Source organism: Python bivittatus, unplaced genomic scaffold (assembly GCF_059951505.1).
Source record: "Python bivittatus isolate LINGU-HERP-01145 unplaced genomic scaffold, Pbiv_v1 ctg000400_np1212, whole genome shotgun sequence".
Taxonomy (NCBI): Eukaryota; Metazoa; Chordata; class Lepidosauria; order Squamata; family Pythonidae; genus Python; species Python bivittatus.
The window spans coordinates 4,439,682-4,511,770 of record NW_028277073.1 but is presented as its reverse complement, the minus strand read 5'-3'; the positions used below and the strand labels follow the sequence as shown (position 1 = coordinate 4,511,770).

General features: G+C 39.9%; 1 long non-coding RNA gene and 1 pseudogene across 1 annotated transcript; one reads left to right on the top strand and one right to left on the bottom strand.

Moving 5' to 3' along the window:
• Positions 1-16,018: 16,018 nt before the first annotated feature.
• On the bottom strand, positions 16,019-45,935 carry LOC148215176 (uncharacterized). The gene is made up of 3 exons (XR_015796706.1): positions 44,642-45,935; positions 18,264-18,333; positions 16,019-16,444 (listed from the first exon to the last, which is right to left on the bottom strand). It is a non-coding gene; the product is annotated as an uncharacterized LOC148215176 (long non-coding RNA).
• On the top strand, positions 30,765-31,620 carry LOC103052074 (large ribosomal subunit protein uL10 pseudogene; annotated as a pseudogene).
• Positions 45,936-72,089: the final 26,154 nt, after the last annotated feature.

Below are 72,089 nucleotides of genomic sequence, written 5' to 3'. Positions count from 1 at the left end.
CAATCTTGGAAGGAAGCTAACCAATCTGATTTTTTTGATGGATTTGCTTTTCCTGAAATGGCCTTGTGAATTGTTCCAGTCATGTCCAGAGTCACAATCTTTGTTTTAAAAAAGGATGGTTTTGGGTTTCAGCCAGGCACATGCTTCTTCCTTTACAAGGCACATCCAATGTGTGCAAATCTGCTGAAAATTTGTCTTGACTTCCAATCATAAAAGAAATGGATTGTGAATCAGCCCAAAGACAGCTATTAATAATAGCCACCTGTTCCAGACAAAATGAATATGCGGCTGCACCAGAATATGTGGAACACAGATCATTCTATTGTGCAGGAAGAGGATTAGTAAAGACTAATACATGGGACTAAATGGCATTCAGAGAATGTTGGTTGAGCTGCAAACTCAGCACGTTGTGAAAAACTGCATTGGTTTTCAGCATGGAGCAAAGGTTATACAGACCAACACCACCTAGTTTTCAAAAGAAACTAGAAAAAGTTCTACATCATGCAAAACATTAACCTAGCCTGAACAGCTTATTCATGCATCAGAGGTATATTCCCTTTTGTAACACTATGTGCTGTTTCCTAATGTTATACAACGTCTACTTTGTATAGTTTCAATGAATGGTGCTATTTGCATGAGGCAAAAATGATCAATTCATTCAGAATGGTTCTCCCTGTGAATTTCTCAATTTCTCACAACTCTGAGCCGGGAAAAATAACTTAGAATCACTCATCCCGCCCACATTCTGTGTGTATCCATGTGTAAATTAGGTTTATAACTAGAACTATGATGGAAACATGTGCAGATAGAAACCTGCTCACACACACAACTGTCCTCAAGATTGTGTTGAGCATTTGTTATGTTACTGGGCCATAGGTAAGTTAGACAGTTGTTCAGCTGTTTGGGGTTAGAAGGCAGGAATTTCTGGGCAATTGAACAGACAAAGGAACAAGAAGAAGCTAGAAAAAAACTAAGCAGGTGATGCTTTCATATTCATAACACTCAAACTTCTGTGGATGAATGAATGGCATTATTTTGAAAGCATCAAAGTATGGCATAATGATGTCTTCATTGTTCTACTGTTCTAAGTGGCTCATCCCAAAGCACAACTGAATACAGATCAAAATATTCCCAGTTCTAATCTGGTGTCTGCTAATAAGAATGCAGAACTCAGACAAAAAAGAACAACCCCAAAACACAATTTCCTTATAAATGGTGTCCATCCAGTGAGCAAATGGAAAAAATGTCTGGGAGAAGAAATGGAATAACATCTTGGAACCTCAGGTAAGAATGTCTATCGTTGGATCAAGATGAGGCTGGCACAGGGCTGCATTCTCCCCCAAACAGCTGGGAGGACCTTGCTTGTTACTAAACTATAACCCCCCTTTTCTGTCTATTTCTCTCTTCATTTGCCCACAGAGCTTTTATGCAAGATGAGCAGGCAGGGTTGTGGGGACTGCAGGGGACAGGTGTCATGTTTCCAACCCTGCTGAGCTCTTTGGATGGCTAAATGCCAACCATGGACAAATCGCACTTCCTCCCAACACAGTCTCTGCCCTGAATAGTCAGACCACTCCACTCTGGAATCTGCCTCCAAGAATCCAAACCATCCCTCTGCTTCCCTACGGAGCAATAGGCCAAGCCAAGAGATAAGCTGGCATCCAAGCCTTTAATCTTAACGGGCAGGTTGGGAGCCCCAGTGTCTGTCCTGTTATGTTTTATGCTAGAACAGGGTTCCTCAACCTTGGCAACTTTAAGACAGGTGGACTGCAAGACTGGCTGGGGAATTCTGGGAGTTGAAGTCCACCCATCTTAAAGTTGCCAAGGTTGAGGAACCCTGTGCTAGAGCCAACAGAGGCCCTTGAAGGGACGCGAAAAGAGCAAATAATGAAACATTGAAGAACATAATAGTCTACTCTGTTCCCCAATAGCTAAGTATTTTTGCCTTCACTGAATTCACTTTTCCACTGTTTGAATAGCAAATTATGACAGAGCACCTCTATCTAAGAACCCCACTATAGCAATGTTGTAGAATTATATATAATGCGGCATTTCCTTGCCAAATTAAGACTATAGTAATACAAACACTGTTTTTTAAAAAATTCTATTTTGTTTACACCTCCCATAGTTTTATAAATTATGGCCACACCTTCCCCAGTTTCCTATCCTTTAGATATGTTGTAGCAACAATCCCCAGAATCCCCATTGGCCACATCCCTCTTTGGGCATTTGCCTTGAATGGATGAGGGCTTGAAATTGGATAGGGAATGGGTGAGTGCCCACTTGACAAGACTTTGACTCTTCCCGACCTTGACATGGTCAGCTGGGAAACAGAGGGGGAACTGTACTTGCATTCACTTGAATGCAAGTCAGACTGTCTGTGTGATCTGGTTCCTCTTTATTGGATGTTCTGAATTCAAAGGAACCCAAACCCAGTTCTTCTTCATACTTCCAGCTGAATGCAGAAAGGTCAGGAAGTGTAGGTAGCAGGCTTGCATAGGCGTCCTTGTTTCTACCCAGTTTCCAGTCTTTGTGGGTGGGTGTGTATGTGTGCCTTTGAGTCAGTGTTGACTCCTGGCAACTGCCTGGACTAGTCCCTGCAGTTTTCTTGGCAAGATTTCAGAAGTGGTTTGTCCTTGCCTGCTTCTTCCTAGGGCTGAGAGAGAGTGACTGGCCCAAGGTCACCCAGCTGGCTTTGTGCCTAAGGCGGGACAAGAACTCACCATCTCCCAGTTTCTAACCCGATGCCTTAACCACTACACCAAACTGTCTCTCTTCCAGTCCTTATACTTTCAGCAAAATTCCTGAGGAACACTACAGCTGTCTGCAAATTCTGGGAGTTAAAATCTGGGAAGATACCAGATTGAAGAAGGCTACTCTTAATGTATTTCCCCTGTAATGAAAAAGGGCCAGACTTGTAAGTTTTTTATGATACAGAAGCACTGCAGTACATGCCTTTTCAATTGTTTTGATTTCTTTGATTCTATTCCACACACAGAGATTATGGAATTCACTCGGATTTAGCCGCCATGCAATTGATAGATTTTTGCCTTGTTTTAGGCTGCTGAGAAGCCACCCCGTTCCGGTGAAGCCTACATTCATGAGCTCACCTTTGGTAAGTTAAGAATGGCACGTGTGGTGTTTCATTTTCAGACCATACAGACCATGCTGTTACGAAGGTCAGCACGCAACGATCGCTTACCAAACAAGGTCCTGTATCTCTGGAATACACATAGCAAAAGATCTGCTATACTGTTTATTATCGTGTTCCTTCTCATGCACATATACCCTTGGCCAGGACTGACAACAGTGTTTCCACAAGTTCTTTAATTTTAAAATGGGATCCTAGTTGTAAAGTAAGGACAAAATGTGAATGTCATAACATTGTTTTTTATTTAATAGCTCTGTAATGAAAATGCAAAACTTGCCTTGGACGGAATATTTGGTTGATTTTACCAACTGTTTTCTTCTGCTTTCTTTTCCACATTAACTGTGGCCAAGCATCCACCTGAATAGACATGAGACTCATATCCACAAATTACTATTTTCTAAGAAAGAATTGACTCATGTCCTGTATCAGAAAATGTCTCTACATTATTCTGGGATGAAGTTTCAACTTCCTACTCTAGTTCACAGCCCTGTGATATCCTAGTGTTCTCCCATCCAAACACTGACCAGGTTTGACCTGTTTATGTTTTTTAGATCAAACAAGTTTGATTTGGTGTTGCTGCTGCTGCTAAGAAAATTACAAGAAAACAAACCGAAGGATCATTGAACAAATCAATCCAGAGTTCTCACTTGAGGCACAAATGACCAGGCTCAAATGATCCTACTTCAGACACATTATGCGAAGACCCAGCTGTCTGGAGAAGACTCTAATGCTGGGAAAGGTGGAAGCAAAAGAAGAAGAGGACAACTAGTAGCAAGGTGGATGGACTCAGCTACGGTGGCTATGAGTGCACCATTGGGAGACCTAAAAGAACAGGTTAGGGACTGATCATCATGGAGAAAAATCTATCTATGTGGTTGCTAGGGGTCAAAAACAGCTTGATGGCACATAATCAATCAATCGATCAATCAATATTGTTGCATGTGTATATTTAAATAGCACCAGAATTGCCTTTTATCAAACTGAATCCTAAGTCTAACTCTCAGTTACCATGAGATGCTGCTCTTGCTGAGGTAAAAGTGCACTGCTCCTGGAAAGAGGATTTTAATGCTTATATGGGAGAACATTGTTGAATTTGACTCCTTCCAATGCGAAAGAAATGCTATCCCTGGCTTCTGTGTGGGAATTTTGGAGCACTTAGCCCTTTCTCTTCTCCCAGCCAAGAAGAAACATTCTGGGAAACATAAAGGGCAATGCAAAGACAAGTGGTGACCTCTGAGGTATTTCACTTTAACTTAGATCAATGTGCTATAAACATTAGAGAAGACAAGGCCAAGATACATTTTAACTGCTTCTTAAAGTTTGTTTGGGGGCCTTTTTTCCACATTTCCAGATTCATAAAAGTTTGAATAAAGGAATGACTTATAAAATTCACTTAAGTCTGGCTTTCAGGATGCTATGCACTTCTGTGGCCTGAAACTGTACAGAAGAACAGCTTAAGATACATGAAACTCAGTCAAATGACAAGTGGAAAATAACACTTTCCCAAAACCAAAAAGGAAAAATAATATTCCTATATACTGTTAAGCAGACAAATGTATACCAAAAACTCCAAGTTCAGTTTCAATCATTCCTAACTTGTTGCAAAATATCACACAATGTTGGAAGAGAAATACATTCCATATAACCAATTAATTAGAATCCCACCAATTCTGAGTAAAAGTCTGAAATGTTTAAAAATGTATCGGTGTGGAAGTTTTGCTTCAACTACTTGATTTGTTCCATTATTTTCAGTGAAGAAGACATTCTAAACTCATAACTAAAGATATGTTCACTCATTCCAGAGCGTAAAGGCTTCAAACATTGTGACAGAGATAATCATACATGCAAACTGAACTGCAAAAGGCATTCAGTCTAAGTGAACAGGAAGGGCCAATGTTGCTTAGTCGGCAGTGCTGTTCCTTCTACAACCAGGTCTGACCTCATTAGTTGGTCATTAGTTGGTTGTCGCTTTTTTTAAGTACATAGAAGTAGAGAGATTTCCTAATTAAAGAATCTGTTGACATTTCCCTACCTCTAAACTACTGCACCTTTTTGTATCATTACTTAACAACATGCATGAAATGTAGAACACAGAGCTTCACCAAGGAGAAAGCTTATAAAGGGCCTGTAAGGGAGAAAGGGAGGAAAAATTAGATTCTTAACTATTCTCCCCTTACAGGGCAAGAATTTAAAAAGCAATAACTGATGAAAATACCATCATCCAAGAACAGCTCAGTTTAATTGATCCTGCAGGTTACATTTTCCCCTGCCATGCATATATCCATAGCTGCCATCTGAAAAAGATGGCTTAATGCTTATGATGAAAGTTTAAGTCACAAGACTCTCTCTTTTACTTTGGCTTTAACAGTTTAACACAGCTAATTCTTTGGAAGGGATTCTGAGGGCATTCATTAAATTCCCAAGATTTGTTAGAAATCCCAGCAATTCAAGTCATTAAAAAAAACCCTAATATTGCACCCTCACTTGGTCTTTGTGCTTGGAATTTTTGAATGTTTCTGACCTACTGTTTAATACTGGTACAGTTTCTCAGAGTCCCCTTCCTAATAACCTTGGATTATTTCTGGCATCTAGAAGAATTCATATATAGTTAAACTATATGTGGAAGGTTCTACTGTCCACCCAAACAGACATGATACTTTAATAAGAAATTGTCTTCTACTGTGTCATACCATGGGTTCTTTCTGCTGTACGCTGACTGCCAACACCTTTCCTGAGTTTCAAGCTGAGCGTGCATTCATTCCTCTGTAAAAATGCTCTGGGTTGAACCCAGATCCTAGAAAATTCAGCAAGTAAAGCATGTGCCCCATTGTTGATCAACTGACTCATCCTCTTACGGTACTGATATATCAGAAAGTGCTGCTCCTTCTTTAACCAGCAGAGATTCTCCAGAGGACAGTGAAATAATTAACATCACATAAGCCTACTTTCTTCAGTCTCCGTCTCCCAGTCATCTGAATTATTGCAGGTGGGGTTGGGAAAAGACCAGAGAATGAAGCAATAAGTGAATCACAAAGATAACATTTTACCTCACAGCAATTGTATTATCCTTGGCTGCACAAAGCTGCTTGAAACAGGTTATACTTACAGTATAAGGGGTAAAGATCACAGACATATTCAAAATGCACATAACCACCATGATTGTCCTTCAGTGGACTGAACAAAACGTGCCTCTTTTCATGTGTTGATATTCAGAGGTCACACTTTTCTTCACAAAGTAAGTCAGGGCACTGCAGCCATGCTATTTGCTTTCCATATCTACTAGCAATGAAAACAAACCTTAGGAAATAAGGAAGTGATTAACACATGAGATTTCCAAGAAGGCCTCTAAAATGGGCCTGAAGATGTTCCCCAGAAGAACATTTCTTTACTTGACAGATGGTGGAATCATTAGATAAATGGCAGTGCCAACACCCAGCTCTTGTTACAGTCAGCAGGGTGGGGTAACTTGCTGTACTTGAGATGTTGAGTATACAGTGCTTCTGGTGTCTTAGCATAAGAAGATGTGTGATTTACCTCTGCAATACACTCACAGACTTTTCAGAGCTATTCAGCCTCCATACCCCATTCCCCTTGTTTAATAGCTTCTGCCTATTGCAATAATGTTGCCAATCTTAGTTTTTATTTCTTACCTATCTCTTGTTTCAGATACCAACCAGCTGTCTGTCCTCACAAATTAAGATTAAGGTGCTTTCAGATGATGCTTTTACAGGATATAATATTTAACAATGGCAGCAAGGTAGAATGGAGGTTGGTTCCTTCCATTTGCAGTAGTACATGTACAGTAGTAGTACATTGTTTTCCTATCATTGTTTCCATTTTTTAACATTTTCATAGGAAATTCATTAAGGCAGAAAGATGGAATTGCTCCACCTTCATCAATGTTGGTGTTGGGGGACAAGGGGTGTGTGTGAGAGACTGATGAAAGCAGTGTTGTGGCATCATGATACAGACCGAACCCTTTTCTATGCATTTTGCAATAATGCACACCCACTCAAAAGAGGCGGATATTAGGGTGCGATGCTGTAATGCTACAGGACTTTGTGGATGCTGTTGCTCACATGATTTGTCCAGTAACAAATCCCTACGTGGACTCCCAGGGTCAAAACTTGATCTTGCATGCATTTTGGGAGCCACCCACTGAGCTATCTTGTCCATTATTACTATCTTTAGAGGCTACTGCAGTTCACAGAATAAATGATCACATCCTAGTTAAAAAGACGGAAAATTCATTTTGCTCTGAATTGACTTCAGGTTCCATTAAAAAAAAATAGCAAAGGTGAAAATTATGGCTTTTAGAAATGAAAATCCAGTAAGACAAGCAGATAGGCTAAGAGGCACAAGCTTTTTTAATCCTTCTCCAGGAAAATGTTATTGTTTTTTGGTTATAGAGTAATTTAGTGCATGCAACCTGCATTTGGCCTCAGGCTTTGTAGAAAGCAGGTTCCTGCTTGGCAGTAAAGAACTATGGCCAGACTTTCCCAGGATTAATTTAACTCTCAGAACTCTTCTGAAAAAGTTACTGTCTGTTTACAGTGCTGGTCATTGGAACTGCCCCTTACTAAGTCACGCTGTTGGGTGTTGTAGCTCATAATGATCTGTGCTGGTTGGGGAAGGCTTTCCTCAGAAAAAATGGATGCACGAACTAATGTCAAGTTTATTTCTATGGGCCTGTGAAAGTTGTGTGGCATGAAGAGAAAAAAAGAGCAAAGAACATTCTAAGAAAATGCTCTGGGAGAAATGTTTAGAGAAGATGGAAGGATAAGCAGAAAAGGCTGAAGAGAGTGAAGAAGAGTAGCTGGGCAGAAAGCTGGGCGGGGGAGAGAATCAAAGAGGAAAGCTGTGAGGAGCACTAAATGCAGTCACAGCCAGAAACAGAAGCTGACTACAGCATTGCAAAATAATTGTTACTGGCCTAACCATAGTAACATTACATTATAGTTTACTAGGATATAGGGTTGAATTAGCTGAAGTTAGTTTACACAGTTATGTCTGTAGTTCAGTGAAAAGGGTCAGTCTTTGAAAATTAGATCTGTGCATGATTTGAATGATCCCCTATCAATTCTGTCATTAGTAGATTTTAAGACATGATATTAAGTCCATTATACCACCCTGAGCAATTTATATGAAAATAAATAGGAACAAATGCAACATATTTTAAAAACGATTTCCTTGGATAGACCTGATTTTAAAACACTACACTTTCAGTTAAGTTAAAAGAAATAATTTTATTTCAATTTTTTTCAGTAACACCTGTGAAATTATTTACTTCTGGACAGGTGCATCTGGAGGGGGAATAAAAATATTCATGATGGTGGCCATGACTGCAGGATTAAAGCCCCACATGACACATGTAAAAAAAAAGGGGGCAGGGCTTTGATTCTGCATTTGTGGCCATCAACTTACTTTTTTTAACCATCTCCTGTGGACACCTCTGCTTCCAGAGCCCTTGCTTGCAATTTCATAGGGTTTCCTTGCCCTCTGCAACATTGTCACATGAACATATCTTATTGGCTATGTAGTATAGTGACATCACATAACCATGCCTTATTATCTAATGTAATATAATGACCGTAATTTGTTCCCTGAAAGATCCCAAAGTGGAAATCACTGAGGAGACTCAAGAAACCAAAGCCAAGAAAGACAAAGTTCTTACAAAGAAACTTAACAAAGAATTTCAGAAAGCTATTAGAAGAGACAACAAGCAGTATCGCAATGACATCTTAAAGATAGTGAAGATGGAAACGGACATAGAAAAACAAAGAAAGTCTTTCAAAAGATCTCTGAACTGAGAAGAAGGTTCCAACCTTGAACTGGTATGTTAAAGGATGCCAATGGACAGACAGTAATTGATTCAAGGAAGATCAAACAAAGATGGAAAAAATATACTGAAATTCTGTGCAGTAAGGATGTCAACATCCAAGATATCTTAGAAGATATTCCCTACTTACTGGAACCTCTAGTCCTAGTAGATGGAGTTAGATCAGCACTCTGGTCATTACCAAGTTGGAAGGCTAACTATGCCAACAGATCTGGAGAAAAGCTCAGTGGTCAACAAACTGGAAAAGATCAGTTTACATACCAATACCAAAGAAGGGGAACTTAACAGGGTATGCAAACTATTGTACAATGGCCTTAATTTCACATGCTTGTAAATAAAATAATGCTTAGGAAATTAGAACCTTACATGTACAGAGAGATGCCAGATGTTCAAGGTGGTTTTAGAAAAGACCAAAGAACAAGAGATATTATTGCTGATGGATGCCAGATAATTGAGAAAGCCAAAGAATATTAAAAAGAAGTCAATATGTGCTTCATTGATTATAGAAAGGCCTTTGACTGTGTCAACCACGTCAAGTTGTAGAATGTGCTTAAGAAAATGGGAATCTGAGAACATCTCCTTGTCCTCATGTGAAACCTATATACAGGTCAAGAAACTGTATACACAGGGAGCATAGTAAAACAGAGTGCCTGCAGGTCAGCAAAGAAGTGAGACAAGGCTGTATACTCTCCCTTTATTTATCCAACATACATGCTGAATATCTATTGAGAGAAGCTAGACGAGAAGAAGGTGAATGTGGTTTTAAAATGGAAGAAATGCCAGTAGTCAGCAGTATGCTAATACCTCTGCTCTGAAACCTGAAAATGCAAATGGTCTGGAAGCTCCAGTAATGAAAGTCAAAGAGCACAGTGAAAAAATGAGATAAGGTTAAATACAAAGAACACCAAATTAATGACAATAGGTACAGCAAGCAGTCTTAGATACTGAAGATATTGAAGTAGTGGATAGCTTCTGCTTTTTAAGATTGACTATCAACTTTAAAGGAACCAGCAGCCAAGAAATATGCTGCAGACTAGCACTTGGTAGGGTAGCAATGAAAGCATTGGAAATGCCATGATGTATCTAGCCCTACAAAGATCAGAATCATGCCAGAAATTATTTTCTCTATGACACTCTATGGAAGTGAAAGTTGGACTTTGAAGAAGCAGGATAGAAAGAATGTTAATGCTTTTGAACTTTGGTGTTGGAGAATACCATGGATAGCCAAGAAAGAAATGGATCGATCAAAAAAATCAATCCAGAGTTCTCATTCAGGTTAGAAATGACGAGGCTTAAATTATCATATTTTGGACACCTTACACAAAGACTTAGTTCTCTGGAGAAGTCCATAACGCTGGGAAAAAGAAAAGGAAAGAGAAAAAAAGGACAGACTCAATTATAGTGTTGATGGATGCACCATTGGAAGACCTGAAGGATCAGGCTGAGGACGGATCATCCCGGTGAAAATCTATCTACATGATTGCTAAGATTGCTAAAGTTGCTATAGCAATCTTAGCAATCGTACAGATAAATTTTATCCAAGATGATATACTGCACTGCACATAAACATCAATCATATACTGTAGTTGGGCTTACTCAGCATACACTGGATTCAGAAAGCATAAGCCTTGTCTGGTTGTCATTAAATCTGGTGTGATCTGATCACCATGGGAATGCTCCTGAGAAAACCTTTCTTGCCAAGGTATGCAGCTGTAAATGTGTGAAAGCTAAATGGGTGATGGTCTGCATCATTTGAGTGACCTCAGTCAGGCAATGAGACTTATCTGGAGCCCCTGCCTGATTCTTCAGCCATCAGACCAAAACAGAGCACTCATTTCAACAAATCAAATACACAAGCAAGTTGATGAAATTCTAAATTGATAGAATTTAGGCTGACATTTTCCTACTTCTCTTTGGTAAGGAAATACTAGAATTTTGTTAAATTAATACATAGATATTTGTATAGGCTGTTCAGAGTTTCCCTCACCTTTAGCTTTTCAGAGTTGCCATAATATTCTTATTTCTAAAAATTGGCTGGCGAAGCTACAGTTCCACATATATTGTGTCATAGTTTTCCTCTTTTGTTCCATTTGGAATCCACTTTGCCAGGAAAGTCCAGAGGAATTAAAAGTCCTTAAAAAGTTCTTTAAGTAAAATAATTAAAAGGGTGGGAAAAAAATAGGCTCTCGTCCTTCTTTTTCTTTCCATCTATCCACTCCACTTTTTGCTGAAAGTGATGTTTTAGAAAGGTTCAAATGTTGCTTTTCTTGCCTTTGATTTAGGGGAGATCTTCATTTCACTATAAGAATATCTGGCATCAGGTTTTATTCAAACCACAAGATGAAAGGACGTGATATATGAAGTGCATAGTCTGAAACTGCAGGAGTCCCTTCAACACAGGACATTTACCTGACAGATAGGCATAGGTTATGGACTGAACTGTGGGGAGGAGAGGTTGCCTTACATTTGCTAAGAAGAATAGGCCATGCTGAGAAATAGGCAAATGTATCAATGGTGGTTGAGAAGCAGAGATGCCTTTCCGGAGTTTGCTTGGAAGGGTCTGTTGTCTTCTGAGCTGTAGCTCTTCTTGTGTGGGCGCATGTTGAGACAGTGACCACTGACGGGCAGCACATGTAAAAAAAGGGTGGGGTCTTGATTACGTGTCCACAATTACCATCACGACTTTGCAGAAGTGCCTGGTAACATCTAAACAGGCTTTCTCTCCCTGTTTTTCCTTCCCCTATTCAGTTCATCCTTCTCCTTGCCTCATATCTGTTCAGTTTATCCCCTCTTTCTCTTTCAGTGCAACTATCCTTTCATCTTATCCTATCTCCATTCTGTATTTTTTGTTTGTTTGTTTGTTTTCCTTTTCCTGTGTCTACTAGTAAGAGGAGGGGGATGTGCCTGGGTGTATACGTGTCTGCGTGAAAAAGAATGGTTGGTCTTTGCAAGTGAAGTATTTTTAAATTTTAATTTTTAAAATGGGATATCATATTTTATAGGCAATTAATTTTAATCAGTATCCTGGCCTTGACCTTTTTTGGAATGTAGCATCCAGCAGACGTGTATGTGTGTGTGGGGGGGTGTGTGAATGTATGTACACACACACACACACACACACATGGACACACTCACTCATTAGGGTTGTGCTATGGATTCCACATTACTTGGGAAAGACGCATGTGGTTTAAGCAGTGGCTAATAGGAGCTACATGCATGTCCATGGATGCTCCAGAGCACCTTCCCCCTCTGAACCTGAAGCTCTGCACAGGATACACACACACTTACAAGCATGTCATGGGCACATATACATTGGGGAAGGGGAAATCTCCAGGGTTCAGCTGGACTTGGCAATGTGGGGAGATTTATTTGCATTTATATAGCACCAGATTCAACAAATATGAGTCCTGGCAGTTTACAACATTGGAAAAATCTTCTGTAGTAACTGTGGGATGGGGTTGAAAGGTGAACTACTAAAACTGCTGCATGGGAAATGGTTAACACTTTTACTCCCATGCTTTAGTCCTACAAAAATTAGCAACTTATCTCAGAAGATAACTATAATTGCATTAATGGAGACTTCCCTCCTAATGCAAATAGTGGGGACAATTACTTTTTGGCACTACATCACTAGAGGAAACAATTCTAACCTCCCCTCTTGTCTCATTCTGAGCCTGAGCAGAATTTCATCCAGCAAATCTTATGTTAAGTTTAAAAATATTCTGTACACCAACCAAATTTTTCATATAAAAAAATACATCCCTTCCACATGAAGACACAAATAGCAGAACATGTCTATAGTCAGTTTTATGCTGGCTGCGTCTTTATTTCTCCCACTACGTTCTCCAGAACATGTCAGATGGCTTTTCTCATAAATGAGTCATGAAGACTAAGGATTTGTTAATATTGCAGTGCTTACTTAATACAAAATTAGGGCATGTTTGTATTCCATTCCTGCTTTTCCTTTGGTATATTTAGCACTCAGTGTTTTTTTAAGAAAAACAAATATGATATAGTCATGAACTTTTAGTTGCATAAGCTCCATGGAGTCCAAAAATAGATACATCACATCTTCAGCAGATAAAGTGGGCTCCAGCCCATACGAGTTACTACCCAATAAATGTGTCAGTCTTTAAGAAGCCTCGGGACTTTGCATTAAATAGGGTGCTTTCATGCATGCATGCATGCAGGCATGATCTTCCACTTTTCCAAATGTGGGAGGAAACGTAACCTGATAAATATCATTTTGGAAATGAGGTCAGCATGTCACACAACATGTGGGAGCCCTGTATCTTCTGAAGCTGAGTGAACTACAGGATCTGACATGGTTCACACAATAACATCAACTGTGGCCAAAGATGCTTGGCAGCAGCAACAACCAAGACCACCATGGGTGATTATCATGGTCTCAGCACAGAGATTTCCTGTTCAGACTTACAATGACCTTTAAACATTCAGTGACCCTACAGAAAATTCTGCTCCCAGTGGGTGGCTGTACCTCTCCACCAGCAAGACAGATTAGTAGTGTCAACTTCCCTGGTTTAAGGAAACATAGATTTCCTGATCATGTCTATAAATAACACAGAAAACAATCTGTTTTTATTCCTGGCCTGTATATTCTTATCTATAGTGATGAGATAAGTGAGAGCCACCACCCACCATATTCACATACTTACGCATGCTCTTTCCTGCTCCACTTTTCTCAGATAAGTACAAACAGTATCTCTGGCCCTTTAGACCACATACAATTCCTAGGTAGAAATGATATTTTCCTGCTTCTCCCAAAACATTCATATCCTGCTTTCAAAAAGTCTACAAAGTTGAGCTGGTGTGCTTTCCGCCTTTCTGTACAATAGCCGGAGTCTGAAACTCTTGAAAAACTATGGAACATAGGGTGCAACATAATTTATGATAAGCATTTATTTTCAACTTGGAAGATAAGGTCAGCTTATTTGTCTCCAAAACAAAACGTTGGCTCTTCTAATAGTGAGAAACCTTCAGGGCAGCCTGTGAGGACCATGCTTTCTATGTTCAAGAGTTCATCTTGGGTAGCCTTCCCACAACTTGGTGTCTTCCATATGTGTTGGGAGTGCAACTCTTAGAATTCTAGCCTGCATGACCAAAGGCTGGACATTCTGGGAGTGATAGTCCAGACTTATAAAGATGGCACCAGATTATGGAAGCTTGAGGACATAGCATTGGCACTATAAATATCTCAGGCATCGGAGGGATAGGAGGGTGGGGGGAAATCAAGGGTGAAATGGTTTCCATGGTCTTTTCCTCATTTAATAATCACTCTGAAGAAGCAGATTTAAATTATTCAAAGTCAACTAAGCCTCTGCTAATTCCAATTCTAGAACATGGCTATACCCATTCCATTGAACTGTGTCAGCTCTTCAAGGTAGTCCACACAAGAAGCACAAACCATGAGTACTAACAGTACCTTTATTATAGTAATAGAATCTTGTAAGTCTGAAAGCCCCTCTCCTCTCTTTTACTTTTACTTTCTAGAAAACTAGGGCGGGTCCCTTCTGAGACCTTTCCGATGCCCCTTTTCCTTCTGTGGGCTGAGATACCTTTTGCATGACAGTTGTCTAGGCTGTGGCTTTTCCTCCTGTCTCCCAAGGTCATTCCCACATAACCATTACAAACTGAGATGGGAATCTTGCAAACAGGGACCTCTCTTTGAAAATAATACGGCAGTGTCAAAAAAAAAAGCATAATAAACCATTTATCTACAAATGCCACCACTTATTCCTTAGTTAAGGTATCATCAATTTATTCATTCAGATCAAGGGTCCATAAAAATGTCCATGATTTGGAAGCTTTAGTTATGTTGATGCAGCTTAAAATTACATTAACCTTTTTTGCAGTCAATCTACATTCTCATATTCAGTTTGCAATCAACTACTGTTTCTAAGTCTTTTTCATAAATAATGTTAGCCCATTCTTTACTTCTCATTTGTTTCTTGCATTTACTTCTGTTAAGTTTCATTCTGTTATTTTTAGTGCATTTCTCTAACCTTATCAAGATCATTTCTATTTTCTTCGATATTAGAGAGCCCAATAAACTTTGCTTCATCTTCATACTTAGCAAGTATTCCCTCCACCTCTTCATCAAAGTTATTAATTTTTAAAAAATGATGAATATAGGATCCAGGGCTGACTGACTGACTAACTGACTGACCTTGGAGTATCCCACTTGTTACCTCACTCCAGTTTGATAAGAATCTGCTGATGACACCCTTTTTCATGCCCTTCTAACTACAACATGAACATATCTTGCTAACCATTTTTCTGCCCTCTTCTAATGTTACTCTTAACTCATTCCCAGCCCAATTTTTTCTAGCTGTTCAAGTTTTATAGTACGGTAGGGGTACCTATAGGTACTTATCCTTAGTAATTTCCCATGTGTACAATTATTTGTTTTCTGATATTCACCAAGCATGCTGGATAAGCTTTTTTGACTATCCTCCATTTTTTAAATTAGAATTGTTTTTAATATGTGCTTTTATTGTCTTCCATTTCAGAAATTTCACCCATCTTAAGCCCTTTTTTTCCTTTAGCATCTCTTTCCATGGAATCCTGCATATCACTGCTTTGTTTTTATGACTATTTCTTACACGTTAATTTAGCTTAATTTGTAACAATTAATTCAAATCCATTTTTGAAGTCCAAGAGGCACATTACCCTCAGCTTTAATTTCCCTAGAAATCAAGTATTTCAGCACTTTCCCCCGATGTTCCTGCTACTTCTACTTTCTTGGCTCAGTGTGTAGTCAAGAGGTTGGAAGCAGTTAAGAGCTGAGAATTATTATGCGCCTCCCCCAACCTGGTTGGCTCTCTTCTCAAACCACAGCGTATTCCAGAACTCCCATGTCTTTGTGCAACGTCCTTCTCTGGGAACCCCTTGATGTTCAGCGTCCCTGGCAAGGATCTAGCTCGCATGTCAAAGCTGCCAGTAAGGGGATACAATCCTGCATGCAGGATGAAAGGAAACTATACACACGAGAACAGAAGAGTGTCAGTTTTATTTCTACAAAACAAAAATCTGGGCCAAAGATGGAAACAAGACTCAATCTACATTGAGACTTCCAGAAATGTAAGAGAAATACTGCCGTGAAGCGACTTACTTTTCATTGTTGGATAGCCAACATCATATTCACTTTAGGGATGCATTTTCTTCTATTTCCAGATATGAGGCTTCATTTCCCATTTGTAGCTTAATCTGACTCCAAGCTCTTTGCTCTGTTAGAATTGTTTTAAAATTACATTTACTGTTTGCTCAGAGAGATTAGAGGTGGTATCCCTCTAGATACCAATGGATAGGGGAAATCAGCAGTTCTGGAGGATATTATTAGTCTCATGTCCTGCTTACAAGGCTTCCCGCTGGTGTCTGGTGACTATTCTAGAAGCCGGACGTTGGTGCTGCATTAATCGGATGCTTCTTACCTTCTTAGGATCAATAACATGTTTATCAGGAAGAGAAAGAGGAAAAAAGGTTCATCACTCTACATTTTTAGCTCCCAAATTCTTTGCACAATACCAAATGCTCCTCATGTGCAAAATCAGATAACTTCTTCATTTAGCTTATTTATACCTGTCTTTGGATATATTTCCAAGGCAGTTTATAATCTAAATATATGTAGTCGCAAAAAGCAGTTAAAGGTCCAGGAGAGACTCAAGATGTTCAAGGGGCTTGATCTTTAGCTCCTGAATTGGAAAAATGGGAGCCCCAGCATAGTTTTCTTCTTGTTCTTTTTTTTTTTTTTTTTTAAATCCTCCCTCTTGCTTCATTTCTTTCATCTCACTGTTTTTTAATCAAAAGATATCAGAGTCCAGCATCAGTCACATGGACAAGTTCCTCTTTAGCCTCCTCACTCCTAGGTGCCTAACCCCACAAGCCACCTGTGCCCCAATCATGTCTTTCTCCTAACTCCAAGTTTCTACAAAGAATGGAATCAGCTGGTCATTTCCAGAAGGAGGGTGGGAGGGGTGACATCTTGCTCCCAAAGCCTTGCCTGGATACTCTCCAGGGCACCCCTTTAGGCAACCATGATTGCATTGTCCACAAAGCTGAACCACAATATTTAGCCTGAGCCAAGAAACACCCATGACAGACCCCCTCATCCTGCATTTTTTATTTTTGATGCTAGTAGTAACCATATGCTGAGACTATTTCCACAGCATTCCCTAAATGCTTCTCTGGGGAAGACAGGTTGGAATCTTAAGAAATTTCATAAGCCCAAAGCCATAGGGATTATCAATGCATGTAAAAGAGGGGTGTGACTTCAGCTGTGCAGTCACAGCTGCCATCTTGACTTTTTTGACCCTCCCTGCAGACTTCCCTGCTTTTAAGATGGAGGGAGGTACCAGTACAGCTATAACAAAGGACACACTGTCATTATCGAAAAGGTAAGTGAAATGCCTTTTCCCAGGAGTTTTATCAGGCCTCATATTTGTGAGATTCAACACTAAAATGTATTTGGTTTTTTTCCACCTTGGCTGATTTCTATTTTGCTGTTTGATATTGCCGGTGACTACTTGATATGTAATTCTAATTTTTTTCAGTTTATATATGTTGTGCTGTTGCTCTGTTTTTATCTATTATTGGACTTTGCCAAGGAGATGCTATCCTAAAAGTTGTAAGGTAAGCAAACGAACATATAATTTTCTCAACATTATTAAATACATGTTTGAATTAGGATTGCCATCACACTGATACACCAATATGGATTTACACATATGTTAAAGGGTAAATTAATGTTTATATACATCCTTTTAAGGACCTCATACATACAAAATATGTATCTACTAATATATAGAAATTATGTTGAGTCTTATTGATACTCACTGCTCTTGAAAGTCTTGAAAGGCTACCATCAAAGATGTTTTAAATTTTGTGTTAGACAGAAATGTAAGGACAATTGTACAGTATTGACAATTACCAAATCCCCTAATGTAATTCCATAAATATGTACAGGGGGAGCCTTTGACAATAATCCCTCATAATTGTCCTGCACATCTGGGATATTCTATGATTGTATTCAATATGGTTTACAGTCAGATAATCAAAACAAGATTAAATTAAATAGGCTCAACAGCCTCATCCTTTCTCCTGATATGCTGGCTAGGAATAATAAGAATTGCAGTCTAACAACTTGACAGCCAGGATGGAGAAGAGTGCTCTGAGGTCTCAAAAGATGCTCCTGGGTTATATCTGTCCGTCATCATCATCATCATCACCATCACCACCACCACTTGTGATTCCTACCTGCTGGGCAGTTGCATCTCTGGTAGATATCTCTAGCCTTCCGATGTCTTGGCAGATTGAAGTTTAACCTCTGTAAAATGAATGAGGGGAAAAGTAACATTAACAATAACAATACTAAAGGTTTCTGCTTGCTAGAAAACAAATTATTCTTTCTTTCTTTCTTTCTTTCTTTCTTTCTTTCTTTCTTTCTTTCTTTCTTTCTTTCTTTTGGTGGGGGTGGAATCAGCTCTGAACTACAAGGAGGAAGAGACATCTGTTCTTGGGTCAAAAACAGACAACAGCCTTCAACTTTAATCTCAACAACTGTTTGACTGAAAGCAGATAGAGCTCAGTTGATAGTATTGCTACACAGCATCTCTGGTGTATGGTCTGAACAGCAATTGTGTGCCATTATTTCCCACATAGAAGAGTTGGAGAGAAGTTAGAATTATGGAAACTCTGAAGCACATCTTACCTTGCTTTATATATGGTCACCATGAGATCATACCCTAAAAGAGGGCCTCCTACAGCAAGACAGCATAATCCATGTGGCCTCTAGTGTTTGCAAGAATTCACCACAGATTTCCCTTCCCCTATCATATTATGAGATTTGAGAGCCTCTTTTCACCACCTGGCCAACAGGAATGAAGCATGGAGTTGGGAAAATTCAACCCCACTCTGTTGGGGATATGAAAAAATGTGTTTTAGTTCACATTATAATGGGAACTTATCTGATTTATTTTTTTGTGAGTGATTAGATGAAGCACTGTATATGTTGATTTTGGTCCTCTTTCCAATTTTGCTGTGCAGCTGAATTTTTTAAAAAGTTAATTAATTGATTAATTGATTTCACTTACATACTGCCAGAATCATCTTATGACTCATAGAGGTTGAATCTTTTAAAAAACGTTTAAAACAGAAACAATTAAAAACATCAGCATACTCAACAAGCAAGAATCATAGTAAGATACAAACAATAAACACAGTCACAATCATAATACACATCTGATGCTGTCAACTACATGTTAGGCAGATTCAGCTTCCAAGGGCTCTGTGGCATATCTCTGTCCTTATAGCTTTTCAGAAAAATGCTGGAAGTGGTGCCAGCCTAACTTCTAGTGGGACACTATTTCATGAAGTTGGGGCCACCATAGAAAAACATCATTGCTCCCTCCAATCTCATCTCTTGTGGGATGGATATCCTCAACATTCCATTATTTTGAGCAAGTAAACTGGACAGATTGGTTCTGGAGTCCTACAAGTACCTAGGGGTCCAATCATTTAAGGTCAAAATTGTAGAAAACAATATTTGAGTTTCTGAAACCTATTGAAAACCAATTGAAGCATCCACTTAATTTTGAAAGGTAGCCCAATGTAGAATAGCAATATTTTATACTAGTGGTGATAAGGGTCTTCCCGGAGAGGTATGGCAAACTGAAGAGAGCTCTGTGAAAGCGGAGCTGATAACTGCGGCAAAGATCAAGGAACTGGTGTGTAGACCAGTTCCTTGGAATCTCTCCAAATAAGGAGAGGACAGGAGATTGCCTACATGTGTTCTGGATGGCTGCTTTACACAAGGATACTGCAGGACCGTGGTTTTCTGCAGGTCTGAGCACAGGGAGACAACAGGATTAGCCATCTTGCTCAGAACCACGGTGGAGACTTTTAAAGGACACTGTTTGCAAATCTCACTTATCACTTTTGGAAATTGTTCATTAATTACTTCCAAGCTACTTCAGAATGACAAGTCTGAAAATGCCAAGTGAGTCTACCTTCAATCCTGAATGAAAGAACATTTTAATCTTAAGCTTAAGAATTGAAAGAATCTGAAATAAACAGCAAAAAGCTAAATAAGATTTTGATCTTAGAAAGTTATAAACGGACTATAGGTCCAGATAAAAATAGAATATTGAAATTTCTACAATAAGATTTTGGAATTAATTATAAAGAACAAACAGCTTCTCATGGGAAATAGATTCTGTTTTGGTTTTTACAAGACACAACAAATATAGCAATTTCATGATGTAAATATTGCAAAAATTATAACAATAAAAATGCTGAAGGAGACTTTTGAAGAATGGAAGCAGAAAATAGTAGCCACAACATCAACAATGTCAGTAATGATGTCTGCTTCTATGGATAGACTATGTCCAAAAGATGTTATAGCAGAAATGCAGATGTAGAACAAATTTTATCTGACAAGATAGAGACAGTATTGAAAGTAGATTTACAGTGACAAGTCAAGAGAATGGCTTAGAAAAGGATGCTTCATTGGATCTACAAAAGAAACCGGCTGAGATTTTAAAATTTAAAAGGGAAATAGAAATGACAAACCAAGAGAGTGACCTGGATAATTTTTTCCTATTGAATTTACAAAAGAGGCTGGTTAAAGCCTTGAAGAACTCTGTGTGATGGACAAAGAAGAAATGAAGAGAAATCAAATTATATGATGATATTTGAATGAACTAAAGATTAAGACTGCTAGAAGTAAAAGGAAGGAATATAAAGTTGGTTTATTTGATCAAAGTTAAAATATGATGTTACTTCTGGCAACCCTTCATGGACTTTCTGCTAACACCAGAACTGAAAAGATGATGTTTCATAGATTTGTTTATAGATAAGAGATGGGATATGGGATGAAGAGATAAACGTTTGTAACCTTAGAGCGGGTGAAAAGTCACTAAATTTGTCTATACTTGTGATGAAGGTTGGAAGTCACTTCTTTATATATTTATTTTCTCTTTCTTTATTATAGTCTTACTTTTCTCTGTTCTCTTTTTTTTTTTTCTTCATTTTTTTTTCTTCTTTCTATTTTCTTTTCTTTCTTTACATTTAGGTTGTATTAGATTTTACTATTCCCCTTCATGGATCACTGCCTTGTCGTGGCGAAGGGGCTTGCGTAACTCAGTGAAGCCATGAGCTATACCGTGCAGGGCCACCCAAGACGGACAGGTCATGACAGAGAGTTCTGACAAAATGTGGTCCACTGGAGAAGGAAATGGCAACCCACTCCAGTATCCTTGCCAAGAAAACCCCATGGACAATGTTAAAAGGCTAAAAGATATGACACCGGAAGATGAGCCCCTCAGGTCGGAAGGTGTCCAATATGCTACTGGGGAAGAGCGGAGGGCAATTCCAAGTAGCTCCAGAAAGAGTGAAGTGGCTGGGCCAAAGCCGAAAGGACGTTCAGCTGTGGATGTATCTGGAAGCGAAAAGAAGGTCCGATGCTGTAAAGAACAATATTGTATAGGTACCTGGAATGTAAGATCTATGAACCAAGGCAAGCTGGATGTGGTCAAACATGAGATGACAAGACTGAACATTGACATCTTGGGAATCAGTGAACTGAAATGGACGGGAATGGGTGAATTTAATTCGGGTGACCATTATATCTACTACTGTGGGCAAGAAACCCTTAGAAGAAATGGAGTTGCACTCATAGTCAATAAGAGAGTCGGAAAGGCAGTAATGGGGTACAACCTCAAAAACGACAGAATGATCTCAGTGCGTATCCAAGGCAAACCATTCAACATCACAGTCATCCAAGTCTATGCCCCAACCACTGATGCTGAAGAAGTTGAGGTTGACCGCTTCTATGAAGACCTACAACATCTTCTAGAACTAGCACCAAAAAGATGTCCTTTTCATCATAGGGGATTGGAATGCTAAAGTAGGAAGTCAAGGAGTAATTGGAATAACAGGCAAGTTTGGCCTTGGAGTACAAAATGAAGCAGGGCAAAGGCTAATAGAGTTCTGTCAAGAGAACAAGCTAGTCATAGCAAACACTCTTTTCCAACAACACAAGAGACGACTCTACACATGGACATCACCAGATGGTCAATACCGAAACCAGATTGATTACATACTTTGCAGCCAAAGATGGAGAAGCTCTATACAGACAGCAAAAACAAGACCAGGAGCTGACTGTGGCTCAGATCATGAGCTTCTTACTGCAAAATTTAGGCTTAAATTGAAGAATGTAGGGAAAATCACTAGACCACTCAGGTATGACTTAGATCATATTCCTTGTGAGTACACAGTGAAGGTGATGAATAGATTTAGAGGGTTAGATTTGGTAGACAGAGTGCCTGAAGAACTATGGACGGAGGTCCGTAACATTGTACAGGAGGCAGCAACTAAAACCATCCCAAGGAAAAGAAATGCAAGAAAGCAAAATGGCTGTCTGATGAGGCTTTACAAATAGCTGTGGAAAGAAGGAATGTGAAAAGCAAGGGTGAAAGGGAAAGATATAAGCAACTGAATGCAGATTTCCAGAGAATAGCAAGGAGAGATAAGAAGGCCTTCTTAAATGAACAGTGCAAAGAAATTGAGGAAAACAATAGAATGGGGAAGACTAGAGATCTCTTCAAGAAAATTGGAGATATCAAAGGAACGTTTAGTGCAAAGATGGGCATGATAAAGGACAAAAAAGGCAGGGACCTAACAGAAGCAGAAGAGATTAAGAAGAGGTGGCAAGAATACACAGAAGAACTATACAAGAAAGATCTTAATGTCCCTGATGTCCACGCTGGTGTGATCGCTGACCTTGAGCCAGACATCCTAGAGAGTGAAGTCAAGTGGGCCTTAGGAAGCATTGCTAACAACAAAGCTAGTGGAGATGACAGTATTCCAGCTGAGTTATTTAAAATACTAAAAGATGATGGTGTTAAAGTGCTGCACTCAATATGCCAGCAAGTTTGGAAAACGCAACAGTGGCCACGGGATTGGAAAAGGTCAGTTTATGTTCCAATTCCAAAGAAGGGCAACGCCAGAGAATGCTCAAACTATCGCACAATTGCACTCATTTCACATGCTAGCAAGGTTATGCTCAAAATCCTACAAGCTAGGCTTCAGCAATACATGAACCGAGAACTACCGGATGTACAAGCTGGGTTTCGAAGAGGCAGAGGAACTAGAGATCAAATCGCCAACATTCGCTGGATCATGGAGAAAGCACGAGAGTTCCAGAAAAATATCTACTTCTGCTTCATTGACTATGCAAAAGCCTTTGATTGTGTGGATCACAACAAACTGTGGCAAATTCTTAAAGAGATGGGAGTACCAGACCACTTACCTGTCTCCTGAGAAATCTGTATGCGGGCCAAGAAGCAACAGTTAGAACCGGTCACGGAACAACCGATTGGTTCAAAATAGGGAAAGGTGTACGACAAGGCTGTATCCTGTCACCCTGCTTATTTAACCTATATGCAGAGTACATCATGAGAAATGCCAGGCTGGAAGAATCACAAGCCGGAATTAAGATTGCAGGGAGAATCATCAACAACCTCAGATATGCGGACGATACCACCCTAATGGCAGAAAGTGAAGAAGAACTAAAGAGCCTCTTGATGAGGGTGAAAGAGGAGAGTGCGAAAGCTGGCTTGAAACTCAACATTAAAAAAACTAAGATCATGGCATCTGGACCCATCAATTCCTGGCAAATAGAAGGGGTAGAAATGGAAGCAGTAACAGACTTCATTTATTTGGGCTCCAAGATCACCGCAGACGGAGACTGCAGCCATGAAATTAAAAGTCGCTTGCTCCTTGGGAGGAAAGCCATGGCAAGCCTAGATAGCATATTAAAAAGCAGAGACGTCACCTTGCCAACAAAGATCCGCATAGTCAAAGCTATGGTTTTTCCAGTAGTAATGTATGGCTGTGAGAGCTGGACCATAAAGAAGGCTGAGCGCCGAAGAATTGATGCCTTTGAACTGTGGTGCTGGAGAAGACTCTTGAGAGTCCCCTGGACTGCTAGGAGGTCAAACCAGTCAATCTTAAAGGAAATCAACCCTGATTGCTCATTGGAAGGATCGATAATGAAGCTCAAGCTCAGATACTTTGGTCACCTAATGCGAAGAGAGATCTCTTTGGAGAAGACCCTGATGCTGGGAAAGATTGAAGGCAAAAGGAGAAGAGGACGGCAGAGGATGAGATGGTTAGATAGCATCACTGAAGCAATGACCATGAAACTGAGCAAACTCAGGGAGGCAGTGAAGGACCGGAAGGCCTGGCGCAATATGGTTCATGGGGTCACGAAGAGTCGGACACGACTTAACGACTAAACAAGATTTTACTATTATAATCAACATTCTTAATAACATTGTGTGTGTGTGTGTGTGCATGCGCGTGCACACATATGTAACTAGTGATGATAAGGACCCACGTTTTTGTCTCCTAACCATGAGTTGAGGAGGTCATCACTACTAGAGTGACCAATGCTACGTCTGTCCTATGCCTAGGCCTGAAACCTGATTGGAAAGGGTTCAAATAGTCCATTTCCTTTAGGGTACTTCACAGCTGAACCCATACTATCAAACAGGGTGATAGTTATACAATATTGCAGCTCTAGGCAAAGCCTCTTCATATAGGGCATACCAATGCCTCCTTAAATGCAGTTGGGACATCCCCTTTGACTAAAGAGTCATTGACAATTTCCTGGTCCCAGCTACTCTTGCATCTCTTTGTTACCTATAGAGCAAGAGGTACTGTATGTAGATCAAGACCACAAGTGGTGAAGCACCCTATCCATTCCATCACAGTCTATAAGCCAAATGAATCCCAGATGACAGTATAAAACACAGTATAAAACAGTATAATCTCAGGTGTGAGATCACTTGGACAGGCCTATGATTGCTATGGAGAACATGAAAACTCAAGCTTTACCTGTCCCCCTTTCAGGTGGAGTCATATATATTCCCCAGGTAGAAACATACATATCTATCTAGGTAAAAAGCTATTTAACATATATGTATTGATGAAATCAATATACAAAACTGCATTATGTTTGGGAAAAGTTGCTTGCAAAACATAAATAGACAAAATCGAATATACATATATGAGGCAAAATTGCCTTCTAAAATGGATATACAGAAAGAAACACGTGTGCACATTTTTGTGAATTGATTATAACAGAAATGTATGTAGAAATGAAATAAAACACATTTACAGTGAAATCCTGCATTTGTCTACTCAGAAATAAGCTACACTGAGTTCAGTAACTATTGCTCTTAGGTAAATAAAATCAAATTAATATTTATTACTGTATAGACCAACTTTCAGGTAAATGGGTATGATCTTGGTCCCTTAAAACTGCAGCATAAGAAATAGACAAAAATGAATATTTCACCTATTCCTAGCACCTGTAAATATTACAGATTTAATGGTTAATAATAATGTTCAACAGTATATAGTAGCTAAACTGGATGAACATTATTCATTGCCAGAAAAGACTATAGTTTCATCTACTAAAACCCAGAGAGAGAGGTAAAAACTGCAGATAATTAACATACTCTACATCTTATCACAACATAGAAGCCTGTGATCAGTTACCTACACTTTTCACTGTCCAGATGATAACTCTGGGTGGGAAATATGTTTTTATTGTCCCTTATTATGATTTCTGATCTTTAAACCAGACTAAGATTGGACACCCTTCAAAAATGGACACTTTCAAACAAATATTCTACCTCTCTTGAATAAAGCACGTGCTACTTGTAGAGGGCAGAAAGAATGGCTTTGAAGCCCTACAAGGCAATGATCAGATAAGGGGAATGAGGCCGTTCCAAGAATGTAACATAAGCAAAGATCTCAGACAAGCCCTTTCCTAGTTCACATGAAGATAAAGGGAAGGAGGGGGAAGTACATTCAGATTTGCAAGATACTGTTACTATACTTTTACTATAAAAGTAGTACTGACCTACGTGGTATTTGTTTCCTAGCCTTTGAATGTTTGACTTTGGAATATTTGATAGCCAAATGAAAATAAACATATTCACAGGTATTACATTTGTAATAATTCAAAGAGTAAGAGTGCAAAGTGAAACACATTTTTGCGGAGAAAAAAAAATAAAAGCAAAAAAATATTGCTGATGTTCTTTTAAAGATGACTAAACCCTTTGCTGCATAGCACAGGTATGGATAAGAAACATTACCATATTTCAGTCTGTTGGGTGAGACCTGCTGAGAAGAGCCAAGATGGTTGGGAATAACAGCTATCTTTAACCTTCTTGATCTATTTTTAAGATCTAATATATGTGACCTGGATTTCATTAATACTGAGAAGTCCAGCAATTCCCCTCCTCTGAATATACATACATCCTTAATAACTTGATGGATTTAATGAATTCCTCCTTGATGGATTTAATGATGTTCTTTGAGATTCCTAAATATCTGCTATGTCATGGGAATCTTTTCCTTCTAATCTTCATATATGCATTTTCTGATAGTTAGACCTATCAAGTTTGAATTAGGCCAGGATTATGAGTGACTACCATACCCAAATCTAGGGTGTGTCCTCCAAGTCACTGAAGTCAATTGCTGGCACTGCTCTGTTAAAAGACAAGCGAGAACAACAAGAATTTTTCTTAGGCCTCACCAATCTAGAGCTTTCATACTTCCTCTCAGTTATAGAGACTGATGTTGCATCCTCTTGTCAATAAAGTCTTACGGTTCTACAGAGTAAACATAAACTATGTAAGGTAGCTTGATAGGTTAGATCCTAGCCCAGGCTATGAAGTCCCAGATAATAAGCACAACACAGTAATATGGGTGTCCTTTAACAAAAACATTGATGCAAATACATGTCTGTTCTGGGAATCTTCCAGCCTGCATACTTACCTCAAGACTGTTGGCAACGAAAGATTCTAATTCTGTACCTTGGATCTTCTCAAGCCTGTATATAACATTTCACTGAGGGCCATAAATAGGACACAAGTATCATTCAGTTTGATCTGTAACCCGGTCTTTAAAGACATAACTGGCTCATTTTATCCTCTCAAGTGTTAATTTAACCATCTTACCAAAGGAGTCTGCCATCTCAGTAAGGCGGGTCCATTAGGAACTGCTGGATAAAATATGTCATTCCTTCTGGTGAGTTCAGGGATGAGGGCACGTGGCACGATTTGCATGGGCAGAAGGGCTTTGTGACAAGTCATCCCCTAACAAGTGGAAGTTAATGCTTAGATCTCAGCCCAATGACATACTCGTTATAGTACCAGAACATGACAGATGCAAAAAGAACAGTTCAGTAAAGTGGAGAGAAAGATGTGAAAAAAGGTTTTCAATTGCTATGTTTGGCTAGTCAGTTTAGCTAATTGTCTACAAAAATGTCAAAAACGTAAACACTGGAAAGAGTTCCCAAAAAAGGTGGGTCTTAAGAAGCAAATAAAGTACTTGGTATCATGCAGGTAGCTGGAATGCAGTTTCAGGTATATAGGGCAGCAAGGAACAAACCATGGAATCTTTTGAGGGATCGTGAAACTTTTGTGCAAAAGGAAATGGGATGGAAGTCTTTGAAGACAAAGATCTACAGTGATTTTGGCACAGAAAGGAAACTAGGGTACAAGGGATTTAGTATTATTCATCATAATCATATTAAATATATTGATGGTGAGATACATAGAGTATTTAATTTTTCAAGAGCCCAAGTTCTCTATTGAGACCAGTAGCTCTTAATCAAAGAAGTCTTGACATAGAATTACAGAGTATGCCAAGATGTCAATTAGGGCACAGCAAATTTCATTTTAAACCAGCTTTATATCTGGCCCCTTACAAACAATAAATTTTGTTTTTTTAATAATAAGTTTTATTAACAGTTACAATTAGAAAACACAAAAACAATACAAACTACCCCAAAAAAATTAAAAAATAAATAGTGCAAAAAAGAAAAGAAGAAAAAAGCAGAAGAAAGCAGAAGAAAAGAAAGTATATAAAGAAGTAACTTCCCCCGTCATCACAAGTATAAACAATTTTAGTAACTTATCACTTAAAATACAACAAATATTCTCTTCATCCCATATCTCATTTCTTAACTATAAACAAAATCCAAAAGTCTTGTCATTCATTTCTTATCAGCAAAAGTCCATTAAGGGTTACCAGAAATAACTACATATCTATTTTAACCATGATCAAATAAGCCAACTCTATATTCCTTCCCTGTACTTTTAATAATATTGGTTTTTAATCCCTTCAAATAATGTCCTAGAACTTGATTTCTTTTCATTTTATTTTTGTCCAGTATCAGAGAATCCTTCAAGACTTTAACAGATCCCTTTTGTACAGCCAGTAAGGAAAAGTTATCCAAATCACTCTTTTGGTTTAATATTTGTATGTCCCCTTTAAACATTAAGACATCAACCAGTTTCATTTGTATGTCCAATATACCATCTTGTTCCATATCATTCTTGTAACTTGTCATATTTAAATCCACATTCAAATCAGTTTCAGTCTTATCGGTATAGCTTGTTCTTCTTCTGTGACATCATTAACACACCATCTATCTATGGTATCAGGCATTCTTAAAAATTAATTTCTGAGTCCATTATTCAAAAATATCCTTCAAAACATCTACTAAATTAAAGTTAGTTTAATCTATATTAAAGTATTTTTCTCCATTCTTTGTTAACAAGTCAAATTTAAGTATTCTCCTTTAATTGTAATCTTTATTTTCTTCTACTTCCCTCTAGTGTCCAACCAAAGTCCCATCCTATTATGTTTGCTTTTCCACTGGATTTTTATAGTTAATTTTATTTTTTTTATTCCAAATCCATCTGGACCCTTAGTCCATTTTTAAGTTTCCAAAATCAACATTCTAAACACCTTTTTGCTGTTTATTCCAAAAAATAATATTTTTCCAAGTCTTAAATCGTATTTAAAACTTCTTTCTTTAAGGAGAAGGAGATTGCTGTTCTGAAGGGTCTTAATAGTTCTAAAGCAGTAAAAAATAATTCCAAAAGTGATTAAGAAATGAGGCATGGTTGAGTTTTTTGAGCTTCGATGGCATCCCTTGACTCCCAGCCACTCGACTCATAAGCTGACTGCAAAACCTCAGTTCCTGTGGTCTACTCACAAGGAGCAGCTGTCCAGAGTGTGCATGGGTGATCTCACAATCTCTCCTTTCCCTGGAGAGATTTTGCCAGCCAGGATCCATCATCCAGCCACCGATCTCCACCGTAAATGTTATCCCACTTCAGCAGGGACGTCTAGCTCACCATGGCACTCACCAGAAGTGTCACAAACAATAAATTTTGGAGGACCTTCACACTATTGTGGTTAAATATCTTCCCATCGGCATTGCTGGAGGATAAATACCACAAAATCCCCTACGAAGGCTTTGTCCTTGTAAAATGGGAACACTGAATCACAGGATCATCTCCTGCTGTACTATAATTTTTACTGAAACACCTGCAATGAATTACTAACACATCTTCTTAATCCATGTCCAAGTTCAACAGAAGGATTCTATGTGCAGCTTCTTTTGGCAGATAACGATCCCAAGATAATTCTTGCTGTTGCAAAGTTTGTATTTGTAAACCTGTTGAATTTGTGCATTGTTGACAACAACCTAGACTAAGAATGATTACAGGCCCTTTTATCATGCACATAGTATTTTGTTTTACATATTGTATTTTCTTTTATGACGTTTGGATCTGTGAGCCATAAAAAAGTTTTACTGACTGACTGTGGAGACCACCTTTTGGATTCTGCAGTGTAATGAATGTAAAATTCAGAGTATGGCAAGAAATATGACCTCCTTTCCTCTGCAAAAAGGGCAATTCCACATAAACTCTAAGCAGTTCCTCCCCCATGCTGCTCCCTGCTGTTTCTTAAGCCAACTTTAGAAATTCCAATCCCTCCTTTTGTTGCATGGAGGCCTTGTGAGGGAACACTTCTGTCTAAACTGCCATCTCCTCCACATGATCACTGTAATGCCCAAGGAAGACTGAGTCATGTGAAAATCCAGCTACTTCCTCAAGATCATCCGGCTCTTGGATGATTATGCAAAATGTTTCATCGTGGGTTGGAAATGTTGATTCCAAGCAGAATTACTGTCACTCATGCCCTAGTCACCCCCCATTTGGATTTCTGTAATGCTATCTACATGGAGCTGCCCTTGAAGAGTATCTGGAAGCTTCAGCTGGTGCAAAATGCAGTGGTGCAGGCAGTTATTTGTGCCCCTAGGGTGGTACATGTTACACCTCTGCTCCATGAGCTGCACTGGTTGCCAGTTTGCTTCTGGGTCCAATTCAAGGTGCTGGTTTTGACCTTTAAAGCCCTTCATGGCATGGGGCCCGGTTACCTGAGGGACTGCCTCTCCCCAATTACATCTGCCTGTCCCATCAGGTCTGGCAGAGAAGGCATGCTGCGAGTTCCGTCTGCCAGAGAATTACATTTGGCAGGTCCCAGGAGGAGGGCCTTCTCTGCCACGGCGCCCTTCTTGTGAAATCTTCTCCCCCCAGAAGTGAGATTAGCTCCATTCTCTCAACATTCCACAAGCCCCTCAAGACTTGGCTCTGTCATCAGGCCTGGGGCTCCCTGGGGACCAGGGAGATTTTGTGATGGGTCCCGTATTAATTTTATCCCCTCCTGTTTGGTGTGTTTTTACAGTTTTTTTTATTTGTAATTGTTTTTATGTATTTATTCTTTTTAATTGTTGTACGCTGCCCAGAGTCACCTTGTGTGAGATGGGCAGCTATATAAATATGATGAATGAATGAATGAATGAATGAATGAATGAATGAATGAATGATCAAGCAGATGCAGCAGATCCATATACCTCTGCATGGGAAGGCTGTTTTCCTCATGGGGAAGAATATCATGATGTGCATGGCCATCCGAAAACATATGGAAAACAAACCTGCTCTGGAAAAGCTGCTCCCTCATATCTGTGGAAAGATGGGCTTTGGGTTCATCAAGAAGGAACTGATTGAATTCAGCAATATCCTGTTGGTCAACAAGTTACCAGTTGCTTCATGGGCTGGAGACACTGCTGCCTGCAATGTCACCATTCCAAGTCAGAACACTGACCTGGGCTCTGAAAAGACCTCCTTTTTTCAGGCTTTGAACATTGCCACCAAAATCTCCAGGGGCACTTTTGAAATCTGAGTGATGTGCAGTTAATCAAGACTGGAGACAAAGTGGGTGCCAGTGAAGCCACCTTGCTGAATATGTTGACTATCTCACCCTTCTCCTTTGGGCTCATCAGCCAACAGGTGTTTGATAGTGGCAGCATTAACAACCCAGAAGTTCAGGACTTTACTGAGGAAACTTTGCATGAGTGCTTCCTGGAAGACATCTGTAATATAGTCAGTGTTTGTCTTCAGATGGGCTATCCTCCTGATGCTCTCTGCCTTGCTCCATCATCAGTGGGCACAAGCAAGTCCTGGCTGTGACTGTGGAGACTAACTACTCTTTCTCATTAGCTGAAAAGGTGAAGGCCTTCCAGGCTGACCCATCATCTTTTGTGGCTGCTGCCCCACCAGGGACTGAAGCAGCTGCTCCTGCCATAGCAGCCCCAGCCAAAGAAGAAGCCAAGGAAGAATTGAAAAAGTTTGAAGTCCAGACTTCTGGGAGCTGGCAAAGTGACTGGGCTGGTGTTTAGTCCAGCCTATGACCACTGCAAGACTGATTGTTTGTTCTCTTGCTTCTTGCCCTTCCCATCCATACAGGGAAGAAAAGCCTCGATGGCTGGTTCCTGTATGGACTGGTCTACCAGTACCTGCTGTTTCCTTTTGGAGATTGTTCCCTCCTCATTAGACCTCACTGTTTTCCTGGATGTGTGCACACAGGGCTACCTTCACATCCCACCCACATATCTCTGTTGACACGAACAAGACCCTTTTCCTTTTCTTTTTCCCTTGCATTGCAGCATCCTTGCTCTGATGTTACCATAACCCAAGCAAGAGGGAAAAGGTTGTTCTTTCATTCCTACATTCATCGTTAGATCCAAGGAACCTTTGTGGCAAGGAAGAACTGATAGTGCAGCTTCATAAAAACCAAATAGCAAATGTTGCAATTAAAATGTAAAATAAATGAATAAATAAAGGTGGGAGGGGAGGGGAGGGGAGGGGAGGGGAGGGGAGGGGAGGGAAGCTTTGCAGTACCGTGGACAGGCAGTGGGAAAACAAAGGAAGCATGGTTGACTCGGACTGGGCAGAAACCAAAAGAGTGCCTCCTGGGAGATGTAAGGGTGGAATGGAGCACAAGCTTCTTGGGTTGAGGCTTGTTCACTGACGATCAACAGCAAGATTATTTAAGAAAGAAAGCAGCCACTGTCAACCAACAGAGCACTTAGCAGTCTGGCAGCCTGTAGTCTGGGCAGAAACTGAAAGGGTGTCCACTGCGAATGAGGAGGACTGAATGGAGCAAGGAGTTTTTAGAGAGGGTGGGCAATCGTTGCTTATGGAAAGCCCATTGATTTAGCAGGCTATTGTTGACTCAACTGCAAGATTTTTTTTAAAAAGGCAGCAGGGAAGAGAGCAGCCCAGAGACCCAGCAGCCTGGTAGCCCAGGATGAAATGCCTGCCCAGGCAGCAATCAGCCAATGGAAGGAAGGGGGCGTGCCAGACCCTGCAGCCAATCACCACTGCAGCTGCAACTAAATCAGAATGACGTGCTGGAGACCATCTGCTCTGAAGGGCTTAAGATGGCTCAGGTTGGAAAACAGGATGGAAGGTGGGAAATGCAGGTTGGGTGCATTTGTGATGGGCTGGGAATGGGGGGGAGACAACATCATCTGTTCCTGCACTCAGAAAGTGCTGGGTGGCCCCTACTGGCACTTGGCCAAGCAGGAAGTGTGGACCTACCCATAGCTAGGCCTGTGTTCATTGCCGAAGGCGACATCCCCTATCCCTTTACACTATGCAGCCCCTAAACGGTGCCAGAAATGCTAAAAGTTGCAAAAAGATTTTGCGATGTTTGAAACATTCCCAGGTTTTTGTCCAAACATGCACAGATGTTAAATAATAATAAAGTCAAAATTTTAGATGTTTTCTTTCTTGTGTCACAGTAGGAAATCCCAGCCAATTGTGCTCTATTCTGAGAGAAAGTTGCCCTTTCTCTTTGAAAACTTTGCCAATGCCTTAAATGTTAATGACTTGGTTTGTCTTTTTCTAAATGTCCCATAAAGGCTGAGGAATTCTGCTTTATGGGGAGCCAGGCTTCTTTCAGTACCTCCTTCTATAGCATTCTTCCTCTGCAAACACATTTGTCAGGAAAACATTCTGTACACATTCCTGGTTGGCAGAAAAACTGGCCCGTTGCTTCGTATCATTGAGAAACAAGATCCTTTGAGAAACAAGATCCTCCCCAAGCTTCCATCTATGAAGGAGGTAATCTCCATTAAGGAAGTAAAACCATTTCATTATGGATCTTGCTGAGAGTGGACTTGGATTTTTCTCCTTCTCTGGTATAAAGAGCCCCAGCAGGAGCAAAGTCTTGATATCTGCCTCAACCTAGCTCTTGACTTTTTTCTTTTTCCTAATAGCAAAATCACCTTGTCTGCTTACAGCGCCATATCACTGTCCTCAGAGGCTGTATCTCCTTCATAACACTGTCTGGAATGACCGTGTAACCATGTGTAATTGTGTGGTCATGGTCTGATTGTTCTAGGGAGTGCTGCATGGGAACAGGGAATTTTCCGTATGAGAGAGAGAAGGAGGGAGGGAGGATCTTGTGCTGTATGTAGAGGCAGTAATTTTTGCTATGAAGAGAAGAAACAGTTGAAGGTCCCAAGTACCCAAGCATTTTCAAAAGTAAATAAAAAAACTATCCGCCCTAAACCAAACAGCAGGTTTACATCCTGGTATTTCATAGGAAAATCAGAACGTGAGATCAGAAATGTATTTATTGATGACAGGATTTGCAACCTGCCCCATTCCATAGAATCAGGACAACTCACATAAATTCAGAACAAGAAACAAACAGTACATCAACATTTGGCACTAGTTAAATCAAACAATAAAAACGATTAGCCTAAAATCAAGCTAAATATGACCAATACTACCATCTTTAGCCCCAAACCTATGGCAAAAGGGCACTGTCTTCACCACTTTCCTGAAAGCTAAGCAAAAAGGGGCAAATCATTCCAAAGTGCTGGGGCAGCCACAGAGATGACAAGGTCTAGCCTCCTGTCTGTCACATCTCAAGGGGAAAAAGTCCTCTCTAGATTGCACAGGATGAGCAAAATCTCCCTGCAGCAAAAAGTATCAGTTCTGCCTCAGTAATCCTCTATCACCTTCCCAGCAACTGGCATTCAAATAATATGTTTTTGTAAATAACCAATAATCATAGCGCCTCTGAGACTTTTTAGTAACCATGGCTAGTAGCATTGGAAGCTTCATTCTCCAAGAATTCTCTTAACTTCACTTCAAGTCATCTAAATCAGTGTTTTTCCACCTCAGCAACTTGCATGGGCTGGGGAATTCTGGGAGTTGAAGTCCACACATCTTAAAGTTCCTGAGGTTGAGAAACACTGATCTAAACCAATGGCCATTGCCATGTCTTGGAGCAACAAATGTCATACATGAATGAGATTTTGCTTAATGGCATACTTCCTTCCACCTATCCTGAAATTACTGTCAGTTTATCTGCATTCTAAACTTACAAGAAAGGGAGATGAAAAAAAAAAACACATCTGCTGTATTTTGACAGCTATAAGAAAACACAATGGCAATATTTTAAACTGTTAATTTCACCCAGAAAATGGGTCAGTTATATGTAGAGTACACAAGGGTGTCTGCAACAGCGCGATCAAAGCTCCACCAGATTTGTACATGTGTTGCACGTGTGATGCACATAAAAACCAGGCAGGATTTTGATCACACCGTTGTGGCCACTATCTTGACTTTTTTACCATATCCTGAGGCACCCCTGAAAGTACACTTGCTGATCTTATAGTCATGACACAAATACATGAATGAAAGTACCAAAATGTATTCATGCAGGCTGAGAAGAACATAATCCTTTCTATGTACAGTATTAATATGGAGAATTATTCAGTCCAAGATATGATCATGGTCATCTTTCCACTGAGATTAATGGGATTCAAATGTACTTATATTTAGCTGCATAAGTGTTGAGAATGTCTATAATTATGGAAGGAAGGAAGGAAGGAAGGAAGGAAGGAAGGAAGGAAGGAAGGAAGGAAGGAAGGAAGGAAGGAAGGAAGGAAGGAAGGAAGGAAACCCTATGTTGCTTCATTAATTTGATACTTTCTCTCCCTTAAAAACCTCATTTTTTCTTATACTGTGTTTTTGTTGAACAATGTGAACTTTGCAGCTGTAAAAGTAATTAAGGTTAGAATATCAGGAGGCACGGCTGCTTGTTCATGAGAATGTGATAGTGTAAGTACTGACAACCTGGAAAAGAGAAAGCACTTAATAATCTGCTGGGGGCGAGTGACTCCATACATGTGTTTTTCTGGGTCCCGGCCTGCTCTCCATCACTCTCGTCCTCCCCCCCAGTGATAGTCTCCTCTCCTGTTCTCTCCATTCCTTTCCCGATTAGCTTGCATTTCTTGACCCATTTGTTTTATCTTTGCATTTCACACTTGCCTTCTCCCCCTGTATTGTTTGTCAGCCTTCTATTTGGCACTTGTGGTAACAACACTGAAAGGGTTCACTACTCTGCATCATTCTGCTCTGACTTAATTCAACTGTAGTGAAACTACTACAATCACATCTGGATCCATCTAATTTAATCATCCATCTCCCCCCCCCCCCCATTAATGTGGGATGATGCCTTTTGGCCTAATGTGTCTTGGGACACTCCTATAGATCTCTCACTGGGAAGGCAAATAATAGCGATCAAAGCTTGTTTGCCATTACTAATCACCCCCTGCAATGCATAGCAAAAGAGGAAATGGTGGGCATTTTCTGGAAGATGTTGTAAAGTTGCCTGGGAAATGAACAGCTCAGATAAGGGTCCCATATATACTCAGGGCAGGCAGTCCTTATCTTACAATCCCTGGAAACTTACAAAAATTCTGTGGCTGATGCATTGTAGGAAAAGAACCATATTAGTCTATGGTAGTTGAAAGTCAGAAGGAGTCTGGCAACACCTTTTCAGACTAATAAGTTTTATTAAAAGGCATAGGCTTGCGTGAGCTACAGCTCATTCCATCAGTGGAATGGCTGGATGTCCAGGACACTCCATTACAGATCTCAGAGTAGCCATCTTGGAAAAAAGAAACTTGAAGCCCTTTTTAACCCTTCAGTAGTGTGGACATTCAAAAACGTTTGTTCTGCATATGTACAAACAATACTGATTTCGATTTACTGAAGCTTCAGATAGGATAGGTAGGAATGATCTATACTGAATGCAGTGTAATGTGTGCATGTGTATTTCCATCTTGAAACTATTGGAAAGCCAATCAACTATTATTACTGAGTTACTTTTCAAAGCAGTTCTAGATTTATTGGTATTTGTGACGCCACACTTGGAAAGATGATATAATATAATTAATATAATGTGTTATTAAAAGCTTTTTAATACAAAGCTTTTAAACTTTGTAGATAAACTTGCTAGTCTGAAAAGGAGCTACCAGACTTCTGATTTATGGCAGATGCAGGAAGTCTTGTTAGCAGATTAATAAATGGTTTTTAATGTTGCCTGTGTTGAAAATCAAAATAATGCTTTCTTTCTCTCTCTCTCCATGTGTAAAGCTGTAGGATCATCTAATCTCACCTTCTTATGGTTGTAATCCTCCCTCCTTGCTTTTTTTATTCTTCTTTTCCTATCTCCCAAGTTGTGGGAGCTATGAACAATATTCAGTCCTAAGGAGTAGGCAATCCCTGCTGTCAATATGTTTTGGACTTCAGCTGCCCACGGCTTCAGCCAGCATGGTCAGTTGGAAAGGCTTGTATTCCAAAACATCAGGAGGACATCAGTTTTCCTTCTGATCCTTACCTAAAGCCATACCCCAAGGAAAACAAAAAAATCTGCCTCTTTGACCAATAGGGGCAACATTTTAAAAAATTGCTTCCAAGTCAGATGACCAGCTGGTTGATGTATATCCTGCTTGGTTATTCAATTTCAAACACAGTAATCAAAACACGAAGTATGAAGTCATTCTTTAAAAAAAAATTAAAATCAATGCTAAAATTAATTAACAGTTCAAAGCTTGGTGGAAAGAGGGAATATGGCTGCCCTTCTAAAGGTGGGAAGAATGTAGGCCAGTGATTCTCAACCTTTTTGAAGCTGCCGCCCCCCTAAGGAGCGGAAAATTTTTCAACGCCATCCTTTGTGAAAATCCTGTAATTTAGGGTATGGGGAATGGGGGGGAGTTACTGAATTATAAAAGGCAAAAATTTTAAGTAATTTAATTCGAACAAATCCGAACTTCAAGTACGTGGAATTGTATTGACGACACTTCCCGCAGCGCGGGAAGACAGCTGACACATGCGTTGTGCTGGTTGGGATCGGAGAAGAATCGTAGTGTCGAGTTCTTCAAGGTCATCCTACCTAGAATACAAATTCGTCTCACCATTCTTAGAAGTGTGTGAGGGCAGCCATCGCGTAAGTTCGTTTTATTGCTGGTACAAATGGTGTAAACCAGAGAATCAATTTAATAAATTTTGGGGGGAGTTTTAAAATTAAGTTCGAATGCCAAAACATGTTCATCACCCCTCTACCGCCCAAAACATGCCCACCACCCCCCTACCACCCAAAACAAGTTCACCGCCCCTCAGCATCCTCTCACCGCCCCCCGGGGGGCGGTACCACCCCCATTGAGAACCAATGGTGTAGGCCAAGTGCAGCTTCTAAGGGGATGGATTCCACAGCCTGGAGGTGGCGCAGGAAGAGACCCTTTTGGATAGCCTGAATAAAAGGGCTCTTGCAAATCATAATATCTAGGCAAGGCCCATTACAAGAGAGTCAGTTCCTCAGATATTCATGCCTAAAACTGCTAGAGCTTTAATGTTTAATAGCAACATCTCAAATTCTTGACCAAGGCAGGTCTTTCAGCACAATCATGGTATGTTCTTCATACTGGATACCTATTAACAGTCTAGCATTTTGCATCCATTACTGCTTCTGGATTCTTGTCAGTGATAAACCCCAAGTAAAAATGCAAGTTAATATATAGGTAACTGTGGGTAGATACCCTTGGCTCAGGAATGTCACTACTGACCAATAGATGTCAGTACGTTGTAGTGGTGAAGGTGTGGAACTAGGAACAGGGAGACCCAGGCTCTGTTCCACCCTGAGCCAGGTAAGCTCACTGGGTAACTTTCTTTCAGCCTACCTTACCTCATAGGGCTGATGTTGTAGGGAAAAACAGGAGTGCTTTGCACACTGCCTTGAGCCCTGAATATAAGGTGTGATAGAAATCTAATGAATATATGTGTCTGTCTGCCTCAAGAGATTTTGTTCTTGCCCTTCTTTATTTTGTGTTGGTATTTCTCACACATCTTTTCCCCCTGTTCTGCCTGCCAACCTTTCATTTGGCCTTGTGCCTGTAGCTTGGGGGCTCCCTCCCACATCTTCTGGGGCTCCTTTCTGTGGCTATTGGTGACCAGGGGCTCTAAAGTTCCAAGGCTAGTACCATCTTTTTCTTCAGCAGAAGGTTAGCTCAGGGTTTCAGGGGATAATGTATCCTAAAACAAAGATAGCATACCCAGGGATGTGATTCTGGCTGTTTGCTCCTTCATACACACATTTTGTACTCAGAGAGAGGTTTTTCAATAATAATAATAATAACAACAGCAACAACAACAACAACAACAGTTATGTTCTTGGGAGGAACTCAATGCGAATGAAGGCCAGTATCAGCTAAAGAATTGGCAGCTGTGATTTCATGTTGTTGTGAATAATAATAAAGTTGTATTTTACAAAAATAGCATCCTCACACTTCCCTCACGTAGAATGAGAATCTATTTTACAACCTCAGAATTTTTCACACTAAACTACACCTTATATTGGACCGTGATCAACTGGCTCAGGTCTTCCGCCCTCTGTCTCTGTGTTTCTCTCATTTTTCATCTAAATATCACAACTCTTCTCTCACTAGTCTGCCCACACACACACACACACACAGCTATCTGGGGCTGCAACTTCCATCAATCTTATCCAGGATGGGTGGTGGCCACCCTGCCTGTGAATGACTGGAATTTTTGTCACACACATCTGGAAAGCACCAGCTTGAGAAGCTCTTCTGTGCTTTCAAATTCTGCCATCTGTTGGCCTGGAAACCAGGAGACGGTGAGTTCTAATCTCGCCTTAGGCATGAAAGCTGGCTGGGTGACTTTGGGCCAGTCACTCCCTCTCAGCCCAACTCACCTCACAGGGTTGTTGTTGTGAGGAAAATAGGAGGAGAAAGGAGTAGTAGGTATGTTGGCCACCTTGAGTTGTATATGAAAAAAAAGGTGGGGTAAAAATCTTTTTTAAAAAATCATTGTTTTTAGAGGATGAGAAATAACCATACTAAGTTGAATGGGAATATTTCATTGCATTATACACTTTGTGGGTATTGAAATGCAGATGTTAAAGGCATGGAGGTACACCCTCTCCTGCCCCCCCCCCCAAAATAGGCAGAGCAGGTGAGAATTGGTCTTCTACCATAAGCACAGTTCAATTCAATGTTATTTATTCTAGCATTTAGCCGGCAAATTAAATAGAAAGAAAAGGAAAGGGTCAAAATAGATAACCACAAGTAAGTGTATACAGTAATCTATCTTAAATCTTACTATCTATCCCCTGCAAAAGCCTTGATGCTAAATAACAAAACTTTACAACATTGTAGGTTGTATAAAAAAAACTTATCAGCAAGCAGAAAATTGACATAGAAATGGTCTGATTGTCCAGGAATTGCTGCTACAACGGGAAAAAATAAGATTTTGACGCAATGTCGTATAAAACCTCTAATATAAAAGAACATACCTTATTGATTCTATCTCTTATGTGCTGCAAGGACAGAGTGATGTGCCCTGGGGAGGTTGCAATATCTAACCTGTGCTCAAGAGAGTGCTACGGAAGCCAGGTTGGTGTAGTGGTTAAGGCACCAGGCTAGAGACCAGGAGACCATGAGTTCTAGTCCCGCTTTAGGCACAAAGCCAGCTGGGTGACCTTGGGCCAGTCCCTCTCTCTCAGCCTTAGGAAGAAGAAGGCAAGGGCAAGCCACTTCTGAAATCTTGCCAAGAAAGATATGTGTTTGGCAACTAAAAAAACCCTGGGCAGTTAGTTCAAATTATACTGGAGCTCAATTTAGCCTTATACCAACCAAGATTGCATAAAATGGTCTGGGAAATGGTCTAGGCCACAAAAAAGGAGCTTTGGCTTAAGGGACTTCTTCCAAGTAGATTTGAAGTATCACTGACAAAAGCACCCCAGCAGGAAATGATATGTTTAAGCCAATAATTAAATATTACTAGCCAAATTCTACTCTGGTCAGCCCTGCTTCTAGCCTAAGAGCTACATTTGAGATGCGCTTGGGAGTACCAAATATGGAACTAAGGAATTTGGACTGAACAGATTCCAGCAGACTAAAATTAGACAATAGACCGATAGCTGCTCCAATTAACAGTTGTGCTAAAGCTTTGCCCGAAGGTGACCAGCTAGGTATCTATTGCCTTATGTGTGATGATATCACAGAATTGCTGTGGTAGTCCTTTGGGCCAGACAGCAGTGTAATCAGCATGAGCACCTCTTCTGCTGTTGGCTTGAAATATCACCCTAAAATATTTAAATCTTAACTTGTTCTATCACTCCCCATTGCCATCACTGAGCAAGGATCATAGGCTGTCCAGCGAGTCCCAGGTGGCTTGCAAGCAAGCCAGCAGGCAAGTAAAGCATGGCGTATGGCAGTGTTGTCCAAACTTGGCCACTTTAAGATGAGTGGACTTCAACTCCCAGAATTCCTCAGCGTGAATGGCCTGTGAGGTGTGGCATGAGCATGGTGGGGCTAGGGGTGGCTGATGCTGGGTGGGGGGGTGCAGGTGACTTACAAGAATGATTGCAACCTTTCTTGCCGGTTTCCCCATTGACTTTGCTTGTGGGAAGCTGGCAGGGAAAGTTGCAAGTGGCAATGACATGGCTGCAGGATGCTGCCTGCAACCATCGTAAGTGCAAGCTGGTTGCCAAGCACCCAAATCATGATTGTGTGACCACAGGGGTGCCAGGATGGATGGAATTTTGAGGACCAGTCATAAGTCTCCTTTTTCACCACAGCTGTAACTTCGAACAGTTGCTGAGCGAATGGTCGGTAAGCAAGGATTACCTGTATAGTTTTTAGCTGCTGGATAAGACAGTTAATGTAAATATGAAACAAAGTGGGTGCTAAAACACAACCTTGGCAAACACCCCTGAATGTCAAAATTGGTTTAGGCAGAGAAGCAGCTTGGCTGTGCTGAACCCATAAAAAAGACCCTTTATGTAGCTTGTAGAGAAAAAGTAGAAGGCATTTATCAGTTGAGATGTTATTCAGTTTGGACCATAGCAAATTGTGAGAAATAGTCAAATGCCACTTTAAAACCAGCAAAAGTGGCAAACAATTGACCTCAGGTCTAAGGACATGTTTTTCAGTAAGATGTTGCAAGACCAAGCAATGATCCATAATGGATCGTGCCTAGCCTAAAACCAGCTTGTTCCTCTAAAAATTCCTTTTGAAAGATTCTGTCCTCCAACTTAGTTACTAGATGTGTGGCATACTTCATCAGCACAAACCCTCCTCTGGTTTTCAGTCAAGCTACTATTTGACAAGCTGTTTAAGATATGGATGAGGCCACTGGATTGTTGATTAGGAACTGTGGGGGCTGTAGTCCACGTGTCTAAAAATGGAGGAATGTTAATCCATATTCTTTTAAAGTGCAGGCGCCAAGGTGAGGTCTGAGAAGTGCAGAACGAATCAGAACAATTGTTTCTTGCTATTTGGACACTATAGTTCTATTAATGGAGCCAAATATCAGATTAAACATTTTTCTGCAACTGGAAAGGAGTCCAGAGAATAGCAATCCTTGGCAACATTAGGTGGGAGTGAAAAGGTCCTAAACCGCTGAAACCCCAACCAGATCAGACTTCCCCAAACTGATCTCCTCTAATGGTGTTAGGATTATAAATGCTAGTTTTTCTGCAGCCTGGCTATGAGGAAATTGTCATCCCACACACCTAGATGTTTTGGGGCTAAGTTGGTGTTAGCAAAAGTGAGCTGGAAGAGCCAATGATCTGATGGTGTAAAACAGCTTCTTCACTTCTTAGCTGTGGAGCACAGAGCTAATTGGCTCAGTTGTCTTGCCCAGATCCAGTCTTAATCTGCACCAACACTATCTGGATTCTCAACCTGTGGCACATGATACATTTCATGGGAATGTATCCCTAAGAATTAAGCAAGAAAGAATTCCAGAAAAATTATATGGCAAGAATCTCTTTCTTGGGAGCTACAAGTTGTATACGTCTCACCAAAATTATCACACAGGATGAATGGCATTTATCAGCTAGATTATTTCCAAGAAAGAATTCAACAAAGCAGAGTCTAATAATACAGTATTTTTCAACTGTTAAATGATCTAAAGGATTCTCACTCACCACCCATAATGAACACACAAAAATCCATGGAGCTGATTCTTTTTTCTGGTGCTTATAGATCTGAAATATTTACATCCACATGTTTACACATAATACTCCATGGCAGATGCCAGCATAACATTGCATGACAGAAGAAGGGGGATGAGAGAATATTCCTGGATAACCCTAACTTTTAGACCCTAGCTATTTTGACCAAATTAAATAGCTGTTTTCAAGAAAGAGGGAAATCTTACTCCTCTCTTACACCTCTACTAGTAATTTCCATCTGTAGAAGCGACTGTTGAGTATGCCAGTGTAATATTGGTTTGCACAAATATATTATACTACCGTAGCAACTAATCATTGAGGGCTGCAAAAAGCAGATTGCAAGATTTCAGGAGGGAAGACATTGATGTCATAAAATTTGGCAATCTCATACAATTTGGGCTATTTTATTTATTTATTTAGTTAGTTAGTTAGTTAGTTAGTTAGTTCATTCATTAGTTAGTTCTTAAGAATGCCATCTGGGAGAGCTGTGATGCCTGCAGGTATCACAATGTTGATCCCTGACTTAAATGGTGATCCTCCAAAGCTTTTGAAGATGTAGTAATTTCCTTAAAGGAAAAAGATTTGGAATCACTCATCCCCAGCTTAAAAGATCTTCAGTGGCTGGGTTCAGCATGAACTCTGCCTGAAACCCAAAGGAGCCACTGCTCTATGAGGTTGGATGAACACATGGTCCAACTATGCGTAAACTGGCTTCAAATGTTCATGTGATTGATGAGGTGAAAATGATGCTACGTAACCATCAGTAGACCTAACTGAGTGAGGCATTACCAAGGCATATAGACTAGTGTGGAGTGGTGGGAATTTTCCCGTGATTGGACTGGAGTAGCCAGCCTTTGGAGCTCTGTAGGTGGTCTTGCCAAGTTCTGGCACTGCACTTATTTATGCATTGTCCCACCACCTCAGAGTCTCTGTAAACAGATCATCTCTTATTCCATTGTTATTCCCCATCGACCACCCCCCATGAGGTTCTTAGCAATAGTTGTTTTTCTTCTTAGAAGAGCCTTGCCAGGCATTGTTTCTTTGTGTCCCATATTTGTTTCCAAAATAAGATCTGTGAACAAGGAAACTGGATGGCAATGCAGAGCAATCTCTTCTCACAGCTGGCTAGCAAACAAGAAGGAACCGAGATGCCTCTTACTAACTGCCTAATCCCATTTCTTTTCCCATTTATCTGATATGCTCCCAAGGCTCCATTTGGCTTCTGTTGCTAGCAATCCTCTTGCTAGGCATTTTACTGAACCACATTGTCTTCAAATTATACACATCATGTGCTGCTTCTGGCTGTTTTCAACTTGGCCACTATCAGTCCTTAAAGCTTCCAGTCATCGGGTGTGAAGTTGCATCTGGAAGTCACTTGTGCTGAATCTTCACTTTTAAATAAAAGTGCAGAGAATCTGGTTGAAATTGTTATGTCCCTAAGCTTGCCAAAATATTGTTTTTTATGCATTTAATACTTTTCTATCCCACCTTTTCTCCAAGAGCCACACGTGGTGGAAATAGTTCACCACCACTCAAGTTTAGCCTCAGAACCACTCTTGTGAAGTAGGTTAGGTTGAGACTAACCCAAAGTTACTCAGGAGCATTGTGCTAAGTGGCAATTTAAACCTGGCAGATTTTCCCAGCCCTGGTCCAGCATATGAACTAGTAAACCACAGTGTAGGAAAATCCCACATGCAACTGACATCCATGAGGACAAGCCCAGGCTCCAGCTGGATATCCAAAAAATGAGTTAACATAACTCTACGTAGCTTATCCTCCTAATGTATTGCTCAAAGTACCCATCTATTTCAGAGAGGGAGCAAGGCAAAAGAGGATAAAAGCTGATCTAATTTTAAGCTGTCCAGGAAAGCTCAGGCAAACTGTCAAAACAGACATGAAATCCCAAACCCCAGAGAAGGAAAGAACCAGAAGAATTTCCCCACTTTGGGCACTCACAGATACTTTGTCCAATGTATCATTGGTTTAAAGGCATCTCACCAGAAAACGCTGACTTTGTACGAAGAAGGAGGCAACAGGCAGTTTATATACATATGTGAAAATGAAAGAGCACAGACCTCAGCAAGCAGTTGGTCAACTCTTCCCAAAATAGCTGTCTCCATTTGGTCTGCGGAGAGGCAGGCGGCAGGGAGTGGAGTGGATCTGTCCGCCTCCAAATGTGAAACCCTGGATTGCAGATCTGATGTCCTGAAGTACAGCAAGAGACTCAGCACCAAAGAAAGTAAAGAGATTCCAGGCAGCCCGGAGCCCAGCAGCAGAGGTACCCTACAGCATCTTTCCCCATCTCCTCCTGTCCTGGGATGCGTGAGGCAACCAGTCTCCAGGCTACCAGAAGCAGCCCCTTTCCAGCTCTTCTCTTCTACCACCATTTCTTCCCTGGCCTGAGAGGCAATAAATAAATAAATACTGAATAAATAAAGCAGGGATCTTCCTCTCAGAAGCACACACTCCAAGGTGCAGGAAAGGACACCACCATCCAGAAGACTCCCAGAGCCACTGAAGAAAGAAGGACAGGTAGCAAAATAAAAATGAGTATGGAACCAGGTGGTAGGGAAGGAATGGATGTGTGTGTGTTTTCCCAAAGAGGGGGAAAAAAAATCAAACTTCAGAAAAGTTTTTTTTGAGAAAACAATCTGATCAAAGTTGTTGTTGCATTTCTCCCTTTAAGCTTCCTTTATTGTTGCTGATTTTCCTCCTCCCTCCCTCTTGGTCAGATGGTCAGATCCTGTGCGGAATAGGCAACAGACTGTGCATGAAGGTCCCCATTAGAGAGAGGTAATTCTCAACTGATTGCACATTGCACTGTGACTGTTCCTGATTTCTCTGTAACATGACACTCTCTCTCTCACTCTCTCTCTCTCACACACACACACACACACACACACTGTCTCAGATGAGTTGGCTGCACGCTGTTTCCCAAAGCAAGGTCTCCTGCTCTCCCTTCTCTCTGCAATGATTTATTTATGCAAAACTGCTGGGTGGGATTGGATTCTAGGCTCCCGCCTACTGCAAAGCCCCACCAGTCCCTAAAGTGCTGTTCATCAGTTCTCCTTTGAAGAAGGACTTAACTGTAGTCATTTATAGCTGCAAATAAGCAACAATACGAAAAAGGTGCAAGGTTTATGCTGCAGACCCCCTTCTCACTTCTAGGTCCGATATCAATTCAGGTAAAATTACATGCTCTTGTCTGAATGTTCCTTACCTTTATGGAAGACTTTAGCATCTTCCTGACTCACTGTTTCCAAACAGGTCTGAGATTTTATTCACTGACACCAACTGAGAACTAATGAACTTTGGCCAGTTCATCTGCATTTTCAGTCTGATTTACCCTGAATAGGTAAATTTTTTGTATGGAGGCTCCAGGCCTCTGCATTCTTTTGGCATGTTGGCATTTCACACCCACAAAGGAAGTAATTAATCCAAACTCTAGCATTTAAGGAGCAGCACAGAGATGTAGGATCTCGCTTTATGGGACTTTCAGCTGAAATTGGCCCAAATATAGTTTTCAAATAAATTCTGGGTAAGATTAAAGAATGGATTATCTGTTATGTTAATCATGTCATGGCAAAACTAATTCTGTGTTCACTGGGAAGCAGAGGATCCATAATCTTGCTCCAAACATTTCACTGATCAAAATAATGTGGGTAGCTGCTCGCCTGCTAACTCATTTTACAGAAATGTAGCAACTGTGTGTCCAGATAGAAGGAAAATGAATATACATAATATAAGAAGCTACTCCATGTGTTAACAGATTTCAGGTGCAACTTATAGCAATTGGGGCCATCCTCGGCATAGGTCATGGTAAAGAAGTTGCGTGAATGTTATATGGCTTTTGTGCTTTTAAATTTAAATTTAAATTAATTAAATTAAATTTAAATTAATTGGGTCCTAGTTCTTAGGCTAAGCTGGAGTTAGACCCAAATGGCTTTCAAAATTCTCCACCAAAATTGAGGACACCAAAACTCAGTGAATGATTTCTCCAAATTCCTCAAAGACAATTCTCCACTTTAGCAGTCACAAAAGCACTATTACTCAAAAAGCTCAAAGGGAGGAATTTCTCCCTAAAGTTTTCTCTTGGGGCTTAACAGCAGTCTGGGAAGTCAGAGAGGTGCCAGACTGCTGGGGAGATGTTTGTAAAATGAAAGACAGAATGTTCGTGTACAACTCTTGGACACTTCACCATGAAATGCGTGCAAGAACAGCACATACCATTCATTAGGGGCTTAGAGAAAACCTTCCATTTTGAAATAATTTCTATAGCAATTTCTCTTTTGACAAATTGAATGAAAATGAAACCAAAGGCAAGAGAAGGCAAGGGAAGTAAACCATCACTGAGTTAACTGAAGGAGAACCTCTACTGCCTCAGTTTCTTGCTTCTGTTTTTATAACTTTGGTGGTCTCCTAAAAATTAGTGAGAGAAGTCCCTCAGTCATGGAAATATGGCAGGAAGAGCCATAGAAGATGCATAGAACTGGCACAATGAGGAAGGTTTCAGGCTGTCTTAGCACTCAGAAATTCTCTTCTCTTCTCTTCTCTTCTCTTCTCTTCTCTTCTCTTCTCTTCTCTTCTCTTCTCTTCTCTTCTCTTCTATTTTTTCTCAGTTAACAAAGTGATTTTCCTAAACAGCCTGCTCCCTCTACCCATCTCTTTTCCTTATTTTCCTTGCCTTAGATTAGTATCTGTTCTGCATCCCTAGTGGATAATCTACTTCCTTTCTTCCTTTCAGCACTATTCCACTAGAGTTGTTAGAGTAAAAATTCTATACAAATTTCTATTGGAATATGAATAGGAACATGGCCTAGAAATAGGGGAGACTACAAGACAAGGGGTCCCACAGTGTCTTGTGTAGAGGGAGGTTGTCAAAAAAAAGTCAGGATGATGATTGCAACTATATGATTGAAGCTCACCCCTTTTGTATGTGTGTTGACATGTGGTCCTATCTTGACATTTTTTACACCTTCCCCCCCCCCCCCCCAAATGCTCCTGGGCACAAAGGATCAGGCAGTATCAATCCATGGAACCAAATATATATATATATATATATATATATATATATATATATATATATATTTATTTAAAAAGTAGGAGAGACTGTAAGCTCAAGTCTGAGGGGCTATGTTGAGAACCGATACATCCGGAATGTAAATAGAAAAGGAACTCTCATTGATGGATCATCTCAGAGTCATGTTGATGGTCCTTGTGATGAGTCTGCTCTCCTCCATTGCATTTTGCTGGCTCTATACATATCATTGCATCCATGAAGACACTTAAAAAACTCTCTACTAACTCTCCATGCTACACTTTGTTGTCATAATGCCAGGAATAGAAGATAGTTTAGATTCTCATAGAACACAGCGCTCATAGGGGCAGCAGATACAGAGCTGAAAAAAGGGAGAAGTCTTAAAATACCCAGGATAACACATTAACGTCAGAGAGAGAAGAAGAAGTTTGGTAATGGAGATTATGGTGGCAGTAAAGGTGCTTCAGTGGCTAGAATGGACCTAGACAGTTCTACTGGGTGTTGAACATGGCCTGTTCATTTTAATCCAGAGAAAAAGTGGGTGGTGATTCTAAAATGGATTCAGCAGTTTTTGTGCTGCAGGAGGTTCATCTGTTCCTGAGAAAGAGGAAGTTCATGGCACACTCAGGGGCGAGACTCACCAAAGAGGAAAAGCACTGTGGGACTTCACACAGAGGGCACAGGGGCTGTGCCAGAAGATAGATGGAAAAAAGAACATCAAAGGTTTACCTGTCAGAGGGTTATCAGCTAGATCCAGGCCAGCTTCTAATTCACCTGACTGAGATAAATGAAATTCACAAATTTTACTAAATTTCTGAAATCTAGATAAGAGTACTTCCAGTATTTAGCAAAGCAGAGGTGTGCCTTGGAAGCACAGAACCAAAGAGGGCACTGATACAGCAAAGGACAACCCCAAAACAGCAGTGGATTGGAGTAGCTTGCTCTTATAGTAAAAATAACACAGCCTTTACAATAAAACTGCCCTGCCCTCACCCTAGGTCTAGAATATGTTCCAGGTTCTCTGCCAAGATACAGTGGTTTGTTTGGAGATGGTGTAGAAAAGGCTCCCTACACTAAAAATATTAGAATGAATTGCTTGAGGCTATGAACCCCTCTTCCAAAGTACAATAACTCCATTGACCTGCAATCTATATCACTTTTTTCTGAATTTTCTGGCCAACCCCATGCACACTGAGGTCTGTCTGACTCATACAGACATGCTGATAGAAAGAAGCCCGAGGTTACCATGAGGTGTGCTTACTCAAACACATGCTGAAAACTGGCCTCTCAAACGGAGCTCCCTTCTGACTCCTGGCTTGTCATTTACACAGTTTAAATTAAGTTTTTGCATGCGGCCTGTGCTGAAAATTGCTGGCAAGGAGACACATCTACGTCTCTGGACAGAGCTCACTTTCAAGAGTGTTTTGAAGGAATGGACCTTTGGGGACTTAGCTGAAGAGCGAGAGAAAGATCTGTTACCCTTCAGTCAAATAAACCTTTGAAGAACCCAAAAGCAAGCAGTGTTTTGTTTTGGGTTTTTTTTCCCCCCTTTGAGCAGCCATATCCTTTTCGCAAGCCACTTGTTTTCTTAAATGAGATTTTAGTGTCTGCTTGACAGGAAATCCTTTCTTAATTTCTTCTAATGGGTTCCTTGTCATTTAACAGCTCAAATGAATGTTGTACTTTTGATATGCTTAGCAAACATTCTCCTATGAACAGATGCCCTCTCTCAACAGCTTTTCATGTATATACATGAGCTACCCTCATATATTGTGAGGTGCTGAGGAAATGTTCATTCATTTCAGGAGAACGTTTGGTGGATTCTTCCTAAGCTTCCTGATTGAGCTATGCAATGGCGTGTCATCAGCGTATTGATGATACTGCACCCCATGCTGATGGATGACATCCTCCAGCAACATAATGTAAATGTTAAGAAGAAATAGAGAGGGGGTAGAGCTCTGAGGCTCCCCACAAGGCAAGGGTCTAGGACTAGACTTCTCCCCACCCCTATACCAGATGGAGGTGGTCCTGGAGGAAGGAGGAGAACCACTGCAACACAGTGCCTCCTACTCCCAGCCCTCTAAGCCAGTCCAGAAAGATACCATTATTGATGGTATTAAAGACTGCTGACAGATCAAGGAGGGCCAGGTGCATGTATTCCCCTCTTTGGAGCCCTCTAGAGATTATTGACAAGTGCAACCAAAGCTATAGAAGCCTGAATTTCAACTGAAAAGAGTCCAGATAGTCCACTTCTTCCAGGATGCTTTGGAGTTGCAGTCCCACCAACTTCTCCACAATCTTTCCTGGGGGTGGATCACTGCTTCTTTCAGAGCCTGCAGAACCACCCCCACACTCGAGGTTTCTCCCTATGGGCAAATTTAGGGAGGATTTAGGATGCTTGCAAATTCAGGATGCTTGTCCCATACTGGGAGTGCCATTTGACAAATCCCCAAAGGAGAAACTTTTCTGTTGTTGGAGATCAGACATGCCTCAACCCTACTGGTTTTGCTGCCCAGCTGGGGATGTGTGGTTGAACCCATATCTTGGTTATGTTGACTGTATTGTTGGTTTTATCTTGGTTCCTATGTTTGTTACTTTTTTACAATGTTTTTGTCTTGTTTTTATTCTTTGTTAGCCACCTAGTGTCATATGTTTCAGATGGATGGCCATATGGAAGGAGGGAGGGAGGGAGGGAAGGAGGGAAGGAAGGAAGGAAGGAAGGAAGGAAGGAAGGAAGAGCAGTTTGGAGTCTTATCTGTTATTTTGTTCCCCATTCTTCCACTCTGGGGTCCTTCTACCTTCTGCTCAGGCTTTACCACCCTGAATTCTTTGCTAGCATTTAGAAAACATTTATTCCAAATTCTGATATGAAAAAAAAACCACTGGTGCCCACCCAAAGCAACCCATAGAACCCGTCTAAAAGTTGCTGCCCTTTTATAATTATTTATGACTATAGGAACAGCTTAATTTAATTTGAATTAATTATATATCAGAAGAGAAATAACTCCTATTAAATGTATGTTCTGATCACACCCACTTCTTTGGCCTTTCCCCAATGCATCCCTCACCCAAATGAGATCCTTCCTTAGACTGAAAGTTTGTACATTCCTGCTTAAGGTCATTTAAAAATATGATCAATAGCCTGATTCCCAGTACATATCCACAAGGGACCTCATTGCTTATTTCCATTAATTGTGAGAGCTGTCTATTCCCACTCAACTTCCTGTTGTTTATTTAGGCATTAATCTATAGGATGCCCTTTAAAAAAAATGCTAATTTTATTTATGAGCCTTTAGTGATGGATCATGTATCCAATTGCTACCAGGTTACTTTTACATGTGTAACAATGTTTTGCACAAGTTAACAGAGCACCTACAAAAGATAATTGAGGCTGCAACTCCCAGGTAATTCCTGGAAACTTTTTTTTTTTTTTTTTAAATTAACAATGTTATCTCCTCCCCTTAAGTCCTACGATCCTGCCTCATTGTGGCAGGGGTATGTTCCTGGGCAGGCTGAGTGAAAAAACATATATTTATTATAATATAATAAATAATTGATATAATAATAATGAATAAATAATCCCAGCAAGATCACCCAAGGCATGAAGGTCATCCCAGTTGCCCAGTTAAAGCAAATAAGCACCTATATTGGGCAGTAGCAATATAGGAAGATGCTGGAGGAGGAGGATCACTTTAGTGACAACAGCAAAGAGATCATCTCATACTGCACGGGAGAAGGCAATGGTAAACCACTCCTGTATTTCATCAAGAAAATCACATGGATAGAAAATATAAAAAATGATTGATGGTATAATGTCATATGATGGGCCTCTCAGGTTGGATGGCACTCAACATGTTACTGAGGATCTTTCAGAATAACAATGGTGTTTATGACAAGGCTAGATTAAAGCCTTTTGGGGCATCTAGTTGCTGATGTTGCAGTGAAAGATTAAATGAATTGACCCCTTAGGCATCAGCAAATTGAAATGGACTGGAATTGGACCCTTTCAGTCAGAAGATCATACTGTTCATTACTCAGGACATGTAAAACAAAGAAGAAATGGTGTTGCTCTCATAGTCAGCATGCACAGAAAAAGATAATACTTGGATAAAATGCAGTCAATGCCAAATAATATCAGATTTCAACTCTTTAATATTTCAGTTATCCAAATTTATGCTCCATCCACTGATGCAAGAAGTTGTTTTATAGTCAAGTTAATCTATACTCAACAGAGAACATGCAAGCTTGTGGCTGGGGACCGGAATGCCAAAGTTATAAAGAGGAAAAAATAGTGGGACTATATGGCCTAGGAAACAGAAATGAAGCAGGAGAATGACTTACCTGTATCTGCCAATCCAATGATTTCTTCACTGCTAACACAATCTTCAAACAACAAAATGACACCTGTATATGTGGATATCACCAGATGGAGTACACAGAAATCTAATTGACTGTATTATTGGTACAAGGAGGTACATGACCTCAGTTATAATAGCAAGATGTGGAACTATGGAACAATGGACTGTGGAATAGATCATAGACTGCTCATGTGCAAGTTCCAAGGCAAAGCTAAAGCAGAAGAACAAAGCCAATCAGTTTCCATGATATGATCTTGACCATATACCCACCACTTTCAAAGAGAACATCAGGAATCACTTTGAAGCCTGAATCTCCTTGATAGGGAACCAGACAAACTGTGGAATGAAATCAAAGAAGTTGTTAAGGATGAATGTGAAAAGAGACTGTCAAGACCAAGAAATGGTCAGAACAAAAGGAGGAAATTGTCCAGAAGAGAAGAAATGCCAAAGCCAAGAAAGACAAAGATCTCAGGAACAAACTCGACAAAGAATTTCAGAGAGCTGTTAGAAAGACAAGAAGCAGTATTACAATGACATCAGTAAAGACATTGAAGATGGAAACAGGCACGGAAAAACTAGAAAACTCTTCCAATTTTTTTCAAAACTGAGAAGGAGGTTCCAAACTCAAATTGGTATGCTAAAGGATGACAATGGACAGATAGTAACTGATTCAAAGAAGATGGGAGGAGTTTACTGAAATTCTGTACAGTAAAGATGTCAACATCTAAAATATCTTATAAATTATTCCCTATATACAAGAGCATCTACTAGAAAGGAGGACATTAGATTCTTAACATTAGCATCTAACTAGATGCTAATAGATGCTAGTAACATTAACATCTATTAGAATGGAGGACATTAGACTAGTGAGGTGACTCTGTTATTATTGACATCTCCCTGTCTATTTTTTTTTTTTTTGTATTAGCTCTGTTTTTATAGTTTTTAATTTTTTAAATTAATAATGATAATGGTTTCAGGTACTTATTAATTGTTTTAACTTTGTTGTACACCGCCCACAGCCACTGGCTTTGTGAGATGGGTGGCTATATAAATTAGACAAATAAATAAATAGATCAAAATTCTAGTCATTACCAAGTCAGAAGGCTACAAAAATTTACAGAATAACTACAGAAATATGACAAGCAGCAGAAGAAGAATCAGTAAAGGTTCTAACCAAACTGTGCCAGCAAATCTAAAGAATGACAGTGTTCTGCAGACTGGAAGAGGTCAGTCTACATACCAGTACCAAAGAAAGGAGACTTAAAAGAGTGTGCAAACTATGGTATAAACATCCTTAATTTCACATGCTAGCAAAATAATACTTAGGAACATCCGACTCAGATTAGAACCATACATGGAAAGGGAGATTAAGATGTTCAAGATGGTCTTAGAAAACAAGGAACAAGAAACATTATTGCTGATGCATACTAAATAATTGAGAGGGAATACCAAAAAGAAGTCAATCTATCCTTCATTGATTATAAAAAGGCTTTCAATTGTGTTGACTGTGTCAAGCTGTGAAATATCCTTAGGAAAATGGGAATCCCAGAAGATCTCATTGTCTCCTGAGAACATGGCAAAACAGGCTGGCCTCTAGGTCAGCAAAGGAATAAGACAAAGCAATATAATTTCTCCTTATTTTTTAAAATTATTATTATTATTAGATTGATATTCTGCCTTTATTTTGTACAACTGAGGGAAGCATACATAATACTCCTGCTTGCTCTTTTCCCCACAACAACAACCCTATGAGGAGGGTTGGGCTAAGAGTGACTGGCCCAACGTCATTCAGCCAGCTTTCATGCCTAAGGGAAGATTAGAACTCTCAATTCTGGATTAATGGAAGTGGGATTCATTTCCCCCCATTGCAGAAGGACAGACTGCCCCGGTGGATTAGAAGCACCTATATTCCTTCCTTCCTCCCCGTTTTTGGCCCTCCCCCAGGATCAGGACATCACAGATGCCAATCAAATAATACCCCTGGGAAGGTGGGGAGGAGGACAGAAGACTAGATGTCTACCTGGGAGTTCTGCAGCCACAAGCCTCACAATGAACAGACAGAAGAAAGAGAGAAGAAAACTGGGGGGTGAAAAGCATTTTTCTTCCCTTAGGCCTGGCGTGAAGGAAAAGTTCTTCTAGTGGTTTCTCTCAGCTGGAGCCAGCCTTCGGAATGAAAGAAGAGTCAAGAAGCCCAGCCGGGAACAACAAAGCAGAAAAGATGAAGAAAAAGTAAAGACGTGGACAAAACAGGAATAGAAAACAGAAACTAAAAAGCTAAAAGACAGATTGAACTCTTTAGAAAAGGGGTGTAGCTCTACACAGAGTGATGATAGGGAGAGATAGGGTTTCAGCCAAAGAAATATAGAGGTCAGCCATGAACGAATATATTAGAGATGCAGAATAGAGAGATATGAAGATACAGTGAAATTGAACTTTAAATAATATAGTGTATATAAAGAGCCTACAGAAAATACAACACTGAATATAGTTTTAACAGTAAAATATATGAGTTTCTCAAATCGTTGAAAACATTTATAAGTCTTTCTTTCTTGCTTTCTTTCTCTTTCCTTCTTTGTAAAATAAAAGCTTCCCCCCACCATTGAAGGAAGGTACAAAAAACAAACCAACTGTTCCAGTTTCCAGTGTGTTGTGTGTTTATTGAGTCTGGGTCATTCTGATTATTTGCAGTTCAAAAAAGAACCCACGGCACCCACCCTGAGTTCAATTAATTTCTCTTTTATGAGCATGGAGAGAAGAGCAATGGAAACAGAAGGAAGAAGCCTTTGCAGCAATGATGAGTTATTCAACTAGTTCCCATTGTCATTGTCCATTGTAGTATGGAGTCACAGACTTGACATTCTTTGATTTATTAAGACTTAAGAGCTGTTCAGTACTATCTGGCTTGCAGAACAGGACTGAACATCATCTGGAATTGCTTAAACCAACCATAACTCCAGAGAGTCTGAGTCACTAAGCCTAATATAGTGACCAAAGCAGAATGCTGCACAAACAGCTCTCATTCTATTCTGTGGTGAGGCACAGTGTTCCCATCTCGAAGGACAAGGAGTTGGAGGCTTTTGTCAGCAGATGTTCAAGTACCACGACCAGGCAGCAAATAGTCATTTAGGTTATCGTGACATTTTTTTGCTGCCGGGGAGTATCACTTGGATTTCCTGCCTTTGCCATCCTTACGTATAAGACAAGTGCTCCAGGACATCTGGGTGGCCCAGCAACTTTCATTAATATTTGTTCCCTGTGGGTATAAAGTTAATTGCAGAAAGTTCATCATAGTCCACCTTTGATTTCTGACACTGGCCCAGATTCCTGAGCTGGGTGAATGATTTTATAAACTGCTTTTTCCTATATCCCAGCCACCTCTATTCTCTCCTCCTCCATCACTTCATTTTCTGACTCTGTTATGCCATTTCTGCGGGCCCAGAGAGCACATGTCAGCGCAGTTTAAGTCAGATGAGAAGTTTTTGCTACTGAAGCTCTGAGAGTGGGGGTGGAGGTAATGGCTTTATCCACAAAGCATTCAGGAGACTTATAATCGTGTGCCAAAGTAAACAGACTAATATAGCTATCAACCACATCCAACTGGTATAACTTTGACTTAAAGGAGCTGGTTTGTTTTATAAAGGCCTTCCAGAGACAACTGCTCCCCACCAGACATTTAGAATCACCTTCCAGCTCTTTCATGTTTATATAGATCCATTTTGTTCTCCAGCAAACTCAGGCAGAAGAGCCTATATGAGACTCTGAAATGAGATTGTGTATTGTGCTGTATTTATTTATTTAATTACTCAGCTTCTGTGCTGCCTCATCATGGAGGCAGCTCTAGGCTCTTTACATATTAGGATTAAAAACCACAAGATGATGATGATGATGATGATGATGATGATGATGATGATGATGATGATGATGATCAACAACAACAACAACAACAACAACAACAACAAACAGATGAACTATAAACAATCATACCCAATGGCACTTAAGGAGAAAAAAAGAAAATGAATTCCAACCATCATAAGACAGAGATCCAATACAGAAAGGGATCAGATAATAACTTACCTTGCCCAGGAGTTGCTGGAAGAATCAGGTTTTTAAAGATTTGCTAAAGCATAACATGATCAGGATCATATGAACTTTGGGAGAATGCTTTTTTTAAAATATAATTTTATTGAAAGTTTTAAAAACAAGAGTAAAAATTAATACGAACTAAAATTTGGAAAAAAGAAAGAAAGAAAAGGAAAAGAAATAAATAAATAAAAAAGAAAGCTAAAGTGCAAAAATTTTAAAAAAGAAAGAAAAGAAAAAAAAGGTAGAAAAATAGAAAGGAAAGAAAAAAGATATAAAGAAGTGGCTTCCGATCTTCTTTACAGCACTTATAAGTACAATTGTAGACTTACCTCTTTCTCTAGAGTTACATCGTGACTCTCTTCTTTCTTCTTTCTATAATTTATCCTATCTAATCATCAATTCAACTTAGATCATAAGTTCATTTTTTTCTGTTTTACGCAAAAAGTCCATAAGGGGTTTCCAGTCAGCAATTAATGTATATATTGTCTTTTCTCTAATCAAACAGATCAATTTGGCCATCTCAGAAGCTCTATCATCTTCACCAACCATTCCTCGGTTGTAGGTATTCCCAGATCTTTCCATTTTTGCGAACAATAATCTCACTGCAGCTAACATGAATAAAAACAAAGTTCCATACTGTTTTCCAACTGTTCATCCATCAGTCCCAAGAGGTTTCAGTTGTATATTAATCTTTCATCATTGTAAAACAATTATACAACATTATACAATGAAATCGTTGTATAATGATGCATATTAATCTTTAAAATCCTCTGAATCAAGTGTATGCATTTGAATCCAAAATCATCTTCTGTTTCAAATTTCAATAATAGTTTATACATTTTAGCAATCGTATGTTCATTGTTCGTACACAATTCCATGTCAGTCAGTCTTAGAATATTCAATACCATAAATTCTTTTGTCTATTTTGAATCTTTCTGATAACTGTAAATAAGAAAACTATTGACAACTATGTCCCTCTGGCATCCACTGTTCTCTTGATTTTATTTTGTATTCCCCTTGACAGAATTCTAGAATCTCACAATGTTAGCCATTTATGTTTGCCCATTATTTCTCATCTATAAAATGCTTCTTCTGCTGAGAGCCACAAAGGTATTTTCAGGCACAACCTGAATTTGTGTCTATTCCATATTCTCAATTTGGCACGTTTAACATACTGCTTTTTAAAATCTACATTAACCTGAACTTTATCATACCACAAATATCCATGCCACCCCATGTCATATTCTTCTAACTCTATAAGTCTTCTGTTTCTCAGCAGCACCCACTCTTTCATTCAAACCAAACAAGCTGCAAAATACAATTTCAAATCAGGTGAACCCAATCCTCTTTTCTTTGCATCCTGTAACACCTTATATTTAACTTGTGGTTTTTTCCCCTTGCCGTACAAAGTTAGATATATTCTTTTGCCACTGTTTAAATAGTGCACCAGTTGTCAAAACTGGTACTGTCTGAAACAAAAACATCATTCTAGGCAAACATTCATTTTTATCACAGAAATTCTCCCCAGCAATGACAGTTGGAATTTCTCCCATCTGGATATATCTTTTTTTAACTTCATTTCATGTCTTAACATAATTATTTTGAAATAACATACAATCCATATTTGTCATGATGGTACACAGATATTTTACTGTTTCTCAATCTTAAAACCCATTTTCTTCACCAATTCTGTTTGATTCTCTGTTTTCATATTTTTGTGAACATCTTCATCTTCTGATTATTAATCTTAAAGCCTGCTGGTGTACCAAATTATTTTTATTTTCCCATTAATGTCTCTATTCCCTTTAGTGGATCCTCCAGAACCAATACCAAGTCATCAGCAAATGCCTTTAAATTATAAGTTTCTTTTTTAACCTTTACTCCCACAATTCTGTCGTCTTGTCTTATCTCTCTATTCAATATTTCAAGAACCAAAATAAACAAGAGAGGAGATAGTGGGCATCCCTGTGTTGTCCCTTTTTGTACCTCTCAAAATTTTGTTAGATCTCTGTTGACAATTATTTGTGCTTTCTGTGAAAGCATTGATCTTACCTATTTAATAAAATTCTCTCCAAAATTCATACCTTCCAGAACTTTAAACAGGAAGGTCCAGTTCAAATTGTCAAAGGCCTTCTCTGTATCTAAGAAAATCAATGCATCTTGTTTTTCATTATGTTGCTCCAAGTATTCCAAAATATCCAACACATTTCTTATATTATCCTTTAACTGTCTTCTAGGAACAGATTTAAAAAAAAAAAAGGTAAAAGCCCACGTTAATCCTCATGAATAAATTCTTGCAAAATTATTTTCAACCTCTTAGCCAAAATCACTGTAAACAACTTATAGTCATTATTCAATAATGTTATTGGCTGATAGTTTCTTGTTAAAGTCAAATCTTGTCCCTCTTTAGGTATTAATGCTATATTAGCCTCTTTCCAGCTCTCTGGGAGAATGCTGATCCAGAGGCAGGCACAACCCTATTGGCTGTGTCTGAAACTTATGTGTACAAAGAAGTGCTAATGGTGAAATTTCCAGTATGGATGAACTACTATTACAATGCACATTTTGTTTATCATAAAGTTTTGCTGTGCTCCTGCTTCTACCTAAAATCAACAGTCCAAGGTTGACTATGAAGGAAATCAGACAGTCTAATAATCCCGACTTACATCTCAATGGCTCTCTTACTATCAGAGTTGCTTAAAGGCCAATTTGGCAACCACTGTAATAAAATTTTGAGGGAGTGCATAGGTAGTCTTTGGTCTCAATAAACATTAAATTATTGTCAGCAATTATGACCCAACTAATCTGGTGTATTACTAACCATGTGGAGTTGTGGTTTTGTCACAAAAATCCTACCATAAGTGGAAATGAAACTCTTCCCCCATCCCATTGTAAGAAAATGAGTGATCTGGGTTTGTCTGGGTTACCCATTCCTGTCAGTAATTAGCAGGTCAACAGTTTCAAGCTATTGAAATATATTAACTCAAGCCTGTTGTCTTCATTAGTCTCAAAAACAACATCTGGAAGCAGATGTTCTGTAATGAAGCATAAAAGGCAGGGAAGAACAGTTCACATTGTAGTGGAAAGCAATACTCATAAAGTCTGTCAATGATTAGTCACTACTGATCATAAGGGACAAACCCAACAGGAAGTAGTCCTTAACCTTTTTTGAAAATGTGGTATGCAAAAAAAAAAAAAAGTTTGGGGGGGGAGGAAAGCCCTGAAGCTTCTGAGGGTACCAAGGCAGGGTGCTTAACCTGGACCCAAAGAATGTTCATTTATGATCCGATTTGAGAATCCAGCAGCTTTCTATGATCCCATGCAATCTGAAGGATTTTTATATCATATTGCAACTAGTCAAATAGGAGCAGCAAATGGAAATCCAATCATGTGCCTCTCTTTTGCTTCCCTATTTAAATTGGTCAAATGATGAGGCATTGGGGTGAGGATATTAGCTGAGCTTTGGTCACACTGCACTGCATTGCATTGCACTGATATTATTTTGTTTCATTATATGTTGTATGTATTAGTAGCTTCCCAGGGTCACAAGGTCCTTTCAATAATAATAAAATGAGGTATTTTGATTGTTTTTTGGAGGATGGGGAAATAATCAGAACTCCCATTGGTGGCTACCAATTGGTTTCCCCATCTCCCTGATGAATGCCCATTTGGTTATCTTACTTCATTTGTCAGGGACATGTTGACCTCCATTGATGGCTCTCACTCATTGACTAGAAGGTCATCCCCTTGCATTGCTACTTTTAATCAACCAACCAACCAACCAACCAACCAACCAACCAACCAACCAATTGCTTAAGAATCAAAGTTGAGATTATTGCTAACTTTACAAACATTGGTCTGCAAAGACAAAAACAGGATGGAATCAGATAGACAAGAGATGGAGATTAACACTGGCTTGGTCAAGTGCAAAGTGGGTAGTATCTTGAGTTTACTGGATTTTCATCCTATCCCCAACAGTTCTGGATATTTGACAAGCAAGACACCATTTTACTGGCTTAATCAGTAAAATATGGGATGAATGGTGATTCCCATGGCAGTGAAATTATTGCTTTGAACAACCCCCCCCACTCCTCCTCCTCCTCCTCCCTATTTTTTCCAGCTGTTTATCCAAACTCCATCTGTATTACAAGACAGTGATATAACAGTACATTTTCTTCCAGTAATGTCTAAGATTGATTTCATCAGAGGCCATAGAGATGCCCATCTTTTCCAGCTGCAGTGACAATGATCTCACTTCCTGTTCATGTTGGGTGGCAAGTCATTTAAAGGCAACTAGCCAAAATGAATACAATATTTCATCAGTGAGAATAGGAGGAGAAAAAAAACCCCATCAAAGTCTCAGTCAATCTGTTCAAAAAATATACCAAAGCACTCTCCTAAACATCAGGGCTCTGTATCTCTGTGTGGGTATCAATTCATTTTATATGAATAATGCTAGTTCACCCCTTGCATGACAGAAAATAAAAACCATGTAGAACATGATTATAATTAAAGGGTAACAATAACACTTTTGGTTTGTCTGTGTGCCTTTGAGTCAGTGTTAACTCTTAGCAACTGCCTGGTCAAACCCCTGCAGTTTTCTTGGCAAGATTTTGGAAGTGGTTTGCCACTGCCTCCTTCCTAGGGCTGAGAGAGGGAGACTGGCCAAGGTTACCCAGCTGGCTTAGACCCCAAGGTGGGACTAGAACCCACGGTCTCCTGGTTTCTAGCCTTCACCACTACACCAATTGGCTCTCAACAATAATACTACTTACAAAAAGTACATGTTTACCTAAACATACGTAATTTGAATAAGCTCTGAAAGTTAAGCAAAAACAAGCTAAAAAAATACAAGATAAGATGGAAAGTGGAAGTGGGGGGGTGGAAACAAAGAGGGAAAGTTAAAGAAAAGAGAGGCAAAGGAACGGAAGTGGAATCTGGCTAGCCATGGTGGAAAACAAAATATTGCATTAAGATCAGCCTTGACCTGATTTTGCATGGCTCTTCTTACATTCTTAAACAGTGCCCCACCTCCAGATGACTGCAGGTCCTAGTGTCCCCAAGTTGTCCCGAACATCTTTTGTGCATCATCCGATGGTTTGCAATATATGTTTGAGATTTGGCAATAAAGGGATAGCTGTGGAGCTGCCAATCCATCACTCTCAGCTCCATTTAGAATTTACAGTTGCGATGGTGAAAGAACAGCATGCTGGCAGTGTGTGACCAGCTGCGTTTTCCAGCAACTGCAACCATGTCTGCACGTTGCTGTGGTGGCTGGATGGTAGAGAGGGGGAGAGACATTGTCAATAATACTTGTAGACAGAGAGTAGAAATAGGATGGTGCAGGTTGTCCAGAAGGGTGAGAGAGATGCCTGGGGCAAGGATAAATTCCCTTGCCTCCTACCTTGATCAAGCAGCCTGGCACTTGGTCACCCTGTCCCCTGCCAAAGAAAAGGGAGAAACAACCAGAATTCTTACCAGTTTCCTATCAATTTCCTATACCTGGGCTATATTGTAGGACGAACAACTACAAGGAACAGTAAACAGTTCAGATCAGTTTTGGCTTAAAGTAGAAGAAACAGGGTGATGTGCATTGCTTAATCATTCTCCTATCATCCATCCATCCATCCATCCATCCATCCATCCATCCATCCATCCATCCATCTATCTATATTTTTCAAATGTGGCAACTTTAGGATGTGTGGATTTCAGCTCCCAGAATTCCCCAGCCAGCATGAATTCTGGGATTTGAAGTCCACACATCTTAAGTTGTCAAGTTTGAAAATCATTGATATATATGAATGATTTATGAAAATGTATGATCGTTTTTCTTAATAAATAAATAAACAAACAAACAAACAAGTATAATGTTGCTGACTCATTTGTTTGACTGTTTTCTCTTTATCTGGTTTTAGGGCTTGTGTGGAAAAAGATCATGGTTTAGGTCACATTTATGCAGAAAGTTTGAAAATTCAAACTTTTAAGCACCCCTATACATATACATGTTTATTTTATTTTATTTATTTATCATATTTATATAGCCGTCTCACATAAAAGTGACTCTGGGCAGCATACAACAATTAAAAAGAATAAATACATAAAAACAATTTCAAGTAAAAATAGTTACAAAAGGACACAAAACAGGAGAGGAAAATATTAATAAGGGAGCCGTCACAAAATCTCCCTGGTCCCCGGGGAGCCCCAGGCCTGATGACAGAGCCAGGTCTTGGGGGGCTTGTGGTATGTTGAGAGGATGAAGCTAATCTCACTTCTGGGGGGAGAAGACTCCACAAGGAGGGCGCCACAGCAGAGAAGGCCCTCCTCCTGGGACCCACCAAATGTAATTCCCTGGCAGATGGGACCCGCAGCGTGCCTTCTCTGCCAGACATGATGGGACGGGCAGATGTAATCAGGAAGAGGCAGTCCCTCAGGTAACCGGGCCCCATGCCATGAAGGGCTGTAAAGGTCAAAACCAGCACCTTGAAATGGACCCGGAAGCAAAGTGGCAACCAATGCAGCTCGTGGAGCAGAGGTGTAACATGTGCCACTCTAGGGGCACACATAACTTCCTGCGCCACTGCATTTTGCACCAGCTGAAGCTTCTGGATACTCTTCAAGTGCAGCTCCATGTAGAGCACATTACAGTAATCCAAATGGGAGGTGACTAGGGCATGCGTGACAGTGAGTAGAGCCTCCCGTTCCAGGAATATACATATACATGAAAAACTGAAATGGTATGTGGAAAAGACCTTGGGAGACAGGGCAAAGAGATGCTGCCTAGGTATGGTCAGATAAGAGATAGCCTAGCTTGCTAGGCTAGTGGGTGGGGCAAGAGGCTCAGAAGGGACCCTCCCTAATTTCTTGGGCTGTAAAGGAGATGGGGAGGAGAATTGTACTTTCAGACTTGCAAGATTCTGTCAACATAGCTTTACAATAAAGTAGAATTAGCTCATCTGGTTGTGATTCTTAGTTGGTTTACCCTGCAAGGCTGACAAAAACAGACCCCCACCCCATCCCCATTGCTTTGCAGAGCTTCAGCATTGCAAATGGAAAGGTGGTGGTTCCCCCCCCCCCCCTTCAATTTTGGATATGCTTTAGCAGAGCCAGAAATAAATTCACTTAGCTACTAAACAGAGAGGATACCATGGGAACTTCAGTCTGGTTCTGGAGTGCTTCAAAGAACCCATGTGGAAGTGCCTTCGGGTATCTGACCTTTGGTGATGTGAAAGGGCAGCGCATGTTTCATTTGTTTACTCCTAGGGAGAGAGAGAGGAGTGAGATTTTCTGCCTCAGGGGCCAAAATCCTTTGGCTGGCTTTGATACTGTGGGCTTGACATGTGTAGGGAGGGTTGCGCCATTGCTGCACACTTCCCACAGCAAAATGACTTCAGCAACGCTTATTCTCTAACAATGATTTCCTATTGGAGAAAAAAGAATTAGGAATAGGGAAAAAAATCAATCTTCTTCCTCTTCATCCCCAATTTTTACTTGGAATCACATGATTGAACTGAAAGAATTGGTTTTATAATAGGCTAGCGTGATTTTGGGCATTGTTTCAGATTCTTGCATAACTAAGAAAGAGAATGCACGATGGACATTTGCATGCAGAAGTAGATTTGGATTCCAGGGCCTGGGATAACCAGGATAAATGCCTGTCTGCTAAGGGAAAGGTTCGGGAACAACTGCAGGGGAGGGGGTTAAAGAAAGGATGATGAACATGCAACTGAAGCCCCATCCATTTTTTATATGGGTTGCCTGCAGTGCACATAAAAAGGGGTGGGGCTTTGATTGCTTGGCCATGGCTGCCATCTTGACTCCCACCCCCCCATGCCTTTGGAAGGGTTATCATCCCCATAAGGTCCATAAAGTCTTGCACATAAAAAGGAAGCCAGCATGGTGAGTAAGATTGTCCTCAGTCCAAACTAGATTAGTTACATTAATAAACAAGAAACAAGCTAATCTGATACCTTAAAAATTTTAAATATTTATATACATGGTGTTCATTCAGATACACATGGTGTTCATTCAAAGTATACATTTAGGTGTTTAATGTGGAGAATCGTTATTACACTCAGAACTTTTTGTCATTCTGCAATCATAACTAAACAAAAGGTTCTGAGTGAAATAGCAATTCCCTGTATTAATCGCCTCTTCGCATACTTTCCATGAGCAGTGTGTACAGTTTTTATGATTCTTTTCGCTTTTCCTATATTAAGCTTGTTCAGATTATATGTACTGAAATGTAATTTGATGTTTGTTGAATCTAATAACAAAAAATCAGGCTTTTTTGCATGTCTCTTTTTTTTTTTCATTTTTATAATAATTTATTTTTCTTGTATTTTACAAAAGTATCAGTCTGCAGCAGATTGGAAATTTTTAAAAAATCTGATACAGCATTGCTGTAGAGCAGTGTTGTCCAAACTTGGCCACTTTAAGATGAGTGGACTTCAACTGCTGGCTGGAGAATTCTGGGAGTTGAAGTCCACTCATCTAAAAGTGGCCAAGTTTGGACAACACTGCTGTAGAGCCTCTATTTTCCCACTACAGCAAAAAATGGCTGACAAAAATATTTACCAACTTCTGAGTGTGAGCATTCACCTGCAGATCTTGTACTACTTAATAAAAAATTGGATTTCTCATGCCTCATTCTTGGGCACTCCTATAATCCAGAGTGATTGTTTAACACTTTTGGAGGACACTAGCTTCTTTTTGGAGGACATTTGCTCTGTTCCGGTTATTTTAGATTCTGGAAGTATCTGGGCTCTTCTGAATCAAATCTGACAATGGTTCACCTTGTTGAAAATGACCAGCAACAGAGGCCAACGTGACTTTAGACCAGTGTTTCTCAACCTTGGCAACTTTAAGACATGTGGACTTCAGCTGTCAGAATTCTCTAGCCAGCATGAATTCTGGGAGTTGAAGTCCATGCATCTTAAAGTTGCCAAGGTTGAGAAACACTGTTTTAGACTAATAAAACCATCCCTGAGTTCTGTCCCCTTTGAACATTATTAGCTGCCTTGGGGTTCAAGCTGCTCGCATCCATTGCTCATTTTAAGTATCTCTGGATAAACATTCTCCTTTTCTTTTCTTTTCTTTTCTTTTCTTTTCTTCTCTTTTTTCTTTTCTTTTTTTCATAGAAATGATGGCCTTTTTTTTTTTCCCAGCATGGCACCAATCATTGGGAGACATATGTTTCATTATTCCCCAAAGTATCTGTTTATCACTGGAAGAGCAGAGCAGAGCAGAGAATTGTTTGCATAAGAGCCGAAGACCAACATGAGAATGGATAGCTATTGTAGCTCAGAAAACTGGAAACAACTGTCAACAAAAACTTCTGCCTCTACAGTCTTTTATCAAAGACCCTTTTCCTTCTGACCGCAAGGTGTAGAGTTTTGGCCAGACCACCTGTCTTAGGGATAACATGAAAGGCAGGCATGGTGGCTACAAGGTTCACAACTAATGAGCTAAAGGCATTTTCAATTATTCTCAGCATTGTTTGCAGGAGAAAAACTAGGGACTCCAAACACTGCTTAGGTTATTGGGAAACTTCATCAGTTCCAGCATTCCCAGACACAGTCATCAAAATTCGTTCCTGTACCTTCAAAGATCGCCCTAGGTGTTATACGCCAAGAGGAAGTATTCTCTGTATTTTATTTTTGCTTCTGTACCTAATGACACCAGGGCCATCCCTTCAGGGCTAATGTAAAACCAAGGTCTAAATGTTTTAGCATGGTCACTTGTTGGCATTTTCAAGGGTGGCATTATTTCTGTGATTGCAAAACCAGCCTGTGGGTTATAGGTGAATGGAAATCGGTTGAGAATACAGGGGCTGCATCCTCTTGCAATGCTGCTCTCACATATGACAGCTCTGAATTTTCAAAACCAAGTTGCTGCCTAGACAGGTGAAAAAATAGAACTCATGCAGCCTGAGAGAAAATATACCTTGAACTGGGAAGGTATGGTCAGGTGGACAAAGATGACAGGAAGAAATCAGTAGAGGTATATTAATCAGTCTCAATCCAATCTGAATTTTTAAATCTTCTGGAAAAGTTACATCAGAGAACCAGACAAGTGCTGAAGGCCTTGGATTATAACTGGGAGACCCAGGGTCAAGTTGACCTTTAGCTACAGATGCTTCCTGGGTAACCTTGGGCCAGTCACTCTCTCTCAGCCCAACCTACCCGGGATATTGTTGTGGGGGGAAATTGAAGGGTAGAGTACAACAGATGTTGTTTTGAGTTCCTGGAGGAAAGATGGGATATAAGTCTAAGAAATAAATGCAAATTTTTAAACACCAGTTCACATTAGACATTCATATCAGTTCAGAAATTTGATCCAATCTGAACTAGATTTTCAAACTGACTCCTAAAAACTGTGTTTCACATTTGCAAAAATGTATTCAGAGTGTAAAGTCAAAGGGGAACCCAGCAGGAGGTCACAAATGCTAATCACATGACCATGGGACACTGCAAGCGTGCTGGATTCACCTAACAATGGCAACTGGAACTGCCACAACTGCCATCATAAGTCAGCACAGTCACAGGACATTGCACTTTACGACCGTGTCACTTAAAGTTGCTGGTCCCAATTACTATTGTTAAGCGAGGACTACTTGTATCATGGTTTGCACCATTCTGATCTTTGTAGGTACAGATACATCTGGCACCTGAATATCCTTTCCAAGGCCTTCATTGCTACTCTACTAAATGCTAGGCTGTGACATATTTCTTGACTTTCTGGTTCTTTTGCTGTTGATAGTTGTTCCTGAAAGGCAAAACCTACCCACCATCTTTGTTGTCAGTTATAAGGCTGGTTGTTCTATCTCTTGTCGTTAGTTGAGTCTTCTTCATATTTAATCTTAGCCCCATTTGTTTCACTTTGTTCCTTAACTTTTATTACTAGAGGTTGCAGATCATTTATATTTTCAGCTATGGGAACTGCTAGCAAATATTTTTTTTACTATATGTGATAGCCAGTATGCAATAATTAATATTAGTTGTCACCAATTGACTTATCTAGTGTTGAACATAGCTTTGGCAAGGCATCAAGCAATGATGAACTGGTATGTGATGATTTATAAGACTTTATATTTGGGCATCTGTACAAACAAGAGAAGCAACATAAAAGATTAGAATTATAATATATTTGGCTGGGGATATTTAAAAGAAATCATTTTCCAAATGCAAGTCTGGATTTTGCTTTGCAATGTCCCATTCGAGAATCCTTTGTCAGGATTGGAACATTTAATATTTTTGGATATTCTCTCCAGCTCTAGTTTCAATCAAATGACAAAACTCCAGCTTTTCCCATCTTCCAGGACTCCAGCCCTGTTTCATTTCCCTAGACTCTGACCTTTCATGGTTGGGTCAGTTGCTGCTGGAAATGTCTGGCTGAAGTGGGGCAGCAGAGTCTTCTCACAAGAGATCTCTTGCTTTCTGTGTGCAGATGTCCCCTGAAGTCATTCCAGCTTACAGCTGCTAGTTGTGGATAAGGTAGCAGCAGCTGCTACTGGATAGACTTGTGCTAAACACATATACGTTTTTCCGTGGCAAGGTTAATTTGACTTATTAATATCAACTACAGCACGGAAAAATCATTTCTGAGACTTTTTTTTCCAGCTTATTACTAATAGTTACAGTGATGAACTATTTGGAACTAAGACAAAAGCTAGATAGACCCTTATATTTTCTTTCAGTCGGCCTGCTGTGGCTGGACTATTATAACTGTTTATTCCTATATTCATATTCCTAGTGCTATTTATCATCATTAGTATGTTTGTTCCTGCCCTTCCTCCAGGAAGTTTAAGATAAGGAATAAAAAGGTTATCTCATATTGTATGCCCAGTAGGTCTAGACTTAACTCTGCAAAAAACAGAAGCCCAGAAATCTTTAAAATTCTGTGTATCAGAAACAAACAAGCATGCAGATATATAGGTTGCTGATTTGCTCCTACTATATTCCCTGCCAGTAGGAGAAGTTAGGTAAACCTGGGAAACTCCATAAGAGGGTTATTTAACATCACCAATGGATTCCATGGTCTGTTCCTTTACAGCAGTGTTTCTCAACCTTGGCAACCTGAAGATGTGTGGACTTCAACTCCCAGAATTCCCCAGCCAGGATGCTGAAGTCCACACATCTTCAGGTTGCCATGGTTGAGAAACATTGAGAGAGAGAGAGAGAGAGAGAACAGGGTTTATGCCATGCTTATAACTTTGGCTTATTAAGAGACTGCTGAGGGCATTCCCCCACCTACCCACCCCCAAGATGACCCTGGAGAGAAACATGCCAGGATCCTCATTGATACAAAACAAAGAACAGATTTAAGAATCAGGATTCAAATGACATTTCATTGGTTTATTTAAGTAGCTGCAACACAAATACTGTACATCTTGCTAGTAAATCTTAGTGTTGAACTTTAACACTAACTTTAAATTCTTATCCAAGGTTTTCTCAATAAACTGCCATATTTGACTTTATATCACTTTTTTGGAATCCCCAACCAAGGGGACTGTGACTGCTGATCCTTGAGGAACTATCTGCCGGAGGGGCTGGGGTGGCATGGGAAGATTCAGAAGGTGAGTACATGGCATCTTGGTGGCCTGGTAAGAGCACTCTGTTCCATGACATGTAGTAATTTTTCTGATCTATTAGCTCAACAGCTGGTCATTCATTCAGCCATTTAATTTCAGGATTAGTGATTCTTATTGTAATAACAGAAGAAGGGCCAAGATTTTCTCAAGGATCTCAGGGTACATTTTTCCTTGTAGTTGGGTTGGGTTTTTAAGTGTCAGCATGGCAGGAGATCAGGACAATAATGGCTAAGAGGCATGGAAAACAGATTTTTTGCCCGCCCTTTCCACAATGCCATCTTCACAACAAAAATCCCTTTCCCACTCCACGTGGTCCAGCACGGATGAGCAGACTCAAGTATCTTAGAGTGCGATCTACCTCCCAGAACCATTGTGAAGATCCCCTGAAATAAATTCTGAGCTGCATAGACGAGTTCAAACATTTTACATATGACCAAGTTCTATGATTGGGATCCTTGCAAGGCAACCCTTTACTCCAATTCCTCTTGGCCTACAAAGTGTCTTTGATATGAGACAAAGGGCAAGGAACCTGCCCAGTTGCTAAAGAATGTCTGCCGACAGATCTATTTCACCCTTTCTTCCTCAACTAAACATAGTCAGCAATTGTAAGCCTGCATGTTAAGTAAGCACAAGTGTCTTGAAACATTTGGAGGATATGGGCTGGAGGGGAATGACATACCAAGCCTTTCAGCAGGGCCATATGGGAGAGAAAATAGCAAAGGATCTGATAGCAGGTTCCTTTCAAGATGTACAGGAATAGCAGCACGCATCTCGGTGGAATCATATGGGATGAAATGCCTTGAGCCTTGAAACCTGTTGAGAGTCTTCAAATTCTATGGGGGGGAGGGAGAGAGGAGTTGTTTGTTTGTTTGTTTGTTTACCTTCTTACTATTTAATGGACCATTGTGGCACTGGGAAATATTTTTCTGCATATTTTTCTTTCTTCTTTTAAAATTATTTTTATTATTTTGTATTATGTATGATATGTATCCATGTATACATGCACATGCATACAAATGTATTTACGTAAAGCTGTGTTAACAATGTCAGACAACACAAAAATTATGGGGGGGGGAGGGAAAGGTCTGTAATTTTTTTTTTTTAATAAGTTTCTAAAAACTGAGTCAATTGCCCCAAATTCCCTTTCCTTGCTCCTTTGTTTTTTAAGAAAAGATGAACACATAAATTGGAAAACAGCACAACTTAGCAAACCACTGGGGACATAGCTGAGAACACAGGTTTCTTTAACAAACAATGATAAAATCATATTAACAATCCTGGGGATTGCAGTCCAAAATGTGGTAATAATAGGACAAGCCTAGATCATATTAGTTAATTCCAATTTTTTACTTGCATCTCCAATAGCAAGGTCGTTGCAATCAATTGTTATTCCCCCAAGTGCGGTTGTAAGGCAAAGTCAGAGTTGGAAGATAATGATGTTGGTTGCACCAAGAGAGGTTAGTTGTGGTGCCATGTTTCTTTATTTCTGTTTTTATTGTTTCTTTGCTTTTATCTTTTTATGATGTTTGGCTTTATATAACTTTTGTGAGCCACCCGGAGTTGTGGTTCTAAGATGGGCAGCCATACAAGTCTTTTAAATACATAAACAGAATGGCTGAGCTTGATATACCAAAGGTTGTATATATACTTAATATCAACTTCATCATTTTTTCAGCTTCATATAAAAGTAGGCTACTGAGTTAGAAGCAACATCTAACAGATGTTGAATTTCAAAACAGCAATAGTATCAGCACTAAATATTCCACATAAAGAATGCTGAAGTTCAATAAACTGCCAATAAGTGCACTGAGGTAAATCAAACTCAATTTTATGTTCCATAAAATTTTTAAAAGCTGTTTCATCAGAAGTGAATTAGTCCAAAAATAATATTATTAGACATTTACCCCAAAATGGATCATCAGCAACTTTTAAAAAATCTGAAACTCTCACATATAACTCCAAGACTCTTGGTAATAGAAGCCTTTTTTTAAAAAAAACGTTTCTCTCAGTTGATAAAAGAAGATGAATTAAAACAGTCAGTTCCTGTAAAGTAGGCAAGGCTTGAAACTACCTAAGAGTAGGAGTAATCTCCTCCATTCTCTGCTCCCATTATTGTGTTTAGGATTCATTCTTCTCCATTAATTCCTAAACAAGTTTGAACTGTCCCTAACCATTGCCCCAAACTCCACAAATTACAAAGATAAGGCCTTTCTGAAGCTACCACTGGCTCTTGCCTGGGGGTCATTAACTTCTTATTTTAGCTATGAATCTAACTAATGTAAAATCTTCTGCTTTTCAGCGAGCAGCTTCTGCTGAATAGGTAGATAATATTTCATTAATCAAGAACATGGGCAAGGGTGGATCACATCACCCCTGAGACCAGCAGTACAATCAGAAGACTTAAGGGCTCAGCTTATAAACAAATGCCTAGAACCCAAATAATTATTAGGGTTCTACATGCATGAAACATAATTTGGAGGAAATGTTTCAGACTTCACATGAGCACAACTTCTCAATGCTATTTATTAGCCCCCTTTTTCAGGCTTCCAGAAATGCTGCCACTGCTTTAGAAGTTGCGTTATGAGTTGACCCCTCAAAGGAGAAGTACCTTTTTCCAAGTGTGTGCAGACGTTGGAAAAAGTCAGCTGTTTTAATGGTTGCATGAGATCCAAAATGCTTCTTCTGAATCACTGTCAAAGCATGCACAGCCATCATCCAGCCATCATCCAGTATGAAAAGAGGACCTAAGTCTCTTATACCCCTTGCACTTCAGAACTAATCACATAACAACATCCCAACAACAACTAAGAGCCTAACGTTTGAGCTCCATATCTCTAAATGAAGCCAAGAGCCCATAAATCACAACTAAATATATTGTTTTATTCCTGGATCTTCTACAAGTAGAATGATCAAGAGGATCAGAAGACTCCAAATAAATCCTGGGCTTTGGGTGATTATGTCAGTACTCTAGGTTTAAAATAAATCATTTATTTTATTGCTATCACATAAATGGTTGAATGGAAAATGTGTCCAAGGTGAGTGATAGATATTTTAGATTTTCATATTAAGACCAAGGATAGATCAAGCAGATGAGAGAAGAAACCTGGGCTAATGTACTTGCAGGAGTAAGACTCCAAAAGGAACCATCAAATACAGATTTTTTCCAGACCCTGTAGATGGATTTATGTTCTTCTATATATTTATGAGGCTTGTCAAGTAACAAAAGGAACCTCTTGAAAGTAAACCCAGACGTTGCAGAGCTGATTTTGGGATAGCTTGGGAACAAAGCTCTGTCTGAGCAGTAGAATTCATTTTGTACAGGCAGACGGAGTGCCTAGTTTATTCTTTGTTGTCATTAATATTCAAGAAAATGTGGCTGGAATGGATCCATTATCTGAACCATAGGAGGGCTTGGAAAAGCTCACGAGAAGGAGCAGACAAAGCCTGGGTCTGTG